At 47.4% G+C, this 70,292-nt stretch overlaps 5 protein-coding genes across 11 annotated transcripts; 2 read left to right on the top strand and 3 right to left on the bottom strand.

The window, feature by feature from the left end:
- Positions 1-23,067: 23,067 nt before the first annotated feature.
- LOC122370539 (2-oxoglutarate-dependent dioxygenase ecdK-like) lies at positions 23,068-29,189 on the bottom strand. 7 transcript variants are annotated; one of them, XM_043346212.1, is made up of 5 exons: positions 29,125-29,189; positions 27,763-27,849; positions 26,851-27,158; positions 25,859-26,359; positions 23,068-24,993 (listed from the first exon to the last, which is right to left on the bottom strand). In XM_043346212.1, the coding sequence occupies exons 2-5, from the start codon at positions 27,812-27,814 to the stop codon at positions 24,646-24,648; spliced, it is 1,209 nt and encodes a 402-aa protein (XP_043202147.1). In that variant the 5' UTR covers positions 27,815-27,849; positions 29,125-29,189; the 3' UTR covers positions 23,068-24,645. The 7 variants fall into 7 exon arrangements, with proteins under 7 accessions (XP_043202147.1, XP_043202146.1, XP_043202143.1 ...); XM_043346211.1 differs by lacking the exon at positions 29,125-29,189 and adding an exon at positions 28,400-28,431; XM_043346208.1 differs by lacking the exon at positions 29,125-29,189 and adding an exon at positions 28,390-28,428.
- A 4,754-nt stretch (positions 29,190-33,943) lies between these two features.
- On the top strand, positions 33,944-46,764 carry LOC122370543 (acid phosphatase type 7-like). The gene is made up of 8 exons (XM_043346217.1): positions 33,944-34,536; positions 34,791-34,855; positions 36,220-36,367; positions 38,723-38,940; positions 39,206-39,359; positions 39,676-39,824; positions 45,908-46,076; positions 46,504-46,764. Exons 1-8 carry the CDS (start codon positions 34,339-34,341, stop codon positions 46,699-46,701), a joined length of 1,299 nt encoding a protein of 432 aa, XP_043202152.1. The 5' UTR covers positions 33,944-34,338; the 3' UTR covers positions 46,702-46,764.
- On the bottom strand, positions 40,050-41,387 carry LOC122370545. Its single transcript, XM_043346219.1, has 3 exons — positions 41,052-41,387; positions 40,574-40,730; positions 40,050-40,401 (listed from the first exon to the last, which is right to left on the bottom strand). Exons 1-3 carry the CDS (start codon positions 41,144-41,146, stop codon positions 40,066-40,068), a joined length of 588 nt encoding a protein of 195 aa, XP_043202154.1. The 5' UTR covers positions 41,147-41,387; the 3' UTR covers positions 40,050-40,065.
- Positions 46,765-46,957: 193 nt separating the features above from the next.
- Positions 46,958-52,930, bottom strand: LOC122370542 (acid phosphatase type 7-like). The gene is made up of 9 exons (XM_043346216.1): positions 52,824-52,930; positions 52,358-52,580; positions 52,156-52,220; positions 51,050-51,200; positions 49,364-49,581; positions 48,962-49,115; positions 48,372-48,520; positions 47,847-48,018; positions 46,958-47,484 (listed from the first exon to the last, which is right to left on the bottom strand). Exons 2-9 carry the CDS (start codon positions 52,544-52,546, stop codon positions 47,251-47,253), a joined length of 1,332 nt encoding a protein of 443 aa, XP_043202151.1. The 5' UTR covers positions 52,547-52,580; positions 52,824-52,930; the 3' UTR covers positions 46,958-47,250.
- A 2,462-nt stretch (positions 52,931-55,392) lies between these two features.
- On the top strand, positions 55,393-67,324 carry LOC122370544 (somatostatin receptor type 2-like). Its single transcript, XM_043346218.1, has 2 exons — positions 55,393-55,478; positions 64,910-67,324. The coding sequence occupies exon 2, from the start codon at positions 65,271-65,273 to the stop codon at positions 66,462-66,464; it is 1,194 nt and encodes a 397-aa protein (XP_043202153.1). The 5' UTR covers positions 55,393-55,478; positions 64,910-65,270; the 3' UTR covers positions 66,465-67,324.
- The last annotated feature ends 2,968 nt before the right edge of the window (positions 67,325-70,292 follow it).

The following is a 70,292-nucleotide window of genomic DNA, read 5'->3' as shown; positions in this document are numbered from 1 at the left end:
TTTTCCAAATAAGTTTTAACGCCGATGATATACCCTTCTGTTAAACGCCGTGCGATTTATTGATTAGTTAAATTATAATTTCTGACAAGTCGTCTTTCCCTGTGGGGTTGTATTTATAGGGAAATACGAGCTAGGAGTCTCAGAAATAAGAGCCAGGAAGAAATAATTTTGAATAAGATTAATCGTCTGTGAAATCAATGTGCGCCAGTCAGTTTTCTCAGTAATTCAGTTAGCAATTCTCGTGCTGTGTTCAAAGAGGCGATTACAGTGAGGGTCGAACTTAAGAAAAACGAACTATAGTGATAATGTTTTGTTCATTAGTCATTGCTTTGACTCACCTCTATGTTAATTGTTATTGCAAACTTTTCTGTTGGTATGTGAACAATCTTCATGTCACTCAATTTTCTCAAGTTGTGACCGTCATGAGCCTCCTTTATTTTGTATTCTGTATAATGTAACTGGATGCCTTTACTAATATGGCCTTTGTATAACATTGTTTGTTTCTAACCATACTTTGGTATTCATAACTTCTCATGAAAGGAAGTTGTTAACATTTTGAGCACCTATGAGCTATGATCCCAATGGATCTCACGACAAAATTAGGGAGCCAGATCTATGATCCGAGTGGATCTAGCGACAAAATTGAAGGGTCAGATCTATGATCCCAGTAGATCTCTCGACAAAATTGAGGGGTTGGATCTATGATCTGAATGGATCTCGGATCGGGATCCATGGGATCGGATCTCAGATTCTTTTTCCAGATCCAAGCACATGTCTGCCTGTTGGTAATGTCGAGTCGACCGGATATCAAATATTCGAATATGTTTAAAAATGCTATTGGCGGAAGACGTTTAGATGTTAACGATTATTCTATGGACAGATGCATCATGGCACAGATGCCGGCACCAAATAAAGCAACAAAGAAATTTCTGATTAGATAACTACTAAACACAATGCCTATATCCCCACCACAGTTAGTTCAATACATGAAGTACACCTGTTACAACTTAGATCATTAGTGCTGCAACACCGGATAACTTTGATTGCCCTTTACCAAGGGACGATCATTGCGGTCTATAATTGCACGTGTAATCACACAGATCATCTCGGCCATACCATTCGAACAGGACGTCACGATAACTGTATGATTAGCACTGCTCAGGTGAGCAGAGATGGACCTCTTTTGTTTACCGTTTGAATTTAGATGGCAAGGCAAAGGGCCGGATGAATGAATGAGTGAATGATTATGTGTACTTGATACGGTGTGATTACTCACAAAAGGGCAGGGTAAGAGGTTAAGCCAATCAGTCTTGCAACGTTAATTATTTGAGATCAATTACAAAGGTAATTCGATACCTGGCAGTAAATGCTCCTTAACTCAAGCACGTATCTGAACATAATAAGCCATCATTGTCACGGGGGCCTGGCGGTTGTAGGTTCCACAGAGTCATGTATATTTTTTTGAGCATTATGTAAAGCGTCAGTTGATGGTATCAGCCAAGGACCAGACGTCAGTCAGACTGTCCTCAGTCAGGCCGCGTCTGACCTGTAGACTGGAGTTTGTTCATTCATAGTTTCCGTCAATAGTGCGCAATGTGTGTCATTTAACAGCAGCTCCTAAAGGCTCCTTACAAAAAGGCAAGGCCGCAAAAACTCACTGAAAACAAATATCGCTGTAGACCAGTCCAGCAGCAAACTAGAAAGCCTAAACAGCCACGGAGTTCTCCCGTTGCAAAAAAGGCTATGTTGGTTTGAACAAACATGGACGTATTTGTTTCCTCTAGGACAAGTATCAATATCTGCGGCGTTTTTTTTATGGAAACAACATTCCTGAGTCGTGCGATTTTCACTGGCTGTCAATAACTGCGAAAGGGAAACACTAAATCGGTTTCCTCACGCGACTGGGGCAAGGGCACTTCGCTCGTCACCTCGACAGCAGGCATGGTTGATGGTCTCCTATGTCCAAGAGCACGTCCTGTTCGATTACAAGGCTCCCTGTTGTGATAACATCATCAAACAGCATGCATTGTCTCCGGTTTGCACGTGCGGAGGGCATTAGCGGTGCCGCCGGCGGCTGGGCGCGTTGTTAAAATATAGTCACCGTTGTTAAAATGTCGTTTGAGTGACCGGCTGGAGTTGCACAGAAATCAGCCGGTCATCTGACAAATCGTCAGCTGTCGCGCGGCATACCAGCCGACGGTTACGGCGCGCCGGCGTCATTTGTGACGCAAATACGCCAGCCAGGCGCACTGGGTGCCTCAATGACCTGCTGATGAGCCCAAATACAGAGGCAGGCAGCAAATCAGCAGTCAGGGAGGCACAATTTCTTTTGATTAACCAAATGGCATGATGTGTCAATGTTCAGTGTTTGAAGAAAAAGAAACTGCCGTTTCAAAAACAGGACCTCAGCAAGCCATCTAGCGAAGTGCATATCAGTCTTCGAGCACTACTTTGGATTTTCTAAGAGTACATGTGGGGGAAACTGTTACATTCAAGTCGTAACTCAGCCTGACACCTGCCGGGCCGTCCGGGCAAGGTGACGCATGCTAGAGGATGTCAAAAGTACTCTTAGCTGCCATCTTATTCACGGAATATCAAATTTAACGTACCGTTCGATTTATAGCTACCGTATAATCCTGGGTGGTCAATAACGCCCTCCATATCCGCCCAAGAATCAGTTATTTTGGCGTTTCCCCGCATTATGGCGCGGTTACGGTGCAACCAAGCGAATATTTTCACGAACGTTACGCCAAGTTGGATGATCAAATCCCGCACAAGCGCCTGGCTGGTATGCTCATGAAGTGCATGAAGTGCGTTTGGTCACGGGTTGACAGGTGATGCTATATTTTTTGGCTGGCTGTGGTGTGTCTCACCCGTTTACCTACTGCCAGACGCCTAATGGAATGCACTCTTGCACGGTAGAGGGGCGGTCGGGCTTAATCAAATACACTCATTATACACCATCACACTCAACATGATGAATTTGAACCGAGCACGAGCTGCATTTTAAAGACAGCCTTCTGACGCCGGATTACGTAGCGGGGCCGCCTCCTGGTGCTTCCTCTTTCCTCTCTCCGCCCCTCTACCCTGCTACACCAGCCCCTGTTTAGAACATGACATAACGCCCAAAGGACATCTATATGTAAGAGCAGAGGCCATGTCGCGCAAGTTCATTATTGCAGCGGTAGGTCCTTTGACGGCTCACCCTCCCTAATACAGTCCGACGCTTCTGGCTGGCATGCGCCGGCCTCGGGGGCGGAGGCGACGGCGGACGACGGGTCTGAATTATGGTCTCGCCTACCCCGCCCCCCCCCCCTTCAAAGAGGATATCTCACGCTTGGACTGGATAACAAAGGGTGAAGATGCGGGGGTCGCAACATCATCTCAGGGTCACAAGCAGCTGTAATAGAGCTGAGTGTTCCGCGGAGAAAAACAATGCGGTATTATTTCTGCGTGTTTGGTTAGCTACAGATTTGGGTACAGTTATGCCTGAAACAGACTCTTTCCGCAGTCAAGAAATCGCATGCGAGAGCCTATTCAAATACATGGAAGCACGCTCGCATCAATCGCACGCACCTCCCGGATGCGGTTGATGCGGGAAGAATTATAATGTATTTTAATAGGCTCTCGCATGCGATTTCCTGAGCGCGGAACTAGAGTCTGTTTCAGCCTTTAGTGATGTGGGTTGCGCTGAATGTCTTTGATTTTGCTTGATATTAATGTCAAATATAAGTTTTGAAGTTACTTCTTATTTCATGTTATTTCGAGATAGATGTCATGAATGGATGACACTTTATTTCATAAAGACTATGGTTTTATCTGCGCAATACTTTTATCCGAGGCTGGATGTAATCAGTAACGCATTTAAAAATGATGCGGACAATCAACGTCAAAGCAAAATGCAATCCACTCTGGTGATGAATATTATCGTGCTCGTTCGTAGCCGGCGCATCATCATCATAAGCCGTCGAAACACTATCTTGATCATTGCTCGAACCCATGGTGAGGTCACGTAACGTGCCGTTTTGACCCTGACAGCCTATAACATGATTACCAGTATGTTCAAATTATCATTTGTATTTATTAATCAAGCGATCATGCTCAGACAAGTTTTCATCTTAAACATGTGGGTCAGTTCCAGTCAATGCGCCATGAATATGATGTGTTTCCATACATTTCTGTCTTGACAACCGTTAGTTACAGCACTACAGTACAATTATATAGCACGCTACCAGCCATGAAGCAATACGTGATGGGAAAATATTGGAGGACGTGCTTGTACTTTAAGCACGTCCATTAGGATGATAATGCAGCTTGGGCGCCTGTCATATGGCCATTTCAATAACGTGAAGCATTCACTTCTGTAAGAGATAAGTTAACTTTCCAATAACCACCTGTACGATTTCCCATCAAATTAACTGTTAATTGATATTAAAGGTGCGATTAGCGTCAGCTGTTACAGCGTTCATCGTCGAACGAGCCTGCGGCTAACCATAAATACAAATCCCGACAAGCGGCGTTCGCTAATCATCCTGTCCGGTACCGATGTTAAAGGAAGGGTGCCACCTTTTGGACACAACGCAGTTTTTACAAGATTAGCCTCACATGAACCTAAAAACCGGCTTCACTTACCTATGCTCGAGACGGTCAGCATTGAATCCGCACGTGAAGTTATCATTTGCGAGTTTTGCTGCCAGCATTCGGGCAGGCAAAAATCTTCAGCACTATTTCCTCGTCGTGTTAAGGGTATTTTATAAAACATGAAATCAGCAAAGGTATGTATAAAAGTTATACTTTTGAAGCAGTTTTATCATTTTGAAAGGGTATATTTTTTCTTTATGGTATACACTCAAGTTTTAAAATTTTAATTGGGAAGTTTTTCTAGTAAGTTGCATGAAGGGTGAAGGGTTCCATAGATCTCTTAAGCATTGTAAAGGAAAAACCTTTACTCGACTTATTTGATGTTCTTTAACTGTTGGCAAATATGGCCAACAGTTACCTACTTGGTTACCTACAACTTAGTTCAAATCATGTTATCTTCTTCCTTTTTATTTGTTCATCTTTTTGTCTCAGTTGCGCCATCAATGCAAATGGCAGAATGATATGTTGCCATGACAACAGGATATGCCAGCCGTCCTAGCTGCCACATCAAACGACCTTGAGTTGTAGTGGTGATATAAACAACGATCTTTTTTTTTGGCCAATGTATTAAATGCAATGTTTCGGTTTTTTGTATATTGTGGACGCGCTAACCACGTCTAAAAATTCAAATAAGTAAAATAGATTCATAGAACAAAAATTTCGGAAGGTGGCACCCTTCCTTTAACGCCTCATCGCATTAATGAGCCCAAACATTCTCAGCTCCCGGTGGTCCGATGCGCTTCGGCGAACGTTTCCAGCGCGTTTCACACAGCCCACCTTCCCTAGAAACCGGTGAGGGGGCTCAGACCGACCCATACGGACGGGTTGGAGTCCTGCGGACCGATAAACAAACAAGGACCACCTGCGTGGCCCGCCGAGGGGGAGTATGTTTATCGCCCGGGGCGGTAAACGGCACGCGCGGCCGCGAGGAGGCGCCCCGCGCGAGCTGTCACAGGCGGCCACTGTGTCCGATACGGGGGACTGAGGTCGTAATCGTAAACCTGTCGATACGTCAGGCGAGGCGGCGGACCGGTGTTTGATGTTACGTGAGAAAGGTGGGTTCCAGACTGAGAAGGAGCTCAGTTGTTGTTTTGGGCAGTGTTGATCTGATTGTTTCTCTTTGCCTGTAAAAATCATGTCACCTGTAAGCAATCAAAAATTTAAATGATATTTGGACTCTTGTTTGGACATTCGATGATGTAGCAGGGAACACCATGCAATCCTTCAAATCGTAGTTTTCAATTTGACGAATTCTTAAAATGTGTAGCAAACGTTTGAAAACGCTTACTTGCCTTACAAAGACACGCAAATAAAATCCATGTCACCCGCCAAGCCCGCCAAGCGATACGCCACCAGCGCAGCGCGCCCCACTGATGTTATCTGCCGCTCGGCGACGGCGCCTTCTCCTTGGCCCCTCCTGTGACCCCACTTCACGTCCGAGCCGCGGGGTAATACCGTAAAACGGAACCGGTGTCTCTGACAGGGCGGGACCGTCACTTGTGTCTGCACCCAACACGGCCGCCGCCCACCGGCCACTGCAGCAGAATGGCGGGCACGGGTCGAGCAGGGATGACGTCATTTTCGCTCCGCCGTCTTCGCACACAAACATATGGGGCAATGTTTTAGGGGTCCCCGGCCGCAAAGTAATGGGTGGGAGATGTTCAACATTGTAAATTCCGCATTTAAAACAGGAAAATATGCTTGAAATAGCCGCATCGGTAAAGACAAATTAGAGTGGCAAAGCACACTAATCAATTCTGGGTCACTGTAAAATGTGTAATTACGGTTTTCCAAGAAAACGTTTAATGCAAAATTCGACTTAAATGCAGAATGTTTAAATATTTTAATTATGATACTTCTGTCGTTCTTCGGGAAAATGAAGTTCAAACTACCGTGAACCTACTGGCAAAACTCACCGCTTTTTGTCCGTTGAATTTTCAGCGGGTTGAATGTCATTAATCACTCGGCAACCTCTCACGCGACAGGTCGGCTAAGCACACCTCTGAAACGTCGCTAGTACTCTCCCGGGGGCCTGTGACGGCCCGGTCAGGCCACAGCCTCGGGCTATGACACGGCCACTTCTCATTCCGGCGCAGATTGGCGGCAATTCTGGCGCTGTCTCCCGCCGGTTAATTTCAATAAAGTATCTGACGACGGGCCCCGTCGGTGTGCGGTGACACTCTGAGGAGGACGCTGCAGCGGAAGGTCGTCATCCCCAGCGCCAACTGCGGTCGGGCAATCATCCTCAAAAGAGCGAGCGACGCCGTGGGGTCGCCAGAACGGCACCAAAGTGGCGCAAAACGGCGCGGAAGTGGTCATGGAATGCGCTTGTTTCGACTTTCGGTGGTCAGACGGCTACAGTTTCATGTTGGGGATCGAGATTTTCTCTGACGGTACGGGTAAAACGAGGACGCTCCGTCATAAAATCAAAGTGTGTGATATTGGTGAACCATCGCAGACCTTGCATAATACATAAACAGGATATGTTGCTCATATCCTGTTGCTCATATCCTGTCACGAAGCCGATCAGGTAGGTACGAATGACGATCTGTTGGCTCTTTAGGTAAGAATGGCGGAGCGACTTTCAACCAGCCACACGTTTGGTCCTATTTCACTTCCTGTACCTCAACATTTCCTACTATCACCATCACACCCCCTCATCCAAAGTAGGCATGTACATACATTGTACAATGTACAGTATCACCTCACTTCACCCTGCACTTACAAGATCAAATGCTTTCATCCACCGCACGTGACACGCGCCTCTCCACGTGAGACGCCACGCGGCTCGTGCTGTGAGACGGGCCACGTGTGAGACGGGCCCCGCCGTGAGAGGCGATAACGCTCGGTGGTCGGACGATGTTGGCCCCGCTGACATCAGTCGTAACAGCACCGCCATCAGTCGTTAACGGCGGCGCCATCAGTCGTTAACGGCGGAGTAGCAGCGCCGAACGGGTGCAGGGAGGGCAGGGAGGTCGTACAGCGCGGGACTGCGGCGCTATGCGGCTCGCTATACTCTGTCGGGTGGGGAGCGTTGGACAGTGAGCTGTGATATTGGGGCCGGTATTGGTCAGGCATTTTTCATATTATTTCTTTCCTTTGAGCTTAAGATTTAGAACCGTAAGAACGATGGGAATGTGCCTTATTTAGGAGATGTGTTCGCATGTCATCACTTGTAATAACAAGAATAGCCATTCCTTTATTAGGAGGACAATTATTTTATTTTTACAAAGCTTCCTTTCACACAGCATGAGGACAAATATTGAAACTTGAACTCATTAAAATTACTGAAATCATCAGTTGCTGAAGCTTCCTTAGCTCTCCCGTATTGTCTGAAGTACCTAACACACATAATTCATACCAGAAGTCGTGATTTTCGTACAGCAGTCACTGCACGGGTGTCTGTGCCATTCAGCATGGCAGCTCATGGCAGCTCATGGCAGCATCTCCAGGGCTACATACGCCATACACTTCCTGAAGATTACCCTAATCAGAGCATAATGACTGGCTCAGAAGTACAGATCCCGGAAGCCTGGGCGACTGTTGGCCGCACACAGAGCTAATCGGCTGCCACGAGTGCTCCCAAGAGGTGCTCCGAGGGGCTTACGGAGGACAGTGCATGTTTCACTGTCGTGGTGTGCGAGCAGTGTGAAATTGAAGTGGTATCTCCCCTACAGAGAGGAGAACATACCGGCGGCCATATGGGTTGCGGTCAGCTGTTAGTACTGTGCGAATGCCAGGGGCAATACAAACATCAGGGGAATATTTGACAGAACATAGTTGTCCCTCACAGATGACGATTTCCAAGTGCCGTGTCACTCAGCACACACTCTTTGTCGAGAATGCAGACAACGAATTGATCTTGAAAATCATCTGCATTCTCTGGATTGTGCCTGGTTGTCTGGCTTATCGACGCTCATCCGCCGTTCGATTGAAATGAGATTCCAACCGATGACCTAAAACAAAGCTCAGCACATTTCACACCGTTCATCACGCTCAGCTCTGTCTGGAGGTCTCCTCCAGCGGGTACTCACCGGTGGCGAGCTCCGACGCGCCGAACTCCCTGGTCGTCTGCACGGCCACGGCGCCGTAGCCGGTATGCAGGCCGTGACAGAGCACCTGTACCACCACGGCGCAGGCCACCACCACCCAGCCCCAGCCGCGCTCCGGGTAGTAGTGCTGCATCAGCGTCGTCCTCTTCGCCCTCAGGGCCTTCGCTCCACCAGCAGCTGCAGCAGCAGCGGCGACGGCACGGTCTCCCCCAGCGCCAGGATCCGCGCCGACGGGGGGCAGGTCCTCGGTGGCGGCCTCGCTCTGAACCAGACTCGGGTCCTCGGAGAGGACGCCAGAGTCCTTGGCGATGAGGTCCCGGTCCCGGAGATCGGGGACGGTGTGGGAGCGGGCCAGAACTCGGGAACAGTCCAGAGGAGGAGACGAGGCTGGGGTACCCACAGCGGCCATCCTGAGGCGCGATGAACTCGTTTGTAGAAGAAGTTCCACCAAAGATGACCACTCAGGTAATTGCAAATCGCGTCGTCTTCCTCGCACATTGCAGTGAGCGGCAGCCGCACATAACTACTGTTAGTTTATCTGCCAGAAGTGCACTTTCATGCTGCCACTCTTCAGTGTGCCCAACTAGCAATCCTCGAAGAAAGAGAGCTTCGACGGCACAGTTATCCTTTGTTCATACAACTAACAGCATACAAGTCACTTATTAACCCTGTTTGGCTCCTTGACGTAAAGCCACCACTTTGATAAGCGCACTCACTGCACCGCATTCTCCCTCTCCTTCAACTCCAGCACATTCACACCACACCGCCGGTGTGCCGGGTTGGAAATCATCTGCTGGTGCGCAGGTTAGCGCATCTTCACTTCGCTCGTCTTTCAACCCAGTTTGCACGTATTTTTCGCGCTACATCGCACCCCAAAAACACGAACACTCAGCGCACGTGATCCAGCCGCTGTTCCCAAGCCAGACACCGCACTAATCACACTCTCTGGCCACGTCCCCAGAGCACGTCCTACTAGTACGGCTCACTGGCACCTCTTACCAGCACGTTTTCGATCACGTTTTCTCAGCACGCTTCTCAGTCTCCTCCTCCAGCCAGCACTCAGAACACGACTCACAAGCACGTCCCACGAGCCACGTCCACCGTTCTCGGAGCACGCCCGTCCCTCGGAGCACGCCCGTCCGGCCGTAGCGTGCTGCGGCGTACCGCACGGAGACCGCCCGCCGTCCCCCTCCACCGACCGTTCGCCACTGAGTGAGGTGGTGTGGGCTGGGTCGGCACGGACCGCGCAGTGCGGGCTGCACGGGGGGACGGGAGGAGGCCCCGACGGGGGGGGGGGGGACAACGGTGTGCGCGTGTGTATGTTTGTGTGGTCAGAGGCTGCAGTGTGGAATGAGCATTGTAAGGCTGTTGTATAACGCGAAAGATTGATGACTTGTTTGTTGATGAAGGGTAATGTCAGGTAGATTGCCACGCCTATGCTATTGCAAACTATGACCGTGTTCTGCCGTGATGCGATGTGTGTAGTTATATGTGATTTGATGTTTTGAGCGGTTTCTGGTTGAGCTATTGTTGTTCTTCTTACGTGGTATGATCAGAGCCTGCGGCTACTTTTGCTGACAATGTGATGAGCCAACATTTCCGTCGTGTGGTGAGAGTGAGCTGAGAAATTATGTGGCATCCCTATATGATCGCTAATGTTTACGTGAAGTCAACACAGCTGACGGAAATATTTCGACAGAAACAATTGGATTATATCGAGAATTAATTGCGCTGGAAGAATGATTGGATCTGGAAACCAATCGATTACGATCAAATCTAATTTAGAAAAGGAGGGTATAAACTGCTGGCACATCTATAAACTGTAAATGGCTGGCGCAATATCGAGCAAACGTTCTAGCGCGTTTGATCTGTCCTATTATCGGATTTTGCCGCTTGTCAAATGAATCGATATTTGACATTCCTGCTGATCAGTTTGGGTAGAGTGACCTTCAAGTCTAAAAGTAGAACACTCGTGATTCCTAAATACCCCGATCATCCAAACTGAGGTCTCTGCACTATCCGAATCGTAACTGTTTGGCGCAGAATTACACATCTCGGCCCCACGGTCCCGGGTCAGGAGCTCGGCTCGACCCACCACCGTCCTCTGGAGGTCAAACACGGTCTCCCTGGGCCCTCGGGTCTTCCTTCAGGTCTCTCCGCAGGCTATGGATGCCGACTCCGAGCTCCATTTGTGCAGGTTCTGGGTCAGAAATAACCGGCGACCTGTCTGCCCGCACACGGCGCGGACTCGTATGTCTTAGCTAAAGTGAGAGCTGTTCTGTGCAATGTGAATTAGTGTTGTAGTAATTGTGCGCCAATGGTCTATGATTATGGCACAGTGACCAAATTATTTTAGATTAGCGCTGAGTGGGACACGCAGGTTTTTAAACGGTGATGGCGTGGGCCTGCTGCAGTAACTACATGTTCAGGGTAGACACTGGCTGGAGAAAGCTCTCTGGTCGGTGTAAAGGACGCTGCGGCTGACTCTCAGTGCATCACGATGGATGGTGCAATTTAGTGTGGCAGTTAAAGCGCAGTGCAAGATCAGCACCCGGCGGCTGACGGAAATACTGCCCCTTTGTGGTCAGCCTCGGAGGTCCCCCGGCCGCCGTCCCGGAGGTACTGTAGACAGCGAGGGGTCACTTGTGTGACCCCGGCCCGCGCTGGAAGCCACTCTTGCGGCTGATCCGGGGAGGCATTGTTTTTTAACGTGTATTTGTGACACATGAATGCGTTGTGAGCCTTGTTTGCAGACGAAATATGGCGCATTTTGCGCGGCTGAGGCGGTGCTTTAGCCGTCGGGTATTTCGTCGTTACGCCGTGTGTGCATCGACAATGAATATGACACGGTGACCAGTGTCGCATTAGGCTTCATTAAAATTCGCGGGGGATTTCATGACATTTTTAACACTTGGCTGCAAGTGTCTCCTTGACCTGCGGCTTTGTGCCCGGAGAACTCCGAGCTGGTGTCAACACGAAAAGCTTTATTGAAACAAATGTCTCAAGTGCATAACAATTTACAAGATGTAGGCGTTCTGTGTTATTTGTTTAATCATAAGTGGGTATAAATGGACTGAAGTAGATAGAGTAACCATTTTTTTTAACACTTATAGTATTTATATGAAACAGTTAACAACACAAGAAATTAACTGGTCATTGGCCAGCATGAACAATACCAGCTTCTATTTATGCAAATATGATAACTCATTTAAAATTTCCCTGTAGTTCTTATCAAAGTCATTGCTCCGATGGCATGCTTGCGCTTCGCATTACTGTTTCATTTTTTTCAAAGTTGTTAGCTGTTGCGCTGGTATGGGTCCTTTGCCTTCTCACCATATTCAGCTATCCCCCGTTCCTTTCATGCCGCGGTCACGCCGGGGCCCCGTTTAACCCGAGTGCTCCCCGGACTGCACTGACCGGTCGGCCGTGCGTCATAAATCGCCGTGACGTATCGCGAACATCTGTGAAATATACGCCACGCTCACGTCGCGGACCATCACAGCGTCTAGTTAATTCTGCCCACAGAGCGATCCGTAGAAATTACGATATATGACCGAGGCCCGGGGGATTTATTTGCGATTTGCGGCGCGGCCGAACATGGATGGGTTCAGGGCGCTGGTTAATCAATGTGACTCAGATCGTGGGCACTTACCGACGTCAGGTGGTACGGTTCAGTTATGAATCACATGCATATGAGGCTCATACACTGCATACATGATCATCTGCTTAGGATCTATCGAAGTTTAGAATGCATCACCTCATAATCAGCCCGATGTCGTTGGGTACCGCATGCAGCGTTCAGTAGCTCGATACCTGAGGAGGTAATTGCTCACAAATGTCACTCAGTTTCTCCTTATGTCCCCTGCGCACTAATCAATGGTTGTATTGCATGTGGGTTCAAGGCATCGGTACAAAGTCGGAATCATGCAGCGGCCCTGCACTTAGCGGTGTGATCCGCAAGCAGATCCTCCCATTTTCGGAAAAGCTTAAAGGGACCCTCCCACCTTCAAAAAAGTTTATGAATTGACATGAAAGTGATGTCGCTCGGTTCAGAAAGAGCGAAAACGAATATCTACCAAATTTCACCGAAAAATATTCACCGGTTTTCAAGATATTAGACTTTTACTTTTGTTTACTTTTTTGGGATCTCCGCTGTTTCTAGCGACTTTATTTTAGAAGTGCGGCGTTTGCGGCAGATGTTGCGCGCAAATAGCATATACCACCGCGTGCTACAAAACGTTTTAGTCAAACATTTAAAAATCGTTAGATATTTGCGCTGACGTCACACATTCAGAGGGGTATTCCTAAGCATTAGCCCCTCTGAATCAAAATGCTGCAATTTTGAAATTCAATATTTCCGATTTAAGGCATTTCTCGATGTTGTGAGTGCCGAAACCGGTAATTGTGAGCCAGGGACCCCATTTTGCCTATCTCAACTCAAATCTAATGTTAAGGTGGGAGGGTCCCTTTAAGGGTAAAAAACGAGATCAAAGTGTTCAAATGAATTTGTTGATATCTGCGATTGTGCATTGGTCAAACTGTCTTCAGCACAGAAATTACTGACAGGCGCACCGAAAAATCGATCAGTGTATGCTATGAAATACATAGTCAAAAGCAGACTATTATTATCTCAGGTCAACCACAAAAATGTGGTCATGTAAGTGTTGCACAGTAACAAAGCTGTTTTCCATTATAGACTCAAAATACACTTAACGCTTGCTCATCGTTCTCATTTGGTTTTACATATGCAGGTGATGTATTTGATTTTTGTCTGCTTTGTGTTTCATTTTTTACAAAAGACAATTCTCTCTTTTAACTTTCTGTCAGCAGCGTAAGATCCGGAATAAGCAGCGGTCTCCACTGATAAACCACGGTGACCAGGCCGCTCTGGCTCTTCCACCACGAGAAGTTATTCCACCGGGCCGGACTGCATAGCCGGCGCTCCGTTCCACTGGACTCTACATACGCAGCGCTCCGTCCCACCGGACTCTACATAGCCGGCGCTCCGTCCCACTGGACTCTACATTAGCCGGCGCTCCGTCTCCCAGCTGATCCGTCGTTGTTTCTCCGCAGGGAGTCCGCCGGGCCCGTGCCGCCCGTGCCGCCACCCCTCCCGTTCAGCTGTTGCACAAGCGCCGATCTCGAGCGGGCGTCACAGTATAATTATGCACAGGATAATCCTGCAATGGTGCGATAAGTCAGGATGAATTAAAGAGGTCGCCCATGGGATGGCCAGATATGGCGCTGGCAGGTGGAGCGCGCCCCAGTGCTCTGCAGTGTTCCGAGCCTTTGAAAATGTTCCGCCGGTGTTCGTGAGAAGAAACGAGTGCTACTGGAGGAATAAACTTGGTCGAGTTTTTCGTTGAGCACCTAAAGATGCTGTTCACAGCTGCAGAACAGGCACTATAATGGCGGCTGTGAAAGGAATTATGCAAGAATGAAAATTCATCTGTTATTAACTGGCCGTGGCTGCTTTCACTGAGATGGTAATTCCAGCTTTAGTAGCTGTGGGTTATATGGTCCGCATAATTCACTTAGACCGCTGCACAAGCCATGTTCATGAAACATGTGTAAAATTGAAATAAATGTTTCGCGCAGAATTGTGCCTTACGAATCGTACCTGTTTGCTTTTTATTCCGGTCAACGATTCAGGCCCGCAAAAAAATGCTTGCCAAAAAGCCAGTTATCCATCAGTGGGCTGAAAGCAAAATAGCATTGCCAGCAGCCTACATGCCTTCAGCAGACTGGAAGGCTTCAGCAAATGGGTTTTGATTTTTTTGTAGGAAGATAAGACGCCACTCATGTTTCTACTATGTAGCCAAAAATGAAAGCAAATTTTAAGTGGCTTTGTGCGGATTCGATGGCTTATGAGACGACATAAAAAATTGGACGTTGGCTAGTTGGCTAATTTCACATCATGAGTCAAGCATTTTTGACTTACATGTAGTTACGTTACAATTTGCAACTTTGAGCAAGATGTTCAAATATAAAGTAAATCTTTTGCGCGATATCAACAGCTGGCTGGCTGGGCATTCAACTGCTCCTCAGAAGCACTATCCCAACCCTGGACTGAGTTTAATTGCTTGACCCCTGGTTGGCTGTGTCATGCATTGTCTGCCTAGAAGCCAAGACGACGCCGGCTAATAACTAGTGGCGACGTACCCACTAATTATGCTATGGGGGTTTAATTAATGGCGCCCGGCTGCAACTGAGATGGGTATCACTCCGAGATGGCTTGTCTCGTGATATTACTGCATCATTTGCCGTGCTTCAGAGACGCCAAATGCTCAGTTTACTTTGCTAGTCACGTTCACTTGATTGACCACTAAGATTTATTCGCATCTTTAATGGAAGTTCTTAATGGGTTGGAGCATCATCTCGACTCATTGGTCAAAGTTCCGCTCGCATGCTATGCTCTCGTATTTGTGGAATGTTATTCAATCACTTCATTACATCAAATAAAGTTTGCAAATAGCAGCGGCTGGCTCGTACCTACTCGTGCTTACGCAAGAACTCGGGTGTATCGCTCCAAGCTAATATGGCTCGCGTTTTGTCTGAAGCTGCTTAGTCGCCCAAGAAACCGATCTTCAAAACCACAAAAACGGACGCGGCCAGCTGCCATAAGCCAGTACGTGCCTCCTTCTGCGCACAAGAGGCGGTTGTGGCGCGACTGAGTCAATTCTGACGCGTCGACAGCCTCTCACCACACCGCCGGGCCAGCAAAACGCCGCTGTCACTCGTGGCGCACGCGCCAAACGCGACAAAAACGACGCATTTTGGAGAGCGAGGCGTGCGCCAGATAAGAGGCTTTAGTCTAATTATGATTAATTTCGGCGTCAGACGGTAGCTGAAAATGGCGTCAATGTTAGGCCGCGTTTCGCTGTCGTTCCCGTGACGCTGCCTTTGTTTGGGGCACAGTCTGAACCCTGCCAGAGAGACCACTGCGCGACCGGTGCCGGTGTGTGTTGTGGCTGGTTCAGGGGCGATAACGGCGCCGCTCGGGTCACGGTGGCGTGCGGTAGCGCCGTTTCACGAGTGCATCCAGCTCTGTTGTTGCGTGCCAGCGGCGGGCTATGGGAAAATGCCCCCATCTTGACGCCATCAAACGATGTCGAGACAGAGATTACGGTCGTACGGCTTGTTAACTCAATTTGCATTGGGTATGAGGTTTACATTTCCCAGTTGCTTAGCGGTGTGAAATGCGGTTAGCTGTGGCACCAATGGCACCGGCGCGGCAGACGATCCTCCCTTCGCGCTCCTCTGAGAAAGTCACGTCACTGGCATATAATTATCAGGGAGAGGATCATCATTTATTGCAGTCTGGACAGGGTTTATTTTGTGACGCGTTAATTACTCCTTACGTCTATCTCGACATGGATCATTTTTGCCTGTGAATGGAGGCATGGGGTGGCATGCAATCGTGCCTAATGTGTTTGCAATGCTGAATGGCGTCGCAATTTGCGTGCCATATGCATAATCACCCATTGTTCAAACGGTCGGAAGATAATGATCTACGAAGAAGTTTGTATAGGATGGATGCACTTGAGAGTGTTATATAACAGAGGAAGGAAATGAAAGGTGTGTCAATGTATAATTGCTTCATCCATCATAGCCAATGTCAACTAGGCACTACTCAAAACATTTTTGCACAATTTCTTGTACGGCGCACATTGCAGTTGTCACTCTTTAGACATAGCATAACAATGAACAGGCATAAACATTATGGGTATGCGCTGAGGTCCACATGAAGGCTGCTCACATTTTGTGTGCTTTTATGTTGCGTTCAGCCCCTACTATAATGGGAAAAATAGGAGGTAAGTACACTCAAGTAAGCTATTAAGAATGTTTGTATATACATACATACCTTTTTAGCTATTTCTTTTGGTACTCTTACACTTTGCGCAGCTCTGATATTATTGTTGAATTTGTAACACTCGTCGTTATTTGCGATAGTATGTTTGCTGGTTAGGATGTTACCTAACCAGCAAACATCCTATTGATCAGCGCGTGGAACTGTTTCGACACTATTCAGCGATATTCGAGAAGCAATATACGTTTGTTTACAACCAATGATTGGGCCCATCGTGTTCAAATACAGCTGAATAAGTGTCAGTTTTGACGATCGTGCCAAAACCAATTGTGGGAAGAGCTCATTATGAGAGTCGCTGTGAAAATCTGGAGCGAGCTTTGAAGGCTTTGTTTTCGTCTTGAAATGTGTTTACTGCGAAAAAAATAAACTTGGCGTTCGGCTAAAGGGGCGATAGAGTCGCTGGTCGCAGCGGTCTATTGCAAGGGAGGATAAAGTAACCAGATTATCAGTCTAGTAAGTTATTCACCACTCACCAGTGCTGCTTCAATTGATTCGGATAAATGTACTTGCTGAAGCTTTGACATGGGTGTAACTTTGTATACTTTCGAGGTCCCATGTGGGACCCCAATGCGAACATTTGGGACCCCAATTGTCATTTTGGGACCCCAATAGTGGAGGCCCCCGAGACGCATCAGCTACTTTGCAAACGGAGGTCCGATATTCATATAAAAGGTTCTCTGTTTAAATAGGAGGCCCCTTGGACAAATCGGAGGCCCTGTTGGACAAATAGGAGGCCCCCTGAACAAGTAGGAGGCCCCCTGAACAAGTAGGAGGCCCCCTGAACAAGTAGGAGGCCCCCTGAACAAGTAGGAGGCCCCCTGAACAAGTAGGAGGCCCCCGGAAAACAGGAAGTCCCCTGGAGAAATAGGAGGCTCTCTGGACAAGTAGGAGGCCTCCTGGACAAATAGGAGGCCCTAGACAAATAAGAGGCCCCTAGACAAATAGTAAGCCCCATGGACAAGTAGGAGGCCCTCTGTACAAATAGGAGGCCCCCCTGCAAAAATAGGAGGCCCCCTGGACAAATAGGAGGTCCTAGACCTAGACAAACAGGAGGCCCCTTTCACAAAAGGAGGCCCCTGGACAAATAGGAGGCCCCATGGACAAGTAGGAGGCCCTCTGTACAAATAGGAGGCCCCTGCAAAAATAGGAGGCCCCCTGGACAAATAGAAGGTCCTAGACCTAGACAAAAAGGAGGCCCCTTTCACAAAAGGAGGCCCCCTGGACAAATAGGAGGCCCCTTTCACAAAAGGAGGCCCCTGGACAATTAAGAGGCCCCCTGAACAAGGAGGCCCCCTGGATAAAGAGGAGGCCCCCTAAAAATAGGAGCCCTCTGGATAAATAGGAGGCCGCTTGGAAAATAAGAGGCTACTTTAACCAATAGGAGGCCCCTTGGACAAATAGGAGGCCCCCTGAACATGTAGGAGGCACACTGGACAAATAGGAGGCCTCTTGGGCAAAGAGGCCCCCTAGAAAAATAACAGGTCCCTTGGACAAATAGGAGGCCCCCTGGACAAATAGGGGACCTCTTGAACAAATAGGAGGCTCCATGGACAAGTAGGAGCTAGAGGCTCTCTGTACGAATAGGAGGCCCCCTGGACAAATAGAAGGCTCCCTTAACAAAAAGGAGTCCCTTCAAAAAAAGGAGGCCCCGGGACAAGTAGGAGACCCTTGGACAAATAGGAGGCCCCTGCACAAATATGAGACTCCTAGTCGAATAAAAGACCCCTGGATAAATAGGAGGCCCCTGGGCAAATAGGAGGCCCCTGAACACGTAGGAGGCCCCCTAGATAAAGAGGAGGCCCCCTGGAAAATAGAAGCCCCCTGGATAAATAGGGGACCTTAGACGAATAGGAGGCCGCTTGGACAAATAGGAGGCGCCGTTAACCAATAGGAGGCCCCCTAGACAAACAGGAGGCCCTCTGTAACAGTAGGAGGCTCTCTGTACGTACAAGAGACCGGCGCTCGACCTGTAGAAGCTTAGCCGTATGTACGCTAGGAGGCTCTCTGTGCAAGTAGTCGAAGTAGGAGGCTCTCTGTACTGTACCTACAATTACAAATAAGAGGCCCCCTGGGTAACTTAGATGCAACACAAATCGGAGGTCACCTATAAAAAAGCGGGACTCTGTTGGAATACCTGATTTAATAAATTATTTTCCTGATATTCAAATTACTTAGGTAATCCTCGTCCGCACATGGGGGGGGGGGGGCAGTGGTTGCCACACCCCCCACCCCGACCTAGGTAGTTTTTTCTGCTCTGCACTAAACATTTTGATTGCTAGAAGTCGGATATTTCGTATAGCTGCTGCTCTATCCTTTTTTAGCGTCCACTGAAAATTTCAAGTTTCTGTGGTTTTTGGTTTCGGAGATATGACCTTATTCTTCAGGTAATGTCATAACCCAAATGACAAATACCCAATATCTTGCGTTGGCGTTGGGTCTTGTGAGCTTTTGACACCTTGATTTCGGCCTTTTTTGTCAGTCTTACCTCCCACCTATCATGGAACATGTTGTTCAATGATGTAGAGATGCCAGGGTCAGGGTCAAGGTCAACCTAGGTCGTCTAAAAATATTGCGTTTTAGGCAAGCTGAATTTACTTTCGTGAAGTTTCTTTGACTGTATTTTTGGCAAAAGCTTCTCAGTTCATGATCTCATGTAATATGGACACATTCACAGTCGGTGCACACATCAGTATACTCGTACACACAGACACACACAGACATACAAACACATGTCATTGACCTTGAGCTAACTTGACCTGAAATGACCACAGCCAGCAAAAACCTAGTCGGATAGTGTGACAAAGAGGTTCTAGCTGGCTTGGCACCACAATACGGCAGCGTCATCGGTACATGATGAGCAGCGCACGTGATATTCCAACGGGCAACGGTGACCCCAAACAGCAACATTCTTTAGTTTGACCTGACCTGGAAGGTCAATGACTGACCTGATGAGGTAAAATTGGTATCATTGGATTCGTCACTTCCCAAAGAATCTGTTGCTCTTGACCGCAAGGCTTAAAATCTTGTAAGAAAAAATTGTGGTGATGTCGAATAAGATGCCTACACAAGCAGCGGGCCAACCCATCATATACCGATGACGCTGCCGTATTAGTGCCAAGCGAGCTAGAACAGCTCTTTGTCACACTATCCGACTAATTTGCTGGCTGTGGTCATTTCACGTCAAGTTAGGTCAAGGTCAATGATATGTGTTTGTATGTCTGTGTAATGTGTATGTCTGTGTATGTACTGATGTGTGCACAGATCGGTTTGTGTGTCCCTATTACACTTGATCATGAACTGAGAAGCTTTTACTAAACATACAGTCAAAGAAACTTCACGAAAAGTAAATTCAGCTTGCCTAAAGCGCAATAATTTTACATAGATGACCTAGGTTGACCTTGACCCTGACTCTGACATCTGTACATCGCAGAACAACATGTTCAATGATAGGTGGGAGGTAAGACTGGCAAAAAAAAGCCGAAATCAGCGTGTCAAAAGCTCACAAGGCCCATAGCCATCGCAAGATATTGGGTATTCGTCATTTAGGACATGACATGACCTGAAGAACAAGGTCATATCTCCAAACCCAAATGCCGCAGAAGCTTGAAATTTTCAATGGACGCTGAGAAAAGATAGAAAAGCAGCTATACAAAGAAAATCAGGTTTCTAGCTTTAAAAATGTTAAGTGTAGAGCAGAAAAACTAACTTGGGGGTGGCGACCCTCCCCCCAGGTGCCGGCGAAGGTTAACCCTCACACTTTCTGGGGTCGGCTTACGGCTAGATTCCTTGCGCAATGCTGTGCCGTTAATTTTTTTTTCTATTATAAAGGCATTGTGTTTTATTGTCAAAAGTGAAAAAGCCAGAAATTTTCGTCGATTTCGGATGCCGCGGGGGATATTTACATACAATGTCACCCTGCTGGCCTGGATCCACCAGTAGGGTCAGGTGACCTACCATTTCTTTATCGATATTAAAAAAAAATCATGGCATCAGAGCTGTGACGAAAAATAAGTGGCCTAAATCCGATGAGAAAACTGGATTTGGGGGTACCCTATGTTTGGCTTCTGAGCCTCTGGTCCCCCAATGAAAATTTCTTAGAGGAGGCCCTGGCGTGGCTCGTAAATTACCGCTTCCGCAATTGGAGGCCCCTAATTGCTTGGAGGCCCCCACTAAATGGAGGCCCCCTTGGACGTTTGCGACCCCAATGGTGATGTCAAAGTTTCACCCATGAGCTTTGAGCTCGTTACATTCCTGTTCAGCTTGTTTGCTGTTTCTCATTGAGCTCGTTTAGTTTTATTCACGATTTATTATTGAGCTCGTTACGTGGCATGGAAACGGAGGGATTCAGCTGCTTTTCATTTGACACACGTCATAAGTCCATGAAACATTCTGTATCGTTTTCAGCTCATTGATACCTAATTACGATGCCAGGTAGGTAGGTACACAACTCAGCCCCTGAACATTACCATGTTCATCTCCCGGGACGGACGCACCTAATTGACGTCATAATGCGATGTTTCGGACCACCTCCGGCAGCTGATGGATGAGCTGCCGGTGACGTCATCAATTCAGATGAGCTGCTGCTAATTTGTGAGCTTCAAAGGACCCGCCTTCATTGGAATGTTGCGAAGGTTATGGTGGATATGGCTGACCATCGCTTGTTTCATTTGGTATCCTATGATTTATTGGTGATAATTTTGATTTACAGCGGTGGGATACGGATGTTGATTAAACGCGTGTGCACTGTGCATGAAACGATTGCAGGATTCAAGATAAAACTGTTTGGAAGGCTGCAAACAGATGCGATACTTATTTTTGCAAGCCACACAAAATAAATGAAATTGAGAAGAAACCTAAGGCGAATATTTCTGGATGATCCAGGTCCCGGAGCTTTTTTTAAATCAATAGAGAAAAGGGAGCTTTTAGTAATAATTTTGCAATCATGGCTGCAATAACACCAGACGAATTGTCAACGTTGAGTGCACTGTTGCATTGCAATTTCCAGTATAAGTGTGCATATTGGCGTCATGCATTGCTACATTTACTTATGTTGTCTCTTACGATATAACGCGCCTGGTGTTTGGGAACTTTCTTGTCAATTTATCATATCCCATATCCCATACAGTCAATATTATCTGTATCCCATAGCTATAAATCATTGTCACGCATCCACCGCCGTCGTACATTCCTTGTTTGATTGATGCACTACTAAATGGCGGTGACGCAAAAACGATGCCGTTTGTAGTTTTTGGCTCTGCTCATTAGGCTGTTTTGCATGATCCCTGACGGGTGGCATGTGGTGCCGAAAGGTTGAATGGCAGGCTGCACTCATCGCTAAAGATGCATCGACTCCAGAAAACACGGCCGTGACAAAATGAAGACGTCAGAAGCTTAATGACAGAGACAGACTGCAGTTACGGCGCTTGTTTGTCTCGATGTGGGTGACTGACGCTGTGAGTGACAGACTATGATGCTATATTAACATTTTTTCGTAATTATATCCAAGGTCCTGTTACACTGACTTTGTCGACGAAACGAAAAGCTGCGGAAATATGCGCATTGTATGTGCATTGCACAATGCGCATGTAAATGTCGTAGCCAATAATGACAATGAACAAGGACTCATTTGTTATCCATACCGACCATACCTAACGGTCCGAAATGCCTATATTTTTAGATAGTGGTCAGCATTCTTGCGTGGAATTGTGTAAAAAAAAAACGCTGTGTTTTTGCGTACATACAAAAAAAAAACGCTACGAACTGATATTTACCAAACAAGCATATGTACCTAAAAATAATTTATCGTAAAGATATCTATAGTTTAGATGAAAGATATCAGGCGAGATAAAGCGCTATAGCGCCGGCGTCTGAATCGGTCTGATCATTTAGCTCGCAATAGGAGCTAAATAATGTAGGTAAGAACTAAGAAGAGTTTCGATAACATTACCTTCGCCATCTTTTGGGCTGCTCCACTGGCTGTACGAAGCTAGAGGAAAATGCGGCCACCCTTCTTTTGATTTTGTCCTAAAAGCAATGTTGGTGTCAGACTAAATTGTCAGTCCGCTATCAGGAACATCAATAAGCGGCCCTTTTCTGTGCATGTTTCAAGAGCCCATCCATCGGGAGGTTCGAGTCCGGTCGGAGCTTCCAGAAAAGCTGCCAAACTCCACTGGAAGGCTGGTGTTTAGTCTCGATTGAAGCGTCGAGATGAGGCTATCCCGGGACTGCTGACAGCACCGATCGGTTCTCGGACTTCGGATGGGGTCTGATTGATACCTTCCAATCGTGTTGACTCGAGGAAATGGCATTGTGAGGTTACCATTACAACAGAGATGATATCGCAAAGAGGGAACCTCTGATTGATTTCCGAAAACAGGCAAACCATATGCGTTCTAACACCAGCAACATGATAGACAATACTTTTACCGGTAGTTGTATTTGAACAGCGAGAGCGTTTCGGTGGTCGGCCCAAAAACCTTTCAAGCTAAAAAAAAAAACGCATCATTATCTTTGATATCGTATATTCTGAAAATATACAGCCTACATCCTTATCCGATGCAAGTAATGTGAAACTACGATGTGCAAAACCGCACAGGAGCAACAAAAGCGGCACCCGTACGTATCTAACCCTCGCCCTGGCAGGGCATTTTTCATAACACGGCCTGGCAGGGGGGGGGGGTCGATGCGACCCCCCCCCCCCCTCGCGATTGGCTCCTATGGCATCTAGAAACACCAAATTTGGTAGGTAGGTGGGCCCCCTGGAGTTCTCGCCCCTGTGCAAATTTGGTTGCTCTAGGTCATTATTTAGGGGGGTTTTGGGGGGTATAAATGTAAAAATTTCGCTAAAAACAGGTTACAAGTTTTTCGCTTATAACTTTTGATCTAATTAAGATAGAGCAAAAAGAAAGGCACCAGTGAACTCAGCACGTCAAGGCGCGTCGAATGATATACTTTTTAGCTTGCTTAAGTGTACTTAAAGTTTTTCTTAAATTTTAAGTAAACTTAAATTAATAAATTAAGTTCAACTTAACCAAATTGCGTCATATCGTATATCATTCGATTCGGCTAATCACCAGGAACACAATGATGCCATTTTTTAAGCTCTAGCGTCATTATGTGCCAGGTTATTGGCAAAAACGTCATTTGACCTCAGTTGACCTCATTTGACCTGACCCATGGATAAGTACACCAAACAAAGAAGCACCAAGTGACCTGCTGTTAAGTACTGTGGTTTCAAAGCACAAAAATGATAGAACGAAGCGGATATCTCCAGTATTTTCCGAATTTAGTATTTTCCCATAGGCTTAACATTACGACGTAATGACCTCTAACTGACCTCAGGTCAGTGACCTCAAAAAACCCGAACTATATGTTATACAACTCGGTGAACTTAGCACATCCTGAAAGTTTGAAGGAAATCAGTGAAAAACTGTGAGTTGGACAGGTGCAAAAAGAAAATTGAAATTTGACCATGACCTTGTACCGGTTTTTCTGACCTGGTGACCTGACCCAAGGTCACCCGGACCTGAAATTTTCAGGTCATATGTAAAAAGGTTGCCCCATAGGCTGTGCCAAATTTGGCGGCGCTGCGCGCCGCCGTTTTTACGCTATCTTCGAAAAACCTTAGGGGGGGGTCGCATCGACCCCCCCTCTGCCAGGGCGAGGGCTAAGCTGTAAATACAACGAGCGTCCCGGCCAACTGGCAACTACCACATGTAGGTATAGCTGATAACTTCTGAACTACTTCATGCCATACTGGCCATACTGCCTATGAAAGTCCACTGCTAACTACTAATCGATGAAAAATAGTGCTACCTTGTCTGTACTCGCACTGAAGTACGAAAGGAGATAGTGCAGAGTTCCACATTCTCACAATTGGTAGCATCTGTGTGTTGGGTATATGTAATTTTCGTCCAGCTACTCGCTGTTCAGACAGAGTAAGTCATCCCCGTGGGGTGAGCCCCAAATACAAACACAGCTGCAGATCTCGGAAACAGCATCTGCAACCCAACAGTTTTCAATCAACGGGCGTGATATATCGCAGCCTCATATAATCCTCCTGTCTATACTGTGGTGAATTCACTACTCCGCCCTAGCCTTTTCATTCTCCTCACATCTCGAGCGCTGCCACTCAGCAAACGCCGGGTACGTCTTGGCAAACTTCTCCCGCAGCGACTTGCCACAGTTGACCGGCGCGAACCGCTTGTCGTCGTCCAGAGGGCGCACCAGAACGTCATCGTCGGGATCGACGAACATCGCGATCGACTGCCGGGCGCGCCGGCGCAGCAGCTCCTGCTGGGGCACGACCACGCGGTGTTTGGTGGCGCGGAGTCGACCCGAGGACCACACCTCCATGAGGTCACCGACGTTGACCAGGATGGCGTCCTCCAGAGGGGGAGCCGGACGCCAGCCGCCGTCAGCCGATTCCACCTGAGGAAGAGAAAAGGAAGTGTGTGAGAAGAGCGATTTCTTTTATAAAAACCACAGCAAAACGATAAAGCGGTTCCAGTGAATTCATAAATTGTTCTGCTTCAATAACTCAAAGACAAGTCTTCATTTTTCAGTCTTAAAATAAAGAGGATGTTCTCGCCAGCGACATTTTCAGCTGTCACTCAGTCGTTTCTCTTCATTTCGTATGTTTGTTTTGCTACGTTTGGCCCTTTGATCAAAGGAGACCACTTCAAGGCGGCAGGATGACAGGGGAGAGGGGCATTGGTCAGGGCGGCCACTATAGTGCCTCACAGCTCTCAGGTCTCGCGAAACCCTCCTTTTCTACGCCCTGAGCCCCTTACACGTCCAGCGAACAATTCTATGTAGTTCAGTTCGGATAGAATATTGTATTTCTCCAGAAATCGACGGATTGAGGGTCGACAAAGACGTAAGAAAAATATCTGTGCAAAATTGTTGAGACGTGAAGGGCAAATGAGCTTCGGCCGTCCTAGTCCCCGATGACAGGCCTGGCTCGGCTCCAAAACAGCAATGGGCTCTGGTGGTCACCGTTTGAAGTGCAGTTTCGGCGGTCTCTCACTCACGATCGTGGCGCTACTGTCGCCGGTGGTAGGTTAGTGATGGGTCTCATACTACCACGATCTTTTCAAAACTGACGACAGAGCTCCGGCTTCATGAAATCAATTGACGCATCCCTAAGCGTATAATAGCTTCAATGGCTGATTTACTTTCCGTAAACGATAATGCCAGTGCCATCTGAAAACTTCCGCATCAAATCCACCACAGTACACTGCTCTTGTCGACGGCTTACATAAAGTTAACCGAGCTAATGTATCCGATATCTCACCTCCAGTCCTCCGAGCTGGTCCTGGAAGAGCAGCGTCAGGCTGCCGTAGTCGGTGTGAGCCGCACAGCGGACAGCGCCGGCCTCAGCAGCGCCCTCCGGTACCGGGGGGTAGTTGAGGACCCTCAGAGCCGAGCAGCCGCCCGGCTCCAGCATCCGACGGTGGGCCGAGGTCAGGGGGCCGCGGGAGGTCAGCGACGGCTCACTGGTGGTCAGAGGGGCGTCTGGTACCGGGTGAAGATCAGTCGGGAGTTTGTTGGAGTCTAGCTGCGACGGTTGATCAGAGAGGTCGCTGGGGATCTTGCTGTGATCAGTCTCTTGGTTACCGTTCATCTGCTGCTGATGCTGAGGATCAGCCGTCTGCTGCTGGCTGTCAGCCGCCGGCTGCTGGTCCAGCAGCACCTCCTGCACGGCTGCCAGCAGCCGGCCGCTCAGCAGGCAGCAGGCCCTGGCCAGCTGCTCCAGCTGCTGGCAGAAGCCGGGCAGCACCGAGTCCGGGTAGTCCTGGCGGCAAGAAAGAACGGCGCTTATTACAAGCTGTCAAATAAAGCACATACAGCTGAGGCAACAGACAAAATAATATCGAAATCGCATTAACCGCATAAAGCTCATTCTTTCTCTCTCCCACACCCTCCCTCCCTCCTTCAGCCTCTCTCTCTCTCTCTCTCTCTCTCTCTCTCTCTCTCTCTCTCTCTCTCTCTCTCTCTCTCTCTCTCTCTCTCTCTCTCTCTCTCTCTCTCTCTCTCTCTCTCTCTCTCTCTCTCTCTCTCTCTCTCTCTCTCCCTCTCTCTCTCTCTCTCCTCTCTCTCTCTCTCTCTCTCTCTCTCTCTCTCTCTCTCTCTCTCTCTCTCTCTCTCTCTCTCTTCCCTTTCCGTCCCTTCCACTATCGACGTTTTCTCGATTTTCTCTAGTGCTCTCTATCTCTCTTTCTTTCTCTTTCTATCCCTCCCCTGCTTCCTCCCCCTCTCTCCCTCTCTTTCCCTACGGTGCCTCACCTGACCGATGATCTGAAAGTCATAGCACTCCTTCAAATCCAGCAGATCAGCCTCGGTCAGTCGTCCAGTGTTCTCCCCTCCCACAGCTGTGTAACCGTTGAAGCCCGTCTTCTCGAAACGCGCAAAACGCCGCTTCGACGCCTCGTCGAGCGCGAAGAAGTCTCGCGAGGCGGCGAAGGTTTCTCTCTGGAGGTTGGCATCGATGCCGTGACCTCGTAGGTAGACGAAGCCGGATCGCTGGAAAGCGTCCACCACTCTTTGCCCGACGGCGAGGAGCACCTCGGCAGAGGGAGCCTCCCGCGACTCGGCTGGACGAAACGGACACAGGCTCACGTTGCAAGTTTTGTTTAATGTTTACTGTTTACTAAAGTGATGACAATAAGGCGAAAACACTTCAATGCATGATGTCGAGAAAAAAAAATCGTGGCTCTACCGCCTCTACACACAGAAAAATATTGACACCGTTAGCGGTGTAATTGCACAGTACATATCTGAGCACTTGAGGAAAGTTAATTTAGTCCCTTCCCCGCTTAAATTACTCGCGCTTCTAAATGAACACCAGGAAGAAGGTAATAGAACACTGTTAGGAGGGTTGGGTGTTTTACTACATGTAGCAAAACACCCAACCCTCCTAACAGTGTTCTATTACCTTCTTCCTGGTGTTCATTTAGAAGCGCGAGTAATTTAAGCGGGGAGGGGACTAAATTAACTTCCCTCAAGTGCTCAGATATGTACTGTGCAATTACACCGCTAACGGTGTCAATATTTTTCTGTGTGTACCGCATGAGCTTGGAAGTAACGACAGCGCATGATTCTTTAAAAAAAGATTGAACGATTCCGAAATGTTTATACGTAGAAATGAAATGTTTACGAACAAGTATAATAAAAGCATACATAATTTAAGCACCTCACCTATATCGCTGATGTCGATGATCGGGAAGTCGCACATCACGGCCGACGTCATCGTTCTCGTACTCCGGGTCCTGTCGGCACCGGATCCTGAAACAGACTGCCCTCAGATCCACTCCCCTCAGGACTCTACCGCTGGTACGTACACACTTCTGTCCATTTCAGGTATTTACGACTGTCTATGTGCGCTTTCGACTGTGTCAGTCGTCCTCTTACTTTCTACTGTCGTCCGTATAAGTACATACACACTGTCCGTGCCCGTTTGTAGTTATTCGTCCGTTCGGCCGTCTCAGTGACTGGTCTCAGTCCGCCTCTGCACTCACCACCTTTCTCCCTGTTCGCCTCGCTCTGCAGTCAGAGGCGAGTAGTCCCGTCTCTGTGTCCAGTTTCTGCTCATTGTCAATGTCCGTAAGTCACTGCAGTGCAGAGAGCCACCTGTGACCGTCTCAGATTTCAGTCCGTCTGTCCCCTGTTAAATCGGTACGGTCCTGCACTGGTCGGTCCTTGGCCGTCTCCGCTCACCGCGTCCTGTATGCCACTGTATGTCACTCAGTAAGTTTCCACTATATGTCACTGTATGTCACAGTAAGCTCCCACTACCTGTCACTGTAAGTCACTGAATGTTCCCACTGAAAGTCACCACCGTCCCCGTCGGTCCGCGTGCCGCCGTCGACTGTCGGCACCGACGTCCTCCCTGTCACCTCTCCCGTCGGTGTTTATAGATGCCGTGCTGGCCCGTCTCACAACGCAACATGACGTCACACACCTGCGTAACTATCCACATCTGGCGGCAATGTGTGCCAGGCTCGTCCGTTGTCATTATGGCGTAGTTCTGGTATGACATGGGCCAGTAATGGATGTCCGCTTTCCCTCTCGCCCCCTCGCCCCCGCAGTAATGGATCGTATTCCTTTCCGGTGTCTCGCTGTCTGTGACGTCACAGCCGGGTCAGCTGGTGGCGGCCAGCTGTTTACGGGGAGGGGAGACGGAGTGGAGGATTACTTCTCCCAAATGTCATATACCTACATCTGGAGGGATCTGGAAATTTCTGAAGCCGAGTTGAATCAGTTATGCAATGACATCTGTCAGGTTGCGTGTTACGTAATGAAAGCAACGCATGCTCGAATACCTACTATCCATAAGAATTACCCTGCCTTATTAAAACTCTTCTCTGGTGATCTTTTTTTTTTAATTTATCTGGTGATCAGCTGCAGTTAAATTTATTGCAATTGACATTTATATAATAAACTTAACATTTAACTTATTTGTTAAGAGTTAAGACATGTCTATGGAAATTTAATTTGGCCTACACAATATGCGCACATGTTAAATCCACAATTTCTTGCAAAGCGTCAGCGTTAACTCACCACAGCCTGCCGTTCGGTGAGATGTTCACTACCGTTCCTGCCGGGCCGAGGGACTGAACACGACTGAACGTGCGTTCCACTCTGCCGTGGGAGGCCCGAGAATCGATACGCATCTGCGTAGTGCGCCGCGCGAGCTCCAGGGTCACGGTATAGGCGGAGTTCCAGCCCCCAGCAGGGTTTTATCGATACAATTGTGACCGTTCACGGGAAGGCTCCCGATGAAGGTTCCAGAAAGAGCCCAAAGTTGGGGCGTGGTGCGGGGGCTGTAATTTACAGGGATGGAGTGGAATCCAACAGTAAATTTGCGAGTCGACGTTTCAGAGTGTGCGCGGTGAAATCGGCTGAGAGATTAACCCGGCAGGCGGTGGGCCTACCAGCCACCTTCCGCGCGGTGGGGGGGGGGCATTTCCCCCCCCCCCCGTATCTCCGAAACTACTGGACGGATCCGGCAAATTCGAACGGCGTTCGATAGCCCTGTCAAATTTGTTTAACCCGCGCGGGGCTGGGGGGGGTAAATTTTACCCCCCCTCGCGAATTTTTGCGATATCTCAAAAACGGCGGCGCGCAGCGCCGCCAAACTTTCAGTACCTTTTCTTACATCAATTTGACACGTTCCCTGAAAATTTGAGCGAAATCCGTCGGAAATTTTTTGAGAAATTGACGTTTTAGTGACGTCATGTTCGTCATTTTCGCCTCAAAAACGGCAAAAGTTCAAACGCCGCTAACATCTTCATTTTTAAAGGAATCAAGACGTAACAAAAAAGGTTATACGTAATTTTACTTTGTCTATCAAATGGCTATCTCGGTTTTTTGAAAGTTTTGGATTTTGGCCTAATTTTTTTTCAAAAAACTGACTTTTTTGGGAAAATCATTATAAAATCCAAAATTTTGAGTCTATCGAAAAAACCGGAATATATGTCAGAGAAGTGGTCTATGTGCACCTACATACCAAATTTTAGAAGAATCGGTTCAAAAATGTGGGAGTTATTCAAAATTTTATGACGTCACGACACACAAAATTTTTGAAAAATGACTTTTTTGGAAGTTCTAGACCTCGTACGGAAACAAAAATAGCACCATTCGATTCGCCGTGAAAAACTGCATCAGATGGACACCTTTTTAGGCCTTAACAACCAACTTCAAAATTTGACCTCACTTGACCTGACCTTGACCTGACCTCGACCTGAAATTCATCCAGAGGTGGTCCATATCACTTATTGAGTGTGTCTATTGAATTCTATGAGTAAAATGACCCATAAAACATGTGTCGCACATGCCCTTTTCTATATTTTGTTTTTTGGTGACCTGACCTGACCTGACCTGACCTTGACCTTGACCTCTGAATGATATTGTATGCAACGAATATTGTCTTGGTAGCCTAAGAACACGTTTTGAGCGATCAGTCTCAGTCCATGACTCCATTCTTCGGCAACTACGGTGCAAGGCCGATACTGTAGAAACTTGCAATTTGTACCCTTGACCTGACCTTGACCTTGACCTCAAACTTTAAATTAAGTACATGTTTTTAGTAGTTCGTGATGAGAGCTTTCGATTGGCGTTTGAATTTTCCAAATCGGACCGTTATTTAGTTAGGGAGATAACAGGGGGGGGGGGGGTAAAATTTACCCCCCCCCCCCCCAGCCCCGCGCGTTCGGCTGGAGACCCCAGCCCCGCGCGGGTTAAAGAAACCAAATTTCATTGACCTCGGGGTCACCGATGACGTCACAGGTCAGGTCAAAGATAAAATGTTTCACCGTTCACGGGGCTTCTAGGGAAAGCGCTATAACACCGAGTAAAACGCATTTTGTCGAAAATCAGCGATAAGGCGTCAGTTGCCTAATATATATGTTGCTATTAGAGGTCACTGGTCATACCAGGTCAGGTCACAGGTCAGGTCACCAAAGGTCACCAAGGGTCACCACATGAGCCCAACTTTACTAAGGTTATGCGATGCATGTTTTATGACCAGTTTTTCATTTCCAACTCAATGGTGTTGGGTAAAAGACCATCAGGTACGGTTTAGGTCACTTTCTGGTGGAGGTCAGGTCAAGGTCAGGTCAAAAAAGGTCAAATTTCAAAGTTGATATTTTGCATAAAATGGGTATCGATGCGATGCAGCTCGTCACGGGGAGTCTAATGGTGGTCTTTGTTTTGCGCTACGAGGTCTAGAATTGCTAAAAATTGAGTTTGAAAATTTGACGTCATCAATTTTGAACAGTTTTTTCGCTATAACTTGGTCAAAAAAAGAGGTATCGATCTCAAATTTGGTATGTAGATAGAAGGCGGTAGGGACTATCACATATCTTCCGTTTTTTCGAAACTCAAAAAACTTTTTGGATTTTTTGTTATTATATTCAAAAAATCTATTTTTTCATTTTTGGGGGTCAAAATCCAAAAAAAATCGAAAAACTGAAATAACAGTTTAGTAGCCCTTTTAATTCCCCACTTTTTATGTCTGAAACATTTTTTTTGTATCTCTAAAGCTGTAGGCCTGACAGCTCTTCCCGTGAAACCTTTTTTTTTTTGTTCGAAAATGGCAAAAATTACGTCACTCTGACGTCATTACCGGCCAACCTATCATAGCCTTTAGAAAAAAAAAATTGGTCACCATGTGCGCTAGCTGCTCCCGGGAGGGTACTGAAAGTTTGGTGACGATCGGCGTAGCGGTTCTCGAGATATATTGAAAAAAAAAAACTAAAGGGGGGGGGGCAAAAAAATGCCCCCCACCGCCTGGAAGGTTAACGGTCAATCAGAGTTCATTCAAATTTCTACTAAAGGTTGTCAGCAAATGGCGAACGAACTAATTCAGAATAACTAAGGTGATAAAACCAGTAGCGAAACAGTTGCTTGGAAATCAACCAGCTTCGGTCACGTTGATATCAACAAACATAAAACATCCACACAAAAAAATGTTTTGAAGAGTTAAATTTGAGTAAGTAGGTAACTGGAGGCTGCTTACCTCCCAAAGCAGGGACAGAGTGTCACGCACAGCCTGCACTTCTGACTGAACAATGCACTGTATTTATACGTGTTGATTGTGGGGCATTGTGACATTGTCCCATTTCTCGCTCGCACGTGCCGGCAAGGAACAGAAAGGTAACGAAACCTCTATGAGAGAATGTAATGCGTGTGCGTGCATCATCGTGTGAGCATTAATTGACCTCGCAAATTGCTGGGGAAGTGCTTGCGCTCCTCTGTGCCATTCGCCTGTGTCGTCAGTATTATACGCACGGAGCCGTCTGCAGGGTTACATAAGTTCTGAGAAACCTGTGAATGGGTGTCTTGCATAATCACGGACTTAGATGTCGATGATAATAACTACGGCCTACGGGCATCCAATGTCACTACAAACCGCCGTGTTCATCTCTCGTGCCTATGATACTATTCTTACAGAAAACACTGCCGTATAAACTTTGATGCATATGAATAAGTGCGTTTTATTGGACACGAGTAAAATCGCTCAATCTCTTCAGGGCGAATTTGAAAATTCACGCTCACCGTCATCGCTGTTATCAGACGGCTAAGCATGGTCAAATGTCAAATATTGCCTTTTGAATAGCTTTTCTTCGCAAGGTTATTGCCTAATCGCTCAGCATATAATCAGCCCTATACCTACCTAAAACCTTACCCGCGCGGGGCTGGGGTCTCCAGCCGAACGCGCGGGGCTGGGGGGGAGGGGTAAATTTTACCCACCCTGTTATCTCCCGAACTAATGGTCCGATTTAGAAAATTCAAACGCCAATCGAAAGATCTCATCACGAACAACTAAACACATGTACTTAATTTAAAGTTTGTTGTCAAGGTCAAGGTCAGGTCAAGGGTACAAATTGCAAGTTCCTACAGTTATCGGCCGTGCACCGTAGTTGCCGAAGAATGGAGTCATGGACTGAGACTGATTGCCCAAAACGTGTTCTTAGGCTCCCAAGACAATATTCGTTGCATACAATATCATTCAGAGGTCAAGGTCAAAGTCAGGTCAGGTCAGGTCAGGTCAGGTCACCAAAAACAAAATATAGAAAAGGGGGATGTGCGACACATGTTTTATGGGTCATTTTACTCATTGAATTCAATAGGCACACTCAATAAGTGATATGGACCACCTCTGGATGAATTTCAGGTCGAGGTCAGGTCAAGGTCAGGTCAAGTGAGGTCAAATTTTGAAGTTGGTTGTTAAGGCCTAAAAAGGTGTCTATCTGATGCAGTTTTTCACGGCAAATCGAATGGTGCTATTTTTGTTTCCGTGCGAGGTCTAGAACTTAAAAAAAATCATATTTTCATTTTTTGTGTCGTGACGTCATAAAATGTTTAATAACTCCCACATTTTGTAACCGATTCTTCTAAAAATTGGTATGTAGGTGCTCATAGACCACACCTCTGACATATATTCCGGTTTTTTCGATACACTCAAAATTTTGGAGTTTATAATTATTTCCCCCAAAAAAGTCAGTGTTTTGGAAAAATTTGGGCCAAAATCCAAATCCAAAATTTTCAAAAAACCGAGATTGCCATTTGATAGGCAAAGTAGAATTACGTATAACCTTTTTTTGTTACGTCTTGATTCCTTTAAAAATGAAGATGTTAGCGGCGTTTGAAATTTTGCTGTTTTTGAGGCAAAATTGGCGAACATGACGTCACTAAAACGTCAATTTCTCAAAAATTTTCCGACGAATTTCGCTCAAATTTTCAGGGAACGTGTCAAATTGATGTAAGAAAAGGTAATGAAAGTTTGGCGGCGCTGCGCGCCGCCGTTTTTGAGATATTGCAAAACTTCGCGAGGGGGGTAAAATTTACCCCTCCAGCCCCGCGCGGGTTAAAATTTAGTCGTTTAGAACATGAGTGGCGGTCTGTCACTAACTGCATGTGCTGCTCGCCATCTTTTTAGACTTTAGACATTTGTTATTATTTGAGACAAAATCTCAGGTGCATTCATACCTTGCTTATAAAATCTTCCCACGTTCATGTGAATGTGATTCTAAGTAGAACACATTGATGCCATTTGGAATGCAACAATATGCATTTACAATCCAGCAAAATCGTCTGTATACAACATGACCTATGCATATCAACCTGCGACCTGATTTTGAACTCATATAAATCACAATGTAAAAATGCGAGCATTATTATTTGACACATTTCTAGCACACAAAAAGCAATTAATGCTGTCATCGAATCCACCATTACCGACTTTCTTTCTGGAGCAAGTCTACGAGACAAATGTTACCGACACCACCACTGCTGCTGGTGGTGGCGGCTGTTCTGTTCGGAGGAGTGTGCTCGGCAGCCGACGACAGCGGCGCCGAACAGATTCACCTGTCCTTCACCGATGACGTCACCACCATCCAGGTCACCTACAGCACCTTCCAGCCGGTGAAGGCCTCGGCCAGATACGGCACAGACCAGCCCGACACACTGGTAAGAGCGAGGCAAAGTACTCGAAGATGGAAGTCGGGAGAAATATGAGAGTAATAGATCCTCAATAATTAAAGTTAGCCATTTTTTCTGGACTGCTACGAGTATAACGGCAGAGGGCGTTTCAACTCGACATTTATCGATAATTAGAGCATCCATGTGTTGGCGCTTTAAAAAAGAAAAGAAAACGCAATAATTATAAATCTGGTTATTTGAATTGGAATACGAATTAATTATAAATCTACCACCCTCGGCAGGTCGAAGGGTCATCGACCCCGTTTGCACAGGATGCCGCTGGCACTCATCTTCAGTATATCAATCGGTAAGCGTTGAAGGTATTATCATTGCTGATATGGGTACTTTTCAGCGAAAATGACCACAAAGTATGCTTCATTTGTACGGGTAGGATGTAAAGTATTTTTTATCAGCATCGTCATCATCAGTATGGAAACGATCAGCGATAGATAAAAAAGCGATGCCTGAAAGAAGCAACTTTATATGCATCTGATATGGATGTTTTGATATCAGCGCTGCAAATCTTGACAATTACTCCTGAATTTCACGCTAGCTCAATGTCTTTGGGGTTGCGACATCTGGATAGTTTTCGACTTCTAGCTAGAGAGAGTGTTTGGATATTGTCTTGCTAAATTCGTCAATCAGAATTTGAGCCCTCGATGAATGAAATGCGATTATTTTATCGATTATTTATTTACAACCTCATAGCAATAGGGGAAGGTGGGGTAAGACGGACCAGCTAAGGTTTGAGGCCGCATATCTTGCTACACTGCTCTCGTAATTCATATTATTTATAGTCTTCGGAATGCTCAATCCTTCCTCTGTTGATATGTGTAAAGACTAAATTTCATATTAAAGAAATCTAGGTGGTGGATGCTCTTAAAGAGGGACATGTCAAAAACTCAGACAATAAAAAATGTGGGGTAAGACGGACCACCCAGCAGTGCCTGCTATCCGTTCATGTGTGTTACACTTCTGCTCTGTACTCTTGTAAGAAAAAGTAACCAGAATGGTAAAATAACAAAATGAGCCTTTATTCTTTCCTCATGTGTGATGGAAGTGCAGCTAAAAGCTGGGAACATGTGTGTTGCTTGTCGTTTAACATGAATGCATGCTAACTGAGCACTTGCATGCATGGCTCACATGCAACAAAGACTCCTTCCTGAAAAATTAGCTTACTTTAACTTGTGTCAATGTTTTGGAAAAGAACTTTCCATATGCAGGGTACAATGGACCACCGCAGGGTAAGATGGACCACAGTGGTCCGTCTTGCCCCAAAGCTAAATTCTGTCATTATCATGACGCATATGTCAAATAGCCCAACATTGCAAAACCTTGCCTTTCCTAAAGTGTGACTATAACTAAGTTTATAACTTTGTTCTTCACAGTTAAGTGCAAAATAGAAACTAATCATGCAAGAAAGGCGCCGTAATTGAATCACCCGTAGACCTCTTATATTTGATCGGTTTGACGAAAAACAACATTTTTCTCAATAACTCAAAGGCTATGCATCCTAGCAGCATGAGCTCAAGGTGGCCATTGTTACGAAGGAAAACAAACATAGTGAGTGCATAAAGCAGTAGATACCAGCAGCGGTTCAGCCGGGAGGGCTGGTGGTCCGTCTTGCCCCGCTGGGCCGTCTTACCCCACCTTCCCCTACGTTCTTTTCAGCGTGTCTCTGCCCGGTCTGTGTCCGGGGGAGCGGCACGTCTACCAGGTGCTCGGTCCGGCCGGATGGTCTGAGGTGTTCTGGTTCAGAGCCATACCCGAGGGAAGCGACTGGAGCCCCCGGCTGGCCGTGGTCGCGGACATGGGCACGGTAAGATGTATTCAAATATGTTTAACTCCTAGCGAGCGAGATATACCTAAATCTGCTTAAAATCTCTTTGATAGGGAGACAGGAAAACCGCTACGTTAGAGCTTTTCGGTAAATCCAAATCCAAATCCAAATCCAAATCCAGTGTATTGAGGTCTCCATTTAAATGGCTTTTCAGCCCTCTCGTCGTGTACATACAAGTATTAAAATTCGCTGACAAACACGTGAATCATTACGCAGTACGTACACCAGTATAACGCCTTTTGGGGCGACTAACGGAGCGAGCGAGGGGGTGAGTCTTGCACGTGCGAAATTTCGAGGGGGTACCTCCAACTGACTTGTGCACGGCACCCTACTGACCGGTTTCTAGCGATGTGCCAAATTTGAGCACAATCGGCCCAGCCGTTCTCGAGATCTGGAAGTGGCACCCTGCACGTGCGCACGTGCAAAATGGGTCCCAACTGACTTGTGCACGGCACCCTACTAACTGGTCCCTAATCGTGTACCAAATTTGAGCGCCATCGGTCCAGCCGTTCTCGAGATCTGGAAACGACCCCTGCACGTGCGCACGTGCAGCAGCACCCCAACTCTGGCACATGGATATGCAGTGCCTAGTGGGTGCCTATCTACATGCCAACTTTCAGCGCAATCGGCCAAGTAGTTACCGAGATATTGCAACAATTACAAAACTGACACCTCTTCGTTTTGCACGTGGCACGTGCATAAGGGGTCATCCACATGCATCGGGAATAGTCCAATACTTGGTAGAAGGAATGAAGCTACCCTACAAAATTTACCGCGTGTAAATCGGTCAAGTGGTTGCTGAGATATAAGCCTCGCAAAAGCGTCCGCACGGCCGGCCGGCCGGCCGGCCGCTCATACTCAGAAATTTCTGTTAATCTAAGGAAAGACTACGCTCGCTTCGCTCGCTCCGTAACCAGTATAGCGCCTTTTGGGGCGACTAACGGAGCGAGCGAGGGGGTGAGTCTTGCACGTGCGAAATTTCGAGGGGTACCTCCAACTGACTTGTGCACGGCACCCTACTGACCGGTCTCTAGCGATGTGCCAAATTTGAGCACAATCGGCCCAGCCGTTCTCGAGATCTGGGAGCGGCACCCTGCACGTGCGCACGTGCAAAATGGGTCCCAACTGACTTGTGCACGGCACCCTACTAACTGGTCCCTAACCGTGTACCAAATTTGAGCGCCATCGGTCCAGCCGTTCTCGAGATCTGGAAATGACCCCTGCACGTGCGCACGTGCAGCAGCACCCCAACTCTGGCACATGGATATGCAGTGCCTAGTAGGTGCCTACCTACATGCCAACTTTCAGCGCAATCGGCCAAGTAGTTACCGAGATATTGCAACAATTACAAAACTGACACCTCTTCGTTTTGCACGTGGCACGTGCATAAGGGGTCACCCACACGCATCGGGAATAGTCCAATACTTGGTAGAAGGAATGAAGCTACCCTACAAAAATTACCGCGTGTAAATCGGTCAAGTGGTTGCTGAGATATAAGCCTCGCAAAAGCGTCCGCACGGCCGGCCGGCCGGCCGGCCGGCCGGCCGGCCGGCCGCTCATACTCAGAAATTTCCGTTAATCTAAGGAAAGACTCCGCTCGCTTCGCTCGCTCCGTAATAAAAGGCTAAAATCAACGCAATAGCGAAACACTAAACACCGTAAGAAATAAAAGACATCTAAAATACATGGTTTTTCATCCGCTGCCGACCCCGCCAACGCTGTTCCACGTGGACACAGATCTGTAAGGGAAACAGCGCCTCGCTCGCTCACTCTTAATTTTAGGTAGCTCCAACTGATGTCCGTGGGAGCATCGGGTGTGTCTCTGTGACACGTCCGAGCGACGCTGTACAACTTGGGCCAGTGCAGGCGGCGCGTCAAGCGAGACCAGCCTTTGTATAAGAGCCACATAATACTGTTAGATCTGATGGTATTCGGCTCCAAATGTGTACTTGTTTGGGTACAAGTACACATTGACACATACAAGTACACATTGGCAGCCACTTGGCTTGTTTGGATTAGATAGACAGTAATCGAAAGTTACTTCAGGCTTGTGTTCAGCCTGAAGCATTATTTAGTCTCTCAGCGTTTAGTGACAGTGTTCTTGTGTCTCACGCTTCACCTATTAGTTTCGGCCGTTATTGTTGAAAATGACAAAATTTTACGCGCCACGCCACCTCTCGCATCGCAAAACGTTTTATCTCCATATGTCCAGTAATTTTGATTAATGCGGAAATACCTCCCATGGGTGCCCGCATGATCATCGGTTGGCGCCAACCTTAACTGGCAACAGCAGTGCGATTGGATGAGCTCACTGGCATCTATTCTGATCTACAGAATCCCTCCACGCTGCCATTTCTCGTGAACGATACCCGTGAGGGCATGTACGACGCGGTGCTGCACGTCGGCGACTTCGCCTACGACATGTTCACCGACAACGGCACCAAGGGTGACGAGTTCCTGCGTCAGATCCAGCCGGTGGCCGCCCACCTGCCCTACATGACCTGTCCCGGCAACCACGAGCAGCGCGCCAACTTCTCCAACTACAAAAACAGGTAGCAGCTAATCTTCGATGTTCAGTGTTTTCATTATAAAGTAAGAAGAATAAATGACCGGTTTGGGTTTCACTTTTGATTGCTGGTAATTACCTCCTATAATTCATTTCTTTTTCTTGCACAATGAAATCAAATTGAATTAAATTAAATCTAATAATTGCTTTAAATTCTTTTGAGAAATAGTTACTTGAAACAATTTTTCAATGCAGTGTCTTACAAGCAAGTGTCAAAATAACTGACCGCGCTCATTGAATGTGATGATCAGGTTTAGTATGCCCGGTGGAACGGAAGGCATGTACTACAGCTTCAATATGGGTCCCGTCCATTTCATCTCCATATCTACCGAGTTCTACTACTTCCTGGAGTACGGATTTGAACAGGTTTTCTCGCAGTATAACTGGCTGCGTGCTGATTTGGCGGTGAGTTTTTTGCTTTGTTGCCTAAAACAGACCGAACGCAGGCTTTTGTGGAGACTTTCCGTTGGCAAATCTATAGCCTTGGAACATTTTGATATGCTTTTCCCATCAAACGTGTAGTTTATTTTTATCTCAAATTTGTTCACTTTTGTGCAAAAATTGATAGGCACTTGGGGAAGTATTAGCTATAAGAAAGACCAGTATGATTTTTTTCTTCATAACTTTACATAAGCTTCTATCCAGCAGCCACTTGGCTAGCAAGCCCATTCACCGTCGTTCCATCCACTGTCGCAATATGCCTTCTAATCTTTGTCTCCAGGCTGCCAACCAGCGATCAATCCGAAATGTTCGTCCCTGGATAGTGCTGTTTGGCCACCGGCCAATGTACTGTAGCCACAAGCCCAACCACGCCTGCACTGAGTGGCACGACCGGCTCAGAGTCGGAGAGGACGAGTTCAAGCCAGCCCTGTGAGTTAGAGCACATTGGTCTACCGTTTGATAATGTGGTTTAACAGTATCATGCATACATCCTGAAGTGTATCTGTATTCGGCGACCACTGACACCATACCAATACACCACACCCCGGCAGCCGCTGCGCTCCCGAGCCGACTGACGACCCCCAAGGTCAGGCCGCCGCCGCGACCCGGCGGTCGGCCGCCCCGCCCGGGCCGGATACCGCCGGATCCATGTCACACGCATTTGATTTAATCAAGTCACCACACTCCTCCCCCACAGGATTAGACTGCCCCGCCCGGAATCGCACTGGGCAACGCCTCTCCCGCGCTGAACGACGCGGCACCGGCGCAGAAGCGGTCGCAGCCTCGAACCGCGACGGCGGAGACGGCGACGACGTCGAGGGATGTCGTCCGACGTCCGCGCACTTCTCAGAGGGGAGGGCGCCGGTCTCTGACGCCTCCGCACCGCCCACAGTCGCGTCTCTGGATTCTCCGGCGACGGCGTGAGCGGCGCTGTCCAGAGCAGAGGAGTCCGGAGGCTCATCTGGCACCATCGTCCGCCGGTACTCGTGGTTCGGCACCGACACGTCTGGAAGGGGAACGGGTCTGAGTCTCACATGATCAAAATGTCTGCGGAAGGTCCTCCCATCCTCCAGCAAAATCCAACATGAACAGCCATCGACCTGTCGGACTGTTCCGGGCAGCCACCTCGGGCCGGACGTAGCGGGAGGAAGAACATACATGTACACTTTGTCTCCCACCTGGAATATGCGAGGCTGTGCTCTCACGTCATACTGAGCCTTCTGCTTCCTCTGGTACGCCTCCATCACGCTCCGTCTGGCGTCTTCACGCAGCAGGTCCAGCTGAGTCCGCATTGGCCGGCCGAGGAGCATCTCAGCGGGAGACTGCTGCGTCACGCTGTGGGGCATACTGCGGTAGCGGAACAAAAACCTCGACAGACGAGTACTCAGGCTACCTGTAGACTGACGTTGTAGGCCCTGCTTCAGCGTCTGCACAGCTCTCTTCACAAGACCGTTTGAATGAGGCGAGTACGGTGGAGAGGTGACATGTCTGACTCCATTTCGCTTACAAAACGTTTTAAACTCCGGACACACAAAGTATCTGGCATTGTCTGTGACCACAGTCTCCGGAACTCCGTGACATGCAAATGTTTCCCTCAACTTTCAATGGTAACCTCAGCCGAGGATGTTCTGGTCATGTGCACATCCATCCACTTACTGTGAGCATCGATGATGACAAGAAGCATCACCCCGTTGACAGGTCCGCAATAGTCGACATGGAGCCGTTGCCAGGGAGAGCGGGGCCACTCCCATGGATGCAGAGGCGTTGGAGGCGCCGCATTCCTCCAGCGTTGGCAGCTACGGCATCCTGCAGCCATCCTCTCTACGTCCTGGTCAAAGCCCGGCCACCAGAAGTGCATCCTGCCAAAACTTTGCATGCGGGCCACACCAAAATGACCCTCATGCAGCTGACACAACATAGCGTGACGACCCTGTGGCGGTATGATTACTCTACTGCCCCACAAAACGCAACCATTTTCGATGCTCAACTCAGCTTGCCTGTTGATGTACGGCTTCAGGTCTGAGATGATGTTTTTCGTACTCCAGCGTAGATGGGTAGCCATACGACTTCCACGGTAGACAGTGATGACATCAGTCATCTTTTGCAAGCTCGTTAAAGAATTTGGGCTGTACGGGGACTCGAACCCCGGGCCTTTGGATTAGCGCTCCAATGCTCTACCTCTGAGCTATACAGACCAAGTACTTTAACGAGCTTTCTGCCAAGTTTTATGCGGATCATTTTTAGGTGTTGTTTTTATCCGCTGGGACTGAGAGCGTGAGATGATGTTTTTCGTACTCCAGCGTAGATGGGTAGCCATACGACTTCCACGGTAGACAGTGATGACATCAGTCATCTTTTGCAAGCTCGTTAAAGAATTTGGGCTGTACGGGGACTCGAACCCCGGGCCTTTGGATTAGCGCTCCAATGCTCTACCTCTGAGCTATACAGACCAAGTACTTTAACGAGCTTTCTGCCAAGGTAGAGATCCCACCTATAGCTCAGAGGTAGAGCATTGGAGCGCTAATCCAAAGGCCCGGGGTTCGAGTCCCCGTACAGCCCAAATTCTTTAACGAGCTTGCAAAAGATGACTGATGTCATCACTGTCTACCGTGGAAGTCGTATGGCTACCCATCTACGCTGGAGTACGAAAAACATCATCTCACGCTCTCAGTCCCAGCGGATAAAAACAACACCTAAAAATGATCCGCATAAAACTTGGCAGAAAGCTCGTTAAAGTACTTGGTCTGCATAGCTCAGAGGTAGAGCATTGGAGCGCTAATCCACAGGCCCGGGGTTCGAGTCCCCGTACAGCCCAAATTCTTTAACGAGCTTGCAAAAGATGACTGATGTCATCACTGTCTACCGTGGAAGTCGTATGGCTACCCATCTACGCTGGAGTACGAAAAACATCATCTCACGCTCTCAGTCCCAGCGGATAAAAACAACACCTAAAAATGATCCGCATAAAACTTGGCAGAAAGTTCGTTAAAGTACTTGGTCTGTATAGCTCAGAGGTAGAGCATTGGAGCGCTAATCCAAAGGCCCGGGGTTCGAGTCCCCGTACAGCCCAAATTCTTTAACGAGCTTGCAAAAGATGACTGATGTCATCACTGTCTACCGTGGAAGTCGTATGGCTACCCATCTACGCTGGAGTACGAAAAACATCATCTCACGCTCTCAGTCCCAGCGGATAAAAACAACACCTAAAAAAGGCTTCAGGTCTGATGTGTTGTCCGCAGCATCTGCCGTCCAGCCGTTTCTGGTGAGCTCCAGGACGCGTGACAGCACTGGATCCGCCTGTGTCCAGATCTGGATCTGCTTCTGCGAGACAGGACCAGAATTAACAAACTCCATCAGCTGCACAGTTTCTGCAGGAGTCGGGACATCCTGTGGCTTGTCAGGCAGCGGTAGGCGGCTCAACGCATCGCAGTGTATCTGCTCCCTGGCTGGGGAATAAGTCATCCGATAGTTATATGCAGACAGAAGCATAGCCCAGCGCTGCACGCGAGGAGAGGCCATCACTGGAAGAGGCTTACTTTCTCCCAGAAGCCCCAACAATGGCTTGTGGTCAGTTTTGATCAAGAATTGCCTGCCACACAGATAATAATGAAACTTCTTGACGCCAGAGACAATAGCCAAACCCTCTTTGTCAGTTTGGGCATAGCGCTTCTCGGTGTCTGTCAGCGTTCTGGAGTAGAACGCCACTGGCCGCTCCTTTCCCTCCGGATCAATCTGGGACAGAACGCAGCCCAGGCCATAAGGGCTGGCGTCACATGCTAGAAGCGTTTCCCTGTTTGCATAGAAGTGAGCCAAACATGGTGGATCGATAATAAGATTTTTAACCGCCTCAAAAGCTGCATTTTCTTTAGGGCCCCACATCCATTTTTCGCCCTTTCGCAGCAGTCGGTACAGGGGTGACAAAACTGATGACACTCCCTTCATGAACTTACTGTAATAGTTCAACAGCCCCAGCCAGGCTCGTAGCTGAGACACGTCCGCTGGAGCTGGTGCCTCGAGTATGGCCCTCTGCTTCTCTGAAGTCGGATGCACTCCACTTCCGCTGATCCGGTACCCCAGGTAGGTAACGTCTGGTACCCTGAGGCTGCATTTCTTCTTGTTCAGGCGTAAACCAGCGCTGCTCATCCGAGAGAGCACCTCACGAAGCGCTCGGTCATGTTCAGCTACATCACGTCCGCCCACCAGGACGTCATCGAGGAATACAGTCACATGAGGAATACCCGCCAACAGTGACGTCATAATCCTCTGAAAAATCGCCGGGGCTGAGTGAATGCCGTAAGCTAGGCGGACGAAGCTATACAAGCCTTTTGATGTATTTATTGTGGCCAGTTTTTGAGACTCTGGCGACAGTTCAACTTGATTGTAGGCCTGTCGTAAATCCAGCTTGCTAAACACTGCACAACCAGACAGCTTAGGTAGCAATTCATCTACCTTAGGCAATGGGTATTGCTCCAAAGTTGTTGCTCTGTTCACAGTGAGCCTGAAGTCTCCACACAGGCGGAGTTCCCCATTATGTTTGGGCACGACAACAATGGGAGCAGCCCACTCGCTGTGACTTACTGGTCTGATGATGCCAGCCTCTTCTAGCCGCTTGAGCTCGTCTTCGACTCTCTGCTGCCGAGCCAGGGGAACTGGGCGGGCCTTGAAGAACCGAGGCTTCACGGAACTCTCTTGGTGGAGGGAAACTGGACCACCGGTGTACCGTCCAAGTCCTTCCTGAAAAACAGCGGGAAACTCGTCCTCCACCTTCCGCACATGCGACATTGCAGACAGCGTGTACACGGAACACTTACCGAACAGCTTGTTCCAGTTCAGCCGTATCTTCTCAAGCCAGTTGCGGCCAAACAGGCTGGGGCCCTTTCCATGGACCACCATGAGCGGTAGTCGAACCGCAGGTGCACCATCAACAGCGACGTCAACCTCGGCGACACCTCGGATCTTGATCTCCTCGCCGGTGTAGGTACGGAACCGCTGCGGACAGTCCTGCAATGGAAGGTCACTGGCAGGTCACATACTTTCATAGAGCTCCTCACTGATCAGTGATGCACTAGCGCCTGTGTCGAGCTCCATCTGGACTGGTTTGCCACTCAACTCAGCTGTAATGACAATAGGGGGCCGTTTGCTTGCACTATTACAGCTGAACAAATCATAAACATCTTCGTCAACCTGACCAACTTGTTCAGCTGCCGGCTCAGCTGCCTCTACCTCAAAGTCTTCTTCTACAACGTGAACCGTTCCTGCTCTGTGAGCCGCTCGCGTGTGTCCAAGCCTAGAACACTCCAAACAGCGTCTTAGTTTGAACGGGCAGTTACGGTCAAGATGCGGCCCACTTAAGCATCTCCAGCACCGGTATTTGGCATCATTTCCGGACGCAACGGATGCGCTGGACTTCTTGGTTTGCGAGAATCGCCTGCACTCCTCTGACCAGTCACCTGACGAACTCCGGCTCCCCAGCGCCTGGTGCTCCTGTCTCGGTCGGCTCCCGCTTCTGCCGCCGCTCGAGGAGCTCTGTCGACTCGGTGCACGTCCGCTGTGGAGACCTGGATGCTGCCACCTTCTCTGTCCCTGAAACCACTTCTCAGTTCCTGAACATCATGGCCAGCAGCCTCCAAAGCCACAGCGATCTCGGTAGCTCGTTCCAGTGTGAGATTACTTTCAGACAATAGACGCGTCTGAATAGCGTCCGAGTTGACTCCGCAAATTAACCGATCTCGAATCATGGCGGACAAGAAAGAACCAAAATTACAATGTTCAGACAGCTTCCTCAGTTTTGCAATGTAATCTTGCACAGACTGACCCTCAGCCCGACAAAAAGTAAAAAATCTGAATCTGGCCACTGTTTCTGAAGGCCTTGGCTCAAAATGGCGTTGCAAGTGAGTCAACAGTTCCTTGAGCGGCATCTCACCTGGCTTCTGAGGGGCCACAAGGGATCTTAGCTTCCCGTAAGTTTCCCCGCCGACAACACTCAAGAAAATTGCTCTCTGCTTAGCAGGGTCACTTACTTCATTTGCGATGAAAAATTGATCCAGCCTCTCGCAGTACTCATCCCAGGACTCCGCTCGTCCCGCTTCATACGGTCCGATGCTGCCGAACGACGCCATCTCGTCCTCGTCGCCAATGAAGTGTATCTGTATTCGGCGACCACTGACACCATACCAATACACCACAGCCCGGCGGCCGCTGCGCTCCCGAGCCGACTGACGACCCCAAGGTCAGGCCGCCGCCGCGACCCGGCGGTCGGCCGCCCCGCCCGGGCCGGATACCGCCGGATCCATGTCACACGCATTTGATTTACATCAAGTCACCACACATCCTAAAACATATAGAATATTATGGATACTTTTGATATTCAAGACGAGAAATACTACGTAGAATTTCCCTAAGCACTTAAATATGGCTAAGCTGCTAATGCTTCTGAAATTAACGCCGAATTTCACTATTTGTCCTCCTTAAAAACACCGCTCCTTTTCCCTTTACCCCCCCCCCTTTCCCAGCCCTGGTCTGGAGCATCTCCTGGTCTCCTCCGGCGTTGACCTTGCGCTCTGGGCTCACGAACACTCCTACCACCGCTCGTGGCCAGTCCGTGACGGTACGGTGACTGATACTGGAGGTGATCCGTACCGTAACCCCGGCGCGCCGGTACACATCACGGCGGCCTCGGCGGTATGTATAGGAGCTCCCCGAGGGTCTGTCCCGCGAGGACGGCTTGGACGTGGGATGTTTTCAAAAATAGTATGCTAGTGGGTCACTTGTCAGTTATGTACACAAGGAGCATCTAAATCTAAAAAAAAAAAAATATTCCCAAGAGCTAAAGGTGAATAAAAGACATGCTGAAGGGTCCTTTTGGTCATCCGATAGAAGGCCATTCTGACCAAATGACAGGTGCCTTGAGGGGTAGGTACTTTTCGTGTTTTTTTTTTTGTATATAGAATGCAGCATCGCTGTTATTGCTTATATGGAAGCGTGCTACAACGTTTACTCGCTTTTATCATCGTTAGACAGTCTTGTTTTGTTTTCTAACTTTTCAGCTCAAATGATGTCTCCCTTTACTCATTTTAGTATCGTAGACATAACATTCCCCTCTCTCCAGGGCCGAAGCACGGACAAGAAGCCAGACGTTCTGCAGTGGATGCCCTGGACGGCCCACCGCAGCTCCACGGAGGGATACACCCGACTGAGCTTCCACAACGCCACCCACATGACCATCGAGCAGGTGGCCGTGGGGGAGGACGGTGCCGCCTCTGTGATAGATACCGTCACCATCATCAACGATCAGCACTTCACTTAGCCACTGTTGACCAGTCATTCTTTGGTGTACCGTTAAGTCGAAAATAAATGGAGTGAGTTTTAAGGCTATAAAAGGGATAGGTGAAATTGTTCGCACCGAAGTCTCCTTCACAATGTTTCGTCATGTGCTCCGTCACAGCAAAACAGCAATGGATGCGAGTTATAGTTCTTCCATTATTGTACAATGGTGCAACAGCATTCCGTTTGTAATAAAGGTGATCAGATGTTTTTCATTAACGCACGTCAATCACGCCCCGGAGATAATTCAACATGTATTCATTCGATAAACGATTCCACGTCGATGCTATGAAGCTGTCATAAAACGATCGTCAACGCCGTTTTATACCGTTATCTACATTCATGTGTGAATATGTGTTATAACTCTGAACAAGTCTGCGTTGCAATTACAGTGTGAGTGGATCAAAAATTCAGGGTAAATCAAACTTATCATTAATGTAAAACATCAAAACGTTAGATATTGATCTATGCCATTTCCTTCAGAATAGGAACGCAAGGTTCTAAAATAGCAGACAAAGGCTTCCTCTAAGTCCTAGAGGTAGCCGCGCTCGGTCTTCTTCAGCAGCTCGTAGGGCCCGTGCGACTCCCTGACGACCGTGACCTCGTCGATGACCGCCGTGGCGCCCTCCTGGGTGGTCTCCACCTGCTCGATGGACATGTGGGTGGTGTTGTGGAACGTGAAGCGGGAGTAGCCGTACTCCAGACTCCGGAAGGCCGTCCACGGCATCTTGATGGGGAAGAACGGGTTCAGGTTCTCTTTGCAGCCCTGAAATGGAGATTGATATGGTAAGTTAGGTCTGTTTTCTGAAATTATAATCCGCTCTTCACTAAGGTATGCTTACTTGGCAACTAAATATGAACCTCTAAATATTTTGCAATTTACCAAGTATTACAGTATATAAACACTTTGTTCCTACTTCATTTTGAATTTCATTTCTTCCATTCTCTTTTGGACAACAAAACGATGGATCTGGAAATGCATCGAGCCACCTCCAGAACATACACACAGGCACACATGTGCCAGGCACAGGCACACTTGTGCCTCTGCCAGACTGCAAATGTGTACACTGTGCACTCAACCTCTGTACCTCGCCCGTGTATACCCGTGTACCTCTCTGCACCACGTACCGCTGATCCGGTGACGATGTGTACTGGCGCGCCCGGGTTACGGTACGGATCGCTGTCCGTCCCGTTGTAGATCCTGTAGTTATACAGCGGCCACATGCGCTCGTACGAGTGCTCGTGGCCCCAGACGGCCAGGTCGACTCCGTACTGCATCAGCAGGTCCTCCAGACCGGGACTGGTATGGAAAGGGGGAGGAAAGGTCATGTGGGACTCTGCGCTGTGTTGTGAGTGAGGCTTTGTTGAAAATGGGTAAGATAATGAACAGTTGCACAGTTTGCGGGGCTAATACTAGAGCTTCAGGCGGGTCATTAGGAGGAAACACCCATAGCAGACGAACATAGCTGATGGGCTGGTTACACTAATCTAAGATTATTCGGATTCCATTAACGCGAGCTAGAAACAAAATCGTTTAGGTTGAGTTATGTCCCCTACGCTAGTAATTCACAATCATTACAAAAAAAAAACTGTCATGACATAAAACTATCTCACTACGCAAAACACTTTCCGACGTCCACAATCAATGCTCACATTGGTGGGTCGTGGTTGGGAGCGCCGATCCTGACCCTGTCATGCACCCTGGTGCAGTCATCCATGTCCCGGTTGGTGCAGTACATGGGACGGTGGCCGTACAGGACGATCCACGGTCGGGCGGCTCGAGCTGAAGGCTCAGTGGCGGCCTGTAAATAATTATATAATAATGTAAATGTAAATAAAATAATAATGTATAAGCAAGTATCTGGTGCGTGGGAATTCTTCCATTGAGCGACGCAAGGAAACAGTAACTCAGGAGGTTGAACGCAGCATAAAAAGCGCGAGTGCTTGAAAAGCAAATCCCAATACAAATCGGGAGTAATGAAACCGAATGGGTTTGATTGAAAAGGCCTAAAGATATATAAATGTTCAAGTCCAACAACGTTCTTTTAGCAAACAGAATCCGGTTCCTAAAAGTTACGGAATCCGGACAAGAAGTTACAACAGAATCCGGACGGACAAGGTTGTATACCTGTAGTTACTATTTTTTACTCCTTGGGAGTAACGTTTTACGAAAAGGGCATACGGCATCTGACACACACACACACACACGATGATAATGGGTATATGCAAGTGACAAGTCTCACCTCAAGGTCGGAGACCAGCCAATTGTATTGTGAGAAGACCTGTTCAAATCCGTACTCCAGGAAGTAGTAGAACTCGGTAGATATGGAGATGAAGTGAACGGGACCCATGTCGAAGCTGTAGTACGTGCCTTCCGTGCCACCGGGCATACTAAACCTAAGCAAAACAGCATCGGTACGGTCAGTGCTCGCCAAGTCGCCATATCATCGAACGCGTTCTTTTGATGTTCTCTTGATGAGCTTCTTTCTCGAATTTCTCAATACAGGTAACTTTTCCTGCCGTGAAATGCATAAAATTGAGCTTGTGGTGCTTGGAATAATTTGGCTGTGAGCTATTCATGTGATTTTTTTTGTGAAATTCAGGAGTGTCGATTGTCGAATGGCAAATTCATAACTATAAGTCACCTGTTTTTGTAGTTGGAGAAGTTGGCGTGGTACTCATGGTTTCCGGGACAGGTCATGTAGGGCAGGTGGGCGGCTACCGGTTGGATCTGACGCATAAACGTGTCGCCCACCTCACCCTCCTCGTTGAACATGTTGTACCCGAAGTCGCCGACGTGCAGCACCGCGTCGTACATCTCATTGTGGGTGTCGTTTACGATGAACGGCAGCGCAACTCCGTTCTGGGAAGGAAATATGGAGGACAAATGGCGAAAGGTTGCGACTCTAGAGCGATAACTAACTGTGGAAACTCGACGCAATCGACTCCCAAGTCAAACCCTTGCGTAACCCGCGCATGACTGGGGGAGTGCTCTACAGAGCCCCCCCCCCCCCCTCCCGTTATTCAGCAATATCTTCTGAAACGTTTGACGGATCAACACGAAACTTGCAGTACCTTCAGCGACATTAATTTGCCACTTTGTGTTAAAATTTCAACTTTCTAGCTGCCATAGTTTAGCCGGAAATGACGTCAGAGTGACGTCATGTCGCCCGATTTTGATGCAAAATATTGAATTGCGGCAAACGCTCTCAAGAGCTCAGTTTTAAAGCTAGATCCATATTTTGCATAAGTGGACTTAAAATACACGTAGCTATCAAACTGCTGTCTCGAATTTTCAACACTTTGAAAATTTTGAAAAATATGTTTGTACAATTACAAAAAAAAAAATATTTTTTGATTTTTTCAAGCAGTTTTCAATTTTTCGCAAAAACCGGAAAAGTGTGATAGAACGCACTCTGATGAACTACACTAGCAATTTTCAGTCCAATATCTTTAAAAATAGCCAAGTTATTCGCATTATTGTCAAAATTTTGCAATTACATATTTTTCAAATCCATTTTTCCGTACGTTTTTGACGTCGCACATCAATATAAATGGCACCATGGTGTTCCTGAGCTCAAACTGCATCTGATAGGCACCTTTTTGTTGAAAAATTTCATTTTCAAAATTTGACCTTTTCTGACCTGAAAGTGACCTGACCTCCGGTTAATTCAGCTGACAATGACCTCAAATGACACAGACGACACTATTTTCGAAATCTACGAGGAAAATGGACCATTAAACATGCGTCGTGTGATCGATACATGATATACAATTTTCGTGACCTAGGATGACCTGACCTTGACCTTCAAAATTCGAAGTAAAAGTTCATTACCCTCAGGGTATCTAGGGCATCTATCAAGGAGTGCGCAAACCAAAAATGAGCCTGATCGGACTTGTTAGCCGGCGGTCAGAGCCCAAATTGTGAACTAGCAAAAATGTCGATAATTTTTACTTTGACCTGATCTGTGACGTCACCGGTGACCTCGAGGTCAATGAAAATAGGTTTCGTTCGACAGTTTTCCCAGGGATATCAGACACCCTTTGAATTTTGACGATCGGCTCAGTGGTTTCGGAGAAAGGAGGGGAGCTCTGGAGAGCCCCCCCCCCCCCCCCACCCCAGTCACTCGCGGTATATGGAAAATACCCCAGTCATGCGCGGGTTAAGTTTTTTCCGCTAGAGTGGGAGAGTAAAAGATCCAACTATTAATGCAGTCATGTGTAATACAAGCTCAAAGAACTCCAAGTAGTTGCAAATCATAAATCAATGATAGATAACTGCGGCAAAACAATTGGAAATCTCAGGCTACAGCCACTCTAGCAGTACCTACCACAGTGCCCAGGTCTCCGTAGACGGCCAGCCGGGGGCTCCAGTCGCTTCCCTCCTGCATGGGTCGGAACCAGAACACCTCGGACCATCCGGCCGGACCGAGCACCTGGTAGACGTGCCGCTCCCCCGGACACAGACCGGTCAGAGACACGCTGAAAAGAACGAAACCACCAGTGATAGAGCATGGAAACGAGTTTCTGTTTGCTATACCACAGATAACAGTAGTACTACTGTTATCTGTGGCTATACGGTAGCTAAAGGAAACACATGATCAACCTGATGTGTTATATAGCCTGAGATAATATCTGAGAATAAAATGGGACATCCAGCTTAGAAGCGTCCAAACAGATAAACATCCTAATTCCTGGCGCCGGGTAGGAGCATCTTTGGTGTTGATGTCATGCATAGGTGTCATGCTTGGGCACACGACGACTTTCTAAGGATATCCCGGCTTTAAAGGAAATACACCACTCTTAACAGGGATTTTTGAACTGGAATACCATAACAGTTTTCAAGGTACGTTTTTTCCACTACTAGTTGTTTATTGCTTTCGTTTCGAATTTTCGACCTTCGCATCGAGGTCGTTGTCAAGAAACATATAACAATGACCAACTGCAACAGGACGGTCTGTGGCCGAAGCCTTCGTAAAAGCTTGAAATCATAAATAACAGCTTTGTAGCTTGAGCTGAGACAAGCACAATTCTGAAGCTTTTGCACCCCAACGATCACCCTAGCCAAAGATATATAGACTTTTGTTCCGAAATCATTTTCCTACCGAGGAAATGTTGTATCCGGACCGGCCGGACCGACCGAGTTGAAGCAAAAAAAGTCATGTATTTTTGGAATACATTGTGTTGTTATAAATACAATGCATCCAGCTTACCTGTCTGTGTCCCCCGCTATTCAAAGTCGGTGGCGCCGCCCCTGATCAAAACCATGAAAAACAGAAAAAAAAAACGAAAACGAAGGAACACTTGAATTAAATTGACTTGAAGAAAAAAAAGTACTCACGTACTTCGCACAGATTTAAGCCGCGAAAGAACTCGATCAGCATAAGAGATAATGCATTATAGGAATAAGATGTGTTGTTACAATTGCAATGCTTACCGATGAATGTATTGAAGGTGAGTTCCGTTTTCATCCTGAGCAAACGGAGTGGTAATGCCTTCCACCTGCCAAAGGCAGCACCAAACCCTTAAAAGAGTAGAAGGCAACAAAACAATTTCCTAGATGCTGTAACATACAATGGTACTCTCCGTTAGTTTTTCCCTACCCGGCAATGCTCAGTTCACTATTTTTCCGTTCTTACCAGTGTGTCGGGCTGGTCTGTGCCGTATCTGGCCGAAGCCTTCACCGGCTGGAAGGTGCTGTAGGTGACCTGGATGGTGGTGACGTCATCGGTGAAGGACAGGTGAATCTGTTCCGCGCCGCTGTTGTCGGCTGCCGAACACCCTTTTCCCAGAACTGCCACCAGCAGTAGCAGTGTCGATGGCGGCATGCTTAGTTTGGTTTATCCCTATTGAGGAAATAATCTGTAGCAGAGCAAAACAGACGTCAAGTTGTATTGCGCCTTTAGCTTCCTTCATTACTTAGTTGAAGTTGGAAAGTTACTTAGTTGAAGTGAAGCGGCCTAGTTGAAATGGAAACCAAGTTAGAACATATTTTTAGAAAATAACTTCACAAACACGAAGTTGAGTAATTATTAATTGCTCTGTCTGTCAAATGACCTCAGAGTAAGTCACCGACACAAATTAACACGAGCTCTGGGTTGTTACCTGGTGGCAGCCGGCTGAAGTCTGGAGGGTCACTTTCTACAGGTCATCCACCCTACCGACTAGGCAGGCGAGCGGCCAGCAGGGACGAAGTCTGACAGAGTACGAGCAGATAGCAATGGCTTGGCGGTGCTTTATCTGCCGAGGGACGTGGGAGCGGTCGCATATTTTGCGCCGGCGACACACCTGACGAGTTCACTTCCCGACATCATATCAAATGCCTCATTTTTTATGTCGAAGGCTCATTTGTGACCTCTGGCGACCTGACCTTTGACCTGACCTAAAAATGGCCAAGTGTTTTGTGAATTATTTTTTGGCGCATTTTCGAATGCCGCTTACCGCGTGCCGTTACGTGGCCCAGGAGTCGAGTTAGACGGGGGTGTTCAGACACCCCCGCCCCGCGCGGGTTAATCATGTCTTTGTCCTGAAACTTCAAATATTATGCATACTTCTTGAATTAGAGGACGTGGTTCCACCTTCTAAAATGTGACAGGAACGATCGGCGCAGCGGTTCTGGAGATATATCGAAAAGTCTATATTAACCCCACCAGGGTGCGGGTTAACCCGCGCCCCGTTGGGCTCTGCCGAGCAACGCGCCCGGTTGGGGGGGGGGCCATTTTGGCCCCCCCCCCCCTAAGATCTCGAGAACCACGCAACATAGCGACAAGCGGTAAACGGCGTTGGATAGCCCCAACGGGGAACTACCTTGTGACCCAATTTTATTGACCTAGGTCAAACCGATGACGTCACAGGTCAGGTCAAAGGTCCAATTTTCACCGTTTACAGGCACTTCAAGAAATGCGTTGTAAAATCGAGTAAAATGCATTTCATTGAAAATCATCGATGGGGAAATGTTCTTCAAACACATATTTTGCTATTTGAGGTCACTGATACCAGGTCAGGTCACAGAGGTCAGGTCACGGGGGGGTCACAATATGAAAGTGTCGTGTGATACATGTTTTATGGTCCATTTTACATGACAAATGCGATTATATGGGTCAGGCAGCCTTTGGGGCCAGCTTAGATCACGTTTTGGTCAAGGTCAGGTCAAGGTCAGGTCAAGGTCAGGTCAAATTAGGTCAAATTTCAAAGTTAATATTTTTGCATAAAATGGGTATCGAATCGATGCAGCTCGTCACGGGGAGTTCAATGGTGGTCTTTGTTTTGCCGTACGTGGTCTAGAATTGCTAAAAATTGAGTTCAAAAATTTGACGTCATCATTTTTGAACAGTTTTTTCGCTATAACTTGGCCAAAAAACAAGATATCGATCTGAAATTTGGTATGTATATAGAAGAGCGCTGGGACTATCACATATATTCCGGTTTTTTTCGAAATTCGGAAAAATTTTGGATTTTTTCAAAGTTTTTCTAAAAAAATCAATTTTTTGAATTTTTTTTGGTCAAAAACCAAAAATTTTGAAAATCCGAGATAGCAGTTTTGTAGCGCCGCTTTTTGTCTACTAGACCATATAAAGAACTTTGAAATTGCTTGATAAGTGTAGATTTGGTGAGCGTTTCAAGATTGCATGTTTTTTGCTCATTTTTGCTCGAACATGACCTCAGTTTGACCTCAATAACTCCTGACCTAAGGTGACCTAAGACTTGAAATTTGGTGTGAAGGTGTCAAATTGATGCCCGGGAAGGTACTGAAAATTTGGCGGCGCTGCGCGCCGCCGTTTTCTTGCTATTCAGGAAAAACCACAGGGGGGGGGCCAAAATGGCCCCCCCCCAACGGGGCGAGGGTTAATGCTCGTTGATCGGCAGTTACCCGAGGAGGATTACTTGCTGACCTCCCATTCTGAGTAATATCCCTAAATTTCACGCACACAGACACAAACCTGGATACAATTGAAAACTGGACTTTTAGTTTCAAAGATATGATGTTTGGCTTTGTAAGTCTCACCCCCCCCCCCCTCCCCCAACGTACGAATATATCTCACACATACATATACAGATTGATTAGGAAACATGGAAAATTGGGTACCCAATCAGCGGTGTGTGGGACTGTTTGTGGTTGACATTCGTAAAAATCCCTGCACTTACGCACTCACACGTACAAACAGACCCTCACACCCTCACATACACACTATGCGCGCCACCCGAGGTTGTGTTTCGAGCAAAAATGACCACTGGCGTGTACAAAGACACAAAGCATGCACAAAGGCTGCTTGCACAACTGGATATGAAGTGCAATCGTGGGCCGTTTTGTTGTTATAAGGTCATTGTTTTGAGATAAAAGAAAACGTGTCAAGGTTGGACAAGGAACAGCCAGCAGACTTTTCCATATGCTGATGCCTGTTGACAAGCCAGTAGCCACAAACCACTTCAACTCGCCTTTCTCAGGCCTCTCTCCTTCCCTCTATATCTAACACCTTTGTGTATCCTAGCAACTCTCTCCCCCCTCCCTCGGTTCCACTCCGAGACACATCTCCGGCCGTCGGCAGTGCCTTCTTTCCTCTCGAAAATCGATGGCCGTCGCTGCCGGCGCTCGTCGTTGCGGCCCCGGCGCCTGCGTAGCCTGCTCGTCGTCGTCGTCGTCGGCGGCGGCGGCGGCGGCGGCGGCGGCGGCCGTGGTCGAAGAGAGGCAGCGGCGGCGACGGCGGCGGGTCTGGCGTCGCCCTCGACGATGGCACAGTCGACGCAAAGACAGAGACTGAGGTGAGAGGCAGAAAATATTCGCAGACCAGGTAATCGTAGGTATATGTGTATCCTGATCTGTGAAAATGAGCCAGGGATCTGAGCACACGGATCTTGGTTTGATATCTCGTAAGTCATAAACAGCTCTTTCATTTCGTCGAGGGACTTGCTAAAATTACAGTACGAGACATGGTATTGTCAAGAGATCCACTGTGGGCTCGAGAGGCCATCACCCTGAGCGTCTGCTGAGGATCTCAGGATTGATCAATCATCATGTTTTGGTCGCTACCAAAATGTGATTTTTTTGTCTAAAGAGCATGTGTTGCAATTGCAATCGTACATACTAATTTCCTGTACTCTTGTGATGACTTTGTTAAGCATAGTTATCATGTTTTGGTCAATCATCGTGTTTTGGTCGCTACTCGCTACCAAAATGTGATTTTTTGTCTAAAGAGCATGTGTTGCAATTGCAATCGTACATATTAATTTCCTGTACTCTTGCGATGACTTTGTTGAGCATAGGAGTAATTCACCATTGTATGGCATTGATTAACTTGGAATTACCTTAGAGCTTTTTCTGGGTGCTGTGAAAGCTACACACCCCCGAGAGCTTTGTCCTTATTGGCCTCCAAAGCCTATGGAACCTAAGCTCCAGCACTATGCATGTTCCAAGTGACCTGCTATTTGATCATAAATTGTAGCTTGCATTTGTCGTGACAATCATTGGGATCATACTTACCGCTCAGCTCTATGCAAATATCTGCTTTGAACAGCTCTCAGATTAATGGACCGTTAGTCGATTGTATGTGGACTGTCCGAGTGAAAGCTGCCTGTCCACAGTCATCTGTGGACTGGAACTGTGGACTGGCTGTAACAAACTGTGGACTGTCGTCTGTGACACATACGACAACTGTGGACTGGATATGACACCAACTGTGGACTGTTGTCTGTGGTCAACTGTCGACAGTCGTCTGTGGACCAACTGTGGACTGGCTGTGGCCAACTGTGGAGTGACTGTGGATGAATTACCTGATAATGTCGCTGGCTGTGAACTGTCCGACGTCCATGTGTTAAATTTAACCACATCTGTGCTAATTATGCACATAATAGGATCAGAGGTATACAATAAGCTTGCCCATAATGCGCTTAGCCTGCTATTTCCTGATCATACGAATTAACCAAAGAGATTTCCGGCGTGTTTCAACGTAATTTGATTTGGAATAGGTCGTTATGTGATTTGGCATATCAGTCATCAATAATTCCTACCAATAATTCCAAGCAATGGTCCCTCAGTGGTCTACGTCTTCTTTTACATACTGCTGATAGTCCAGTTGCGGGTTATGAACCAGCTTTGGAATTTATTCAGGCTTACTCATGTGATTTGTGTTATCAATGAGGTATGCCGAGACCAGACATACCTAAGTAGGTACAGGGTGTCCACATAAATTTGATACTCAGGTTTTCTGACATAAAATCTAAAATAAACATGTAATGATTCAAACAACGTTGTATTCCAAATCGAATGGCAAAACGAACGATATCCAACATAAAAGTTTACACTCAATCGTTCATTCGTTGCAGCCCCTCAAAGTAGGCGCACGATATATGGTTGTAGGCGCCATCCTGACGGACCACCTGTGACGCTTGGGCATGGACAGCAGTTGCACATGGTTAATCGTTTGCATGGTTAATTGACTGTCTCTTTCGTTTCTGGCGAATGTAAATCCTAAATGGATGATGTAAGAAGGCAGGCTTCAGTGGCAGACCTCGCTCAGCCCGCTCCGTGCAGGTTACCGGACAGGTGGAGCGGTCCATCACGGATAGCCCGGAGAGGTCTGGGTGGCACCGGGCTCAGTCTCGGACTGAGACGGATCCCTTTGCCGAACACAATCTTGCCAAAAACCTGCGTTTTCTTCCATTTAGGATTCAAGTTTGACAGAAACGGACGAAAGAAACAGTCGATTAACCGCAAACTGTGCGACTGCTGTCCATGCCAAAGTGTCCCAGGTGATCCTTCAGGGTGGCGCCTACCACATATCGTGCGCCCTACTTCGAGGGGCTGCTACGACTGAACGGTTGAGTGTAAATGTTTATATTAGGTATCGTTTGTTTTGCCATTCGATTTGGAATACAACGGTATTTGAATTTTTGATATGACATGTTTATTTTAGATTTTATCGCAGAAAACCTGAGTATCAAATTTATGTGGACACCCTGACCTACCTCTTGTAGTGATGACGCATCTGATGAGGAATTTTTAGTTTCATGGATCTTTGTTTCCATCGCCCATTAGAATGTAATTAGCTTTTAGAAAGGAAGATTTGCAATAGCTATAAGGCTTTCAATGTCTTAAAGTATGCATGCTTTGTATGAGATCCATGGAAGAAGGTAATTATAAATTAGTTTAGTCAGTCACCATTCGGATAGAAGCGCCAGTACAGTGGCTTACCTGCTCCCGTTCACTGTAAATAAAGAGGTGTCTTATATGAAGTACGGACCTCGCTTTATGCATCTCCAGCTTTATTAGCTAATGGGGACATTTTCCTTGATTATGATACTGATCCATCAGAAAAATCCTGCCATAGAATAGCAGCTTAAATAAATGCCTTCCAGCTTGAAAAAGCCATGTCCATAAGATATCCTGCTGGTTCCCATTCAGTAGATGGCCATCTTCTTTTATATGATTAACCACGATCCCACGCTACGCTTACCTAGCAAGACGCACTTTTGGGGATTGATATAGGGTATTTCTCTATCAACGGATGTACGGTCAAAAACTCTGAGGCTCTACCGTCCTATCAGCTTTGAGGGCAATCGGCCGAGCCGTTCTCGAGAAGTCAAAAAGGCCCTGCTTGTGCTTACGTGCAGGCAGGCAGAGGCACAGCAACCGTGACACATATGTAAAATGCCTTGCCGGGTGGGCGCCCGCGAGCAGATCAAGTTTCCAATGCAAGCGGCGACCCGGTCAGAGCAAAGTTAATTTTAACAGAAAAAAAATACACCCCTGACAAGTTCGACTAAATCCATCAAGAGAAATCAACATCGCTGCAGATGGGATAGCGCTAACTAGCAGAGAAGACTGTATTCCCAACGGATATTATGGTTGCGAAGATATGAATCATATCAAAAATGTTTCAGATTTGTCGGTGGATTCCCCTGGAAATCTTGCGCTGCATACATGAAAGATGTTCAACAAAACTTATTGCAATAATGCAATAATGCAATAATGCAAAGTTTGCAGCTCTCAGGAGTTTCTTCAGTCTTTGTGGAGCAGAGCCTTTCAACTTTTGCCAGCTTTGTATGCATTTATTTTTACTACTCCAAGCCGAGATTGTTTCTGAAATAAATATTCATATCGGGTCTGCAACAAATGCAGGCCAGACCAGCCACACGAGGACACTTTATTCATGGCGCTACCGCCGGCGTCATATCGTTCATCGGTCGCCTCGCCGCGGGCACGACCGTGGCCATTTATCCAGCCTCTCGGCATGGCGCCCCATCTCCGTTTGAGCTGTTCCCCCACGCCCTCCTTCAGATTCATGCAAACAGCTCGCATAAACTGGCCGCCATGCATGAAGTTTGATATTGATCGAACTTTGGCCGCGATAGATTTACGAAAGTCAGACTCGATAACTTTGAATGGCAGAAATGAGCGCAAGGAACTCGATAGCAGAGCCTTCAGAACTATCAAACTGTCAACTCATTATCGCCTCGCTGCTGCGATTGGCTTGATCTTTTGCGGATGACTGATGCCGGATTGGTCTGAATTAGCTGGTCTGAATCTCAATTTGCAAATAATTAACGAAGCTTATCAGCTGTTTTGAATTTTGAGTGCTAGATACTGTAGGTGACCGTGGTGCCGCCTGCGGATCCGCGAGTCGTCTCCATCCCATTGACCTGTCTAGGGACTCAGACCATCAGCGTTGTTTTGCCCGTTCCGTGCTGATGGGATGACTGTAGCGGCCGGTATGCCGAGCGGCCCCCATGTTCCCAATTACTGGCGGCACGCCTCCCCACCTCAGTCGTCTAGGCGGACGGACAGCACCATCACTCACCGCAATGGGGTCGCCGGTTCAGCCGGTGCAGACAATGTCGAGCGACCAGCCAGGCTGCAGGGATGGCTTCCCTGGACACATTCTGAATAATAGCGAGCTTATGAGCACCCACCTTAGCCAACATTCAGAGTAACGCATCAACTGCCTAGCGTAGCGTAGTGCAGAACGAACAGGGAGCTGGGCGAATTAGCACCTTTCTCTTCTGTCACGCAAGAAAGTGTCAAAATTGCTCACTATCTGTGATCTTCCCATGATTTACTGATCTTTTGAGCCATGCCTGATGGGATGTCATAATGAGGGCTCACTTTCAACGCAGGCGTTCTTATTACTTTACCAGCCCCAGAGGTTCATGGAGCCTTTCCAAACTGTCAGAACTTCAGCCGTTGTGATGCGCAGGCCCACGCTAATGCGCTGCTGTCTAATAGCTTGGAGCGGAACGATGGAACACACGACGGGGCGTGTGTGCGACCTTCTCGAAAACATGTGTTAGGCGAAAGTTGTTCTTTGTGATGAGCAAGTTGTTAATGTTAGCCTGAAATAGGCGCTGGTAAGAGTGGCCTGTGTCATTTATCATAATTGAAGCGTTTCAAATACAGCGATGGATAATTTCATGGCTTTACAATAGCGATAGCTTATGGTTAGAATATATGCGCTTGCCTGATTTGGGCGGTAATTTACAAATGGTAAGTAAACATTGTCAAATGGTTGCGCTTATTTATTAGAAAATGTGTTCCGATCAGAGCTTCATCTGAAACAGTTAAAATCAACGATTGATTGGTTTGAAAACAAGCATTGTATGAGCCTTGTCGGCATTCAAGTTAAAAGCCACCGTGATAAAGGCACTGAAAGAAAAGAGGCCTTTGCCCGTCTTCGCCGAATGCTACCGAATGTCCTGTGGTGACAAAAAAAATAACAATAAACAAGGGACCAATAACAAGTATGTCGCAATATGGTAGATCCAGCTAATGACTTGGAAAGAGCTGTGTATAAGACATAAAATTTGTAGGCTTTATGCCACCAGGGACTTTTAACCAACAAATTGAGCGAATAGCATCACTACACGGATTTCGTCGCTCGCAATTCTGATTTCACAACGCTTGATTCCTAGCCAGTTCAATCTCGCTCCGCAAGCCAATATGAACGTAATAAAACGACTATGAGCCGATAGCAAAAACACCAATAAGCCGGTGGTATGCTGTTGCTGCTTGGCCACAGCATTTTCTCATTCCGCGTACGACGAGACCAAAGGATCAATGTGCCACGGGATAGGGCCAAACCGGGCCGAAAACCGGGTGGAGCGTGCCTGGAACATAGTCGCCGTGGGTAGGTTCATATATACGGCAGGACCGTACCAATTCCCTCTCGCTACCACCAGTACTGGCAGACCGAGAAACGAGGTGTTTGACGCCATGTGCTTTCTTCCAAATATTATCTAATGAACAATGTTTGTGGCATTTCTTTGATTCATTATTTACTTATGGCAGTTTGCTTCTTATGTCATTTGAAGCACACCTTTGCTAATATAATATATATGAGAGTTCATGAGATTTCTTTCTGAACCATAGAACTACAAAATTCCGTAGATTTTAGACCTGCCGGAAGAACAAATACCCCCCCCCCCCACACACACACACACATTTTTTTGATCCACCAGCGCCCACAAGTCACCTTTTCCTGCTTCTTGCTTGGCTCTCCGACTGGCATAGCTATGGCCAGGGTATGGGGACGTCACTGGCCGTCACGCCGATGTTTCTACGTTGCATTATCTCCGGCTGTCCCGAGGAAAGGCGAGCGTCATTGCGACATGACTGCACGGAAGCCCCTCTCAGGAACACCTGTAGACCAGACATAGCCTGAAGAAACTCTGAGTATAGACAGCTGAGTGTGCTCTGTGCACTGTGCTGGTCACCATCCGGACAACACGAGTCTGGCACAATCAGGTACAGCAAACTGGCAAACGATCCAAACGGGCAGCCAGCAGACCCCAAAGGTGTGGATTTGAGATACAGAGTGGTTACGGAATAGACATTGCAGCTGCGTATTTATCAAAAAGAGGAAAAAGAGAGGAAGGACAGAGTAAGAAAGGAAGCCACAGAGAGACAGACCGAGAAAAAGACTGAGAAATAGAAAGAGGGAGAGAGAGAGAGGGAGAGAGAGAGGGAGAGAGAGAGAAAAAAAGAGATTAAGTGCGATAGTGATAAGGCGAAACAGAGAAAGACAGAGCAAGAGATATACATTATACAATAAAATATAAGTTTTACTTGCTTACGCCAGCTCAAAGTGCTTACGTAGGAGGGAAGTATGGCTTTCAATGCCCGATAAAAGTGCACCTGGGAGACTACACTTGACGGTTATCGGCTCCGTGACAGCACCCGGATAAAACTATACAGAATTAGACTCGGTAGTGCGCCAGTGCCGTCACATGCAGCCACCAATCGACCAATCAGCGAGCGCCACGTCACGCACCACTGAACAGCGATTGGCCGCTACGGTCACGCAAAAAAGAGGCGATGGTGAAGAGATGAGCCCAACTCATCACGAGCGGTTCCAGGACAGACGGAAAGGTGGCAGGAAGCTTATCTGTAGGATTCTGGGAACAGGGAAAAGTCAAAGTGCAATTACTGCGTGTGTTGAGGTTATTTGAAGACGGAGGTGACGCTTTGACGATTCTTCAGCTTGGCGAATTTCGTAGATCATTGATACGAGATAAGTAGCATCTGACGGGTCTTGAAGCCTCAATTTCACGCCGGAAGCTTCGTGGGATGGTCACTCGAAATCTCAATTCTAAGCTAATTTTAAAGTGGGATGGTCACTTAACACGAGACAAAGGCTTTATGAATGCTGGCGGAAGTAACCTTTAACTGCACTTTCGATTTTGCAACATCATATGTATATTGTATATTAATGCATATGCTGTCCGAATGGGTCAGTGTGGACTACACTGTATATCCTAGACCCCACAGACTAATGTCTGTATGTTCCACGATAAATAAGTGCGATCCACCTCTGCCCCTGTGACTGCGACTTGTTCCTATCACCCAGACTGGTAGGTGTGGCCCAGACTTGTCCCTATTGGTCCACGCTGATTCGCATGGTCCGTATGGTCCCGCTCCCGGGCAGGACGGGACCAGACAGACGGCAGGCAGACTCATCGGTCACCTCCGCGTCCGTCCAGTGGGGACGGGGAGGGGGTGAGAGGGGGACGGGCAGAGATTCGGGGAGAGGGTGGTTAGAGAGAGAGAGAGAGAGAGAGAGAGAGAGAGAGAGAGAGAGAGAGAGAGAGAGAGAGAGAGAGAGAGAGAGAGAGAGAGAGAGAGAGAGAGAGAGAGAGAGAGAGAGAGAGAGAGAGAGAGAGAGAGAGAGAGAGAGAGAGAGAGAGAGAATTCCATGCTGGGAAAGGGAAGTGAGGGAGAGTGAGAAAGTGCAGACTGCAGACACACCTTTTAACGCACATTCGCACTACACTGCCAGTGCCCTTATCCGAAAATCGACTGTGTTACTGGACAATGTCACTTGCATCTAACAATTAGGCCAGCGGGTTCTGCACAGCACAAAATCACCGCGCCACTTTCCCAATGTGTGGTAGAATAATTATCAGACTCAGAGTGCGCTTTGGATCGGGCGCGCGAAAATGGGATTCACCGCAGACTAGTTTTTTTACGGCTGGACATGGAGCACTGAATGGGTCCGCCCACAGCGAGCAGCCTCGGCAGCTAGCGTGTTCTATCCCTGGTGTGTATGAAAAACACCGCTGGCAGCGTCAGCCCCGCGCCGCCTGTCCCACGGCAGGGTTTTCCCAGGGCGGCGACAAAACAGCTCGCCTTTCGCAGCGCCGCGGCGCCGGCCCGGCCATTTATTATTCATAGCGACTGCCCAAAGTCTCGCGGCAGCCCCGCAGTATGGGTGACAATTTTGACAACGAGCTGCGCCACGGTCAACACGGCGACTTCTGCCGCGCGAGACGGCAAACGCGGCGCATAGTAAACGGTTCGTCTGAACTTTGTGCCTGTCTGGGACGTTGGTTTAAAGAATACACCGGCTCGCCAGGATCTAGGTCAGGCTGATTAGGCATTAGTGCGGAAAAGAGCTCTTGGCGAGTTTAGAAAATGACGCTGCTCGGGTCGTCAGTTGGTGGCGGTGCCTTCAGCTGATAGCGGTGAAATATTGAGGAAGATCTTATATTATTGAGACGGCGTCCTTTTGTGGAAGACGAATGGTCCATTAGCCCCTGGACCGGCGGCGCCATATATCAGCCACTTGTGAACGCGGCAGCCCACCGCACCGATAATGGAATAGAAAAGTCGGCACCTCCGACACTCGACGTGTTGCAGAGATACCCCGCAACAGGGAGCTAGTAGTTATCTAACTTTTTTATAAGCACTTACTACGTCACAGTTCTTATAGTAGTTGAGATTATGCTAGGTTTGGTTTCACGTTTCTACATGGAATCCGTACGCCATTAGTCTACCAAAAAGTGGTTATTACCCCTTCGTGGTTAGTACTCAGCACTCGTAGATCACTCGGGTGAGGTGGGAATTTAGTGTTTATTCCCCACTTTAAAATACAACCCTTGAGTTCATCTAACTATCCATTTCCGCCGATATTGATATGTTGCTTGCAATCGCATGCTGAAAGAAAGGCAAGAAAACATCAACACATTTCCACTGTATAAGCTTCACAAGTTGAAAAGCTGTGTTTATGCAGATTTTCTCAAACAAAGAAACCTATTTTTAGGAACAGCGTCACCCTCACTGTTGTTGATTGGCGGATTACTCGATCACAGAATAGCACTAAGCTGTGATGTCGCTCCTAATTGCCCCTTGTTAACCGTGTTTGCAACAGTGGATATCCGCAAACATGCGACAGATTTAAATTCAGTGCAGGGTTTCCTTGTTTGGCGATGCATCGCCATTTGGCCAGTTTCTAACTTGTACCTTCATGACAACATGGGTAATTGGCGACTTGATGTAATATTGCAAAAATGAAAACTCTTTATTTTGCCCGGTGTTAATACCAATGGGTAAAAAACTGAATCATAAAATGATAAAAGTTCTGCATTTGTCAAGGAAAGTTACATATTTTCTGTGAATTATTATTATAAAAATGATAAAAAGGACAGAAAAGGCGAAGCATATTACATTTGCGTCAACTAAACAAAATTATGAACCAAGGACGTAGCTTGATAAAAGAAAATTGGTCGCTCATCGTGACCAGCTACTTGCTTATTGTGTCTGTCGACTATCATTGAGTCATGCAGTTGTCTTCTTGTCATCAAAGGATAATGAAACAGTGTTCAATTCAAATCTAACGGCATCGACATCGTACGAACGGCATCGACATCGTACGAGCATTGTGCTTTTACGATAGATGCATAAAACATGTTTTCTTTTGTTCCAGATAACGACGTACCAAGGAAGATTGGATTCAGAGACCCACCAACAACCTACTCAGACACAAAAAGACAAGCCAAAACTTCCATCTGGAGATCCGCTTTGAAGCTGCAACAGGAGTACAAAACAACGTCAGGCGTCGATTCGCCATTCCGGATATTGGACGCTTTCATTGCGTTGGGCTTTCGTCCTACTGCGTGCCAAACATCCGGACTGGATCAGGCGTTTGAAAGGTTGAGGGCTGTTTTTCTCCAGGCAACTGAATTGCTGAGCTGACGGCTGAAAGAAAATGATGTGAGCTTTGACCTGCTGCAATACCGAGAGGAAACCTTTCATATTTCTGTTGCTACCGTGGCAAAGGTTCCACCATGGCGGGAACTCTGTACCGAAACTGCACAATGCTGCAGATACTGGAGAACGACACCACCAACTGCCTCCAGGTGACCAGCTCTGCCGACACCTACAAGGTCATCAACGCCATACTCTACGCTCTCGTCATGATTATCGGCCTCAGCGGCAACACGCTCGTCATCTACGTCATCCTGCGCTACAGCAAAATGCAGACGGTCACCAACTTCTACATCTTCAACCTGGCGCTGGCGGACGAGATCTTCCTCATCAGTATCACGTTCATCCTGACCACCATGGCGCTGGGCCGCTGGCCGTTCGGGCTGGTAGTGTGTAAGATCTACTGGACCATCACCAGCATCAACCAGTTCACCAGCAGCCTCTTCCTGACGGTGATGAGCGCCGACCGGTACCTGGCGGTGTGCCACCCCATCAGCTCCACCCGCTGGCGCACCCCGATCGTCTCCAAGATCGTCTGTCTGACCGCCTGGACCGTGAGCTCCCTGATGGTGGTGCCGCTCTTCATGTACGCGGCGGAGTACGAGGGCAAGTGCAACATCTACTGGCCCGACTCGATCGGAGGAGAGAAGGCCTTCACACTCTACACCTTCGTGCTGTCGTTCGCTATCCCGGTGGTGCTGATACTCATCTTCTACATCTTTGTCATCAACAAGCTGCGTCACGTCGGCCCGAAGAACCGATCGCGGGAGCGCAAGAAGAGCCATCGCAAGGTGACGCGCCTGGTGCTGACCGTCATCACCGTCTACTTCTTCTGCTACCTGCCCTTCTGGGTGACCCAGCTGACCATGATGCTCTCCCAGGAGTCGCGCGTCCGCCACAGCCCCGTGGTGGTGTGTGTGATCCTGCTGGTCTACATCCTCACCTACTTCAACTCGGCCGTCAACCCCATCCTGTACGCCTTCCTCAGCGACAACTTCAAAAAGTCGTTCGTCAAGGCATGTCAGTGCGCCCGTCTGCCCGACGTCAACAACGTCCTACAGGTGGAGAACTCGGTGTTTCCGCGCCGCAGCGGCGCCAAGCAGGTCGAACAGCGCGAGATGGAGGAACGCGGTCTGTCGGCCGACCCGAGCACCGGTCTCACAGGCCTGGTCACCTCGCGCTCCTACAACCGCGTCTGCCTGAACGAGGCCACCTCCAACGGCCACCTGACACTCAAAGTGCCCGCATCGGCTACCAGCATTTCAACCTGCTAATGAACTTCTCCAGAATGATAGACGCAATTACAGGGTATTGTGTGGTTGCTGCAAAAAAGACATTTATTAGCCAGGGTATGGCATGGACATTGGACTTGATATCAACATGTTTTCTGTGTAACCTGCGTCACTGTAGGACAATCATAAGACATTCCTTTTGGTGTTTACATGTATGTGTTCAAATATATGTACAGAGTGGGCTGAGCAGCCCGTGACGTGCATCTACGGCATCACAACTCCGTCAGCTGGTCAATAGGACCGGCAAAGAGCTGAGTCCCCTAGATCACTTCCTGACCACTAGAGTCAGGAGACCGCTGCCTAAGGGGCACGGCATTCATATCCACCGCCTCGCGAGACTTAATTGTAACATTATGACGTGGTGTTATATGTAAGCAAACAGATGGCTAATGTATCATTGAGCCACGATCACTCGTGAAGGTGGCATGAACATTGAACAATCAATTGAATGTTCGATTGAAACACAATGAATATTCAAAGCAGTCCGTGTCATGAGTCTCTGAGGCCTGTCATCTTTGTTGTATGTTGCGGTATGCGTTAGAAGTTTGTGATGAGGTATTGTCTCATCTCCCTGATGCGAAAGGAGTATTTTCAATGGACTCCCTGAAGCATATAACTGTGTAAATGTAAAACCGCGTTTGTGCATAGTCACCCGCCAGCCCTCAACACCGGTGTCATGATCCATCGCACACGGTAGAAATATATGTATCCTATGTCATATCAAGTGGCTTTTATACCTTGACCCAACAATCGGCACAAGTTATTGAAAATGGAACATAGAGACAGCAGTGAAGTAGAACTACCACCTCATGAAGGTGGAGTGACATTCAACCTCCCATTTGCCATGAGGGCATTTTATTTGTCCCTATCACTTTTCGTTCCTGCCGGGCAATGAACATTGAGACTTAAATCGCGCAACCATAATATCTAACAGCCTGACGTCTTTCTAAAAGTATGTCATGTCTGCAACAAATACCGGACAGCTCCCCCAGTTAATAAAAAGCGAGAAATATTGGCCGTCATTCCGGGACCAGCTCAGACCAGCTGTCGACGGCTCATGACTCGTCCGGGCTGCAGCTACTGGACCCTCCTCAGACTGTCGCCGGCAGAGATTGGCCGACTGATGACGTCATCTGTGACCTCTGTGATTTATGACGTAATCAGTGTCGGCGCGCAATCTGTGCGGCAGGGCCCGGCTCGCGTATTGGGCGGATCGATACGGTATCTCACTGAGTAGGTGGCCGGAACTGCACGTGCAGCGCGGCCCTGTTGGAATGGAGGACGGAGGTAGATGAACTGTTCAGACATTTTACTTGATTTGTCATTTGCGAAGTATAGGGGAAGTTGGGGGAACGCCGAAGACTTTTTTCTGACGCCCGTAGCACGCAAGGTAGACAACATAAGCTATTCTTGTTGGCGTCATTCGAGAGGCCAGTCTTTTGCCTTTCAAACATACCAGGCGCATTTGATGAATTCGCATACCGTTAAGCGCACAAACTAAAAATATCAAAGAAGTGACTTTTTCGGCGTTGCCCCGGACTGCGGGGAAAGCCGAAAATGGGAGAAATGATCTACGGGGAATGCCGACATTGATGTTTTGCCATTTTATCTCAAACTTTATCCAGAATTGATCAAAGCTGACACGCGTTTTAAGAGCTTGAGGACGCGGTGCACACTGGAAGTTATAATTGTGTGATATAATAAGAACATGCCAGGTAAATCATTCCTTATAGGTAACAGGCCGCTGTGTCGGTTGAAAGTGTAATTTGTGTGACTAAAAATACGCGTTGCTATTCTACAGCAGTAAAGTCCACGTAGCGTGCTTTTAACACGTGCGTAATCGCACGTTTTCGGCATTACCCCAGCCTGCCATACTTTCATTTGCAGGCCCATAACTTTTCAACGTGCTGTATAAATTTCAAATAGGCAGCACACTTATGCAAAGACATGCTAAAGATTACTTGACCGAATTGGCCAGACAAACGGTAGCATAATGAGTAAGAAATGCAGCTTCAAAGGCGCATGTAGTACAAGGGAAACGTACCTTGAAAACGCTCTTGGCGCCCTCACAGTCGAAGCATTCCGAATGACGACTCGTAATAACAAACATGCGATAATTGTAGTCACTTAAGCTTCAGAGCATCACTGACAGGTGGCATCCATGTCTTACGGTTTTCGAAATATCTCGAATTTCGGCTTTGCCCCAACTCCGGCATTGCCCCAACTTCCCCTAAGCTCAATGATAATATAGGGTAAATTCAACGTAACAGCGCAATATTCGTTGGTCTGTTTATTCTATTTTTCATTCAAGGACGATTTGCTTTTGCATATATTCTGAATGCTATAGTTTTATAAACAAAGGGACTATAACATAACATAACATAACATAACATATATTACAATGTAACAACAGGCTACAGGAGCCCAACAAGGTTACAAGGATGATATACACAATGATGTACACATTCATGCACACTGAACATGATTTACATGACAATGAATGCAATGAGTGAATCCTAACAACGAAACCTATCAGAGTTGTCTACGTCTTCAATGGTGTCAAAGACCGCACCACGCTCCGTAAAATACAAATCCACGTTATATTTGAATTCGTTAAGGGAGGAACTATCAATAACCCAAGCTATTCCACATATCAATGACGCGGTTAGTAAAAAAGGATTGCCTTAAACGCGTTTTTGAAAATTTCTTTACCAATTTACATCCATGTCCTCTAGTAGAGTTCGAACTTATCGTGAATAAGCTCTTAAAATCTAGTTAGCTTATCAATACCTCTATAAATTTTGAACAATTCAATCAAATCACCTCTCACTCTCCGGTGATGGAGTGAAAACATATTTAACGAGACAAGCCTTTCTCTGTAAGTCATCCCGCGAAAACCACGCACCATCCTAGTGGCCTTCCTCTGCACACGCTCTAGAGACTTGGCGTCTTTTTTAGATTCTAAGCGAGTACCATGCCTGTGCACAATACTCTAAATGTGGACGAACAAGAGAACAATACAGTTTTTTCATAACGTCTTTACTTTTATAATTAACGTTTCTATATAGTACTCCCAACATTTTCAGAGACTTTTTACGGGCTTCTTGACATTGATGACTGAATTTTAGATCATTTGTGATTAAAACACCTAAATCTCTTTCTTCAAAAACATTTTGCAGTTGACTGGCGTTTAAATAATATCGATCATTTTCATTTACCCCAACGCTAAGAATTTTGCATTTCTCTACGTTAAATTCCATCTGCCATTTTCTGCTCCAATTCAAAAGAATGTTTAAATCTGATTGTAATGTTTTCATGTCCTCGTCTGATGTAATTGCTTTTGCCAGCTTAATGTCATCAGTAAATTTCCAAAGCCTACTGCTTAAATTATTATCCAGAGAGTTTACAAAAATAATAAAGAGCAATGGGGCTAGAACCGTACCTTGTGGTACACCACTCTTAACCTCCGCCCACTCAGACTGTTGTCCATTCAAAACAACTCGCTGCTTACGTCCTACCAGCCAGGTCTCTATCCATCTAAGGAGGAAACCGTCTAAGCCATGACACTGTAATGAAACTAATAATCTTTGATGTGGAACCTTGTCGAAAGCTTTACAAAAATCTAAATACACTACTGCTACCTTCCGTCCCCTGTCTAATAGCTCTGTTACATATTCGAGAAAGTCTAGCAAATTTTTCAGACACGATCGTCCAGCTCTGAATCCATGTTGAGAAGGCAATAAAAGTTCATTTTGCTCTAAGTGATTCAGTATATTACATTACTATAAAATAATATAGGGGCAAACGGAC

This window comes from Amphibalanus amphitrite, unplaced genomic scaffold (genome assembly GCF_019059575.1).
Source record: "Amphibalanus amphitrite isolate SeventyFive unplaced genomic scaffold, NRLGWU_Aamphi_draft 001143F_arrow, whole genome shotgun sequence".
In the NCBI taxonomy this organism is placed as follows: Eukaryota; Metazoa; Arthropoda; class Thecostraca; order Balanomorpha; family Balanidae; genus Amphibalanus; species Amphibalanus amphitrite.
This window is presented reverse-complemented; position numbering and strand designations above follow the sequence as displayed.

What these genes read in the sequence shown, in the direction of transcription:
- LOC122370544 (XM_043346218.1), top strand. Translation starts at nt 65,271, where the DNA reads ATGGCGGGAACTCTGTACCGAAACTGCACAATGCTGCAGATACTGGAG.
- LOC122370542 (XM_043346216.1), bottom strand. Translation starts at nt 52,546, where the DNA reads ATGCCGCCATCGACACTGCTACTGCTGGTGGCAGTTCTGGGAAAAGGG. An exon ending in ACGGAGACCTGGGCACTGTG is followed by an intron (nt 49,582 to 51,049) that starts GTAGGTACTGCT and finishes TTTCCTTCCCAG; the next exon opens with AACGGAGTTGCGCTGCCGTT. An exon ending in TTCTCCAACTACAAAAACAG is followed by an intron (nt 49,116 to 49,363) that starts GTGACTTATAGT and finishes TGTTTTGCTTAG; the next exon opens with GTTTAGTATGCCCGGTGGCA.
- LOC122370545 (XM_043346219.1), bottom strand. Translation starts at nt 41,146, where the DNA reads ATGGGAGTGGCCCCGCTCTCCCTGGCAACGGCTCCATGTCGACTATTG. An exon ending in TGTCATCATCGATGCTCACA is followed by an intron (nt 40,731 to 41,051) that starts GTAAGTGGATGG and finishes TATGCCCCACAG; the next exon opens with CGTGACGCAGCAGTCTCCCG. An exon ending in CACAGCCTCGCATATTCCAG is followed by an intron (nt 40,402 to 40,573) that starts GTGGGAGACAAA and finishes TTCCCCTTCCAG; the next exon opens with ACGTGTCGGTGCCGAACCAC.
- LOC122370543 (XM_043346217.1), top strand. Translation starts at nt 34,339, where the DNA reads ATGTTACCGACACCACCACTGCTGCTGGTGGTGGCGGCTGTTCTGTTC. An exon ending in CATCTTCAGTATATCAATCG is followed by an intron (nt 34,856 to 36,219) that starts GTAAGCGTTGAA and finishes CGTTCTTTTCAG; the next exon opens with CGTGTCTCTGCCCGGTCTGT. An exon ending in TTCTCCAACTACAAAAACAG is followed by an intron (nt 38,941 to 39,205) that starts GTAGCAGCTAAT and finishes TGTGATGATCAG; the next exon opens with GTTTAGTATGCCCGGTGGAA.
- LOC122370539 (XM_043346212.1), bottom strand. Translation starts at nt 27,814, where the DNA reads ATGACGTCGGCCGTGATGTGCGACTTCCCGATCATCGACATCAGCGAT. An exon ending in CATCGACATCAGCGATATAG is followed by an intron (nt 27,159 to 27,762) that starts GTGAGGTGCTTA and finishes CGTTTCGTCCAG; the next exon opens with CCGAGTCGCGGGAGGCTCCC. An exon ending in ACCAGCTCGGAGGACTGGAG is followed by an intron (nt 24,994 to 25,858) that starts GTGAGATATCGG and finishes TCTCTTCCTCAG; the next exon opens with GTGGAATCGGCTGACGGCGG.